Source organism: Lissotriton vulgaris, chromosome 1_1 (assembly GCF_964263255.1).
Source record: "Lissotriton vulgaris chromosome 1_1, aLisVul1.2, whole genome shotgun sequence".
Taxonomy (NCBI): domain Eukaryota; kingdom Metazoa; phylum Chordata; class Amphibia; order Caudata; family Salamandridae; genus Lissotriton; species Lissotriton vulgaris.
In genome coordinates, this window is record NC_141685.1 from 933,937,538 (window position 1) to 934,009,626 (window position 72,089).

General features: G+C 46.0%; 1 protein-coding gene across 1 annotated transcript; it reads right to left on the reverse strand.

The window, feature by feature from the left end:
• Positions 1–2,311: 2,311 nt before the first annotated feature.
• LOC147748206 (uncharacterized) lies at positions 2,312–44,438 on the reverse strand. The gene is made up of 6 exons (XM_086927493.1): positions 44,318–44,438; positions 43,720–43,779; positions 41,621–42,545; positions 12,936–13,070; positions 5,348–5,456; positions 2,312–2,752 (listed from the first exon to the last, which is right to left on the reverse strand). The coding sequence occupies exons 1-6, from the start codon at positions 44,436–44,438 to the stop codon at positions 2,312–2,314; spliced, it is 1,791 nt and encodes a 596-aa protein (XP_086783619.1).
• Between the last annotated feature and the right edge of the window lie 27,651 nt (positions 44,439–72,089).

The following is a 72,089-nucleotide window of genomic DNA, read 5'->3' on the forward strand; positions in this document are numbered from 1 at the left end:
GCAACCACACAGCATCACTCTTGTATAGTTAGTGTCGTTTTTGAAATGTAGCTGCAACAGCTATTGTTCTGTATGTTGTATTGGCACATTTAACATTGTTTGAAAAAAATATACCCACCCAGAACGAAAATGACCATGCTACTGGATATGTTCAAATTAGTATATTTATTTTCAGTAAACACAAAACAATAATTATTTATTGGACTTTGTACAAATTGTTATTGTGAGGATTGTTACTTAATCACTTAAATCTTCCTCCGACTTTTCTTTAACAATTTTAGTAATTTTGCCATTGCAAAATATAACCTCACATGTTTGAGGCAAATAATGAATTAGTGCTTCACCAATGTCATCCACCTCTTCGTCCAACATAAACCATTGTATAAGTGTTTGATTTTGTACATCCATCGATTGGTAAATATCTGTGTTGGTTATTTTTGTTGTTATGGTGCTCCAATCTCCGTTTGTGCTTTCCACGCCATATATTTCGACGTCAATATTATCTTGTGGTGGTGTTGTTACCTGTTGTAGTAAATAAAAACATAGTTATTTTTTTTTCCACAAAAATGTTACAGTGTGTCTCAGAGAGAGTGTTGTACAGAGGCAGTTGTAGAGAGAGGCTTTTGTAGAGAGAGGCTGCTGTAGAGAGAGGCTGCTGTAGAGAGGCAGTTGTAGAGAGAGTCAGTTGTAGAGAGAGGCAGTTGTAGGGAGAGGCTGTTGTAGAGAGAGGCAGTTGTAGAGAGAGGCAGTTGTAGAGAGAGGCAGTTGTAGAGAGAGGCAGTTGTAGAGAGAGGCTGCTGTAGAGAGAGGCTGCTGTAGAGAGAGGCTGCTGTAGAGAGAGGCTGCTGTAGAGAGAGGCAGTTGTAGAGAGAGGCAGTTGTAGAGAGAGGCAGTTGTAGAGAGAGGCAGTTGTAGAGAGAGGCAGTTGTAAAGAGAGGCAGTTGTAGAGAGAGGCAGTTGTAGAGAGAGGCAGTTGTAGAGAGAGGCTGTTGTAGAGAGAGGCTGTTGTAGAGAGAGGCAGTTGTAGAGAGAGGGTGTTGTAGAGAGAGTGTGTTGTAGAGAGAGCGTGTTGTAGAGAGAGCGTGTTGTAGAGAGAGCGTGTTGTAGAGAGAGGGTGTTGTAGAGAGAGGGTGTTGTAGAGAGAGGGTGTTGTAGAGAGAGGGTGTTGTAGAGAGAGCGTGTTGTAGAGAGAGCGTGTTGTAGAGAGAGGGTGTTGTAGAGGTAGGGTGTTGTAGAGAGAGGGTGTTGTAGAGAGAGGCTGTTTTTAGAGAGAGGCTGTTTTAGAGAGAGGCGGGAGAGGCTGTTTTAGAGAGAGAGTGGAGAGAGTGTTGTAGAGAGAGCGTGTTGTAGAGAGGCTGTAGAGAGAGCGTGTTGTAGAGAGGCTGTAGAGAGAGCGTGTTGTAGAGAGAGGCTGTAGTAGAGAGAGGCTGTAGAGAGAGCGTGTTGTACAGAGAGAGTCTTATATAGAGATAGTGTGTGGTATAGAGATAGTGTGTTGGATCGTTAAAGAGTGTCTTTTTAAAGAGAGTGTGTGTGTGTGTGTTGAAGTGATAGAGTAAGGGGTGCGTGAGAGAGCGTGTGTTCCTTACTTTTAATTTGCTGTGCCTTGTCGTGTTCAATATTTTCTGTCCATTAAATTCATGTACTGTGACATGAGTTAACATCACATATTCCCCAATGTTTATTGAGAATAGAGTAGCCTCTCTCCATAATGTGACTTTTATGTCATCAGTGGCATCTTTTAACGTAATAGATTTTATTGCCGTATTTTGTCCATTGATGAGTACAAGTTTACTTTCCTCTTCCTAAAAAAAAATATTTGTGTTAAAAATGTAAAAGCACTGAAGTCATACGTAATAATTGTCCAAGCATTGAAGACATAATTATTAAGGGCTATTGCTCTTTTCCAATGTACGGTGTTGTTCCCAACTATGTTAAAAAAAGTTGAACTTTGATGTCTCAGTTTGGCGCTCTTCTTTAAACACCTATCAACTTTACCTTTATAAATGCAGTGTAGCTTTAGCCCACCTATTTACACATTGTTAATTGTTCTTATTTGGCTGCTGTACAGATCATTTATGATGGATAGAACCCCTCATAAACATAACACCATATCTAATGTGTTACAGAGACCACACACAGAACTGCACCCACTCTAAATTAAAGAACATCTAAGCATCAAATAGTACACACACACACAAACACACACACACTGATAAAGGCAAAATAAATATTGTCAATGGCATAGACAACACCACACACACAAACGGACAACTCAAGCAGCGAGACCAACAGTATAAATCACCACAACTTACTTCTGAAATGGTCCACACACTGTCATAAGACTTCTCAAAGATGCACGCTTTATTTCTTTTATTGGAGAAGCAGATGGTGCAGGAGGCTGCAAAATGTTTTCAGCTTCTTGAATTAGCGCTTGAGTTATAGTCATTGCAGGAAATTTGGTAACTTTGCTTTGCTTAGTAATCAGAATTGTGTTGTTTTTAATTATAAAATTGCGTATAAGTAGTCCACAGGTTTTTTGTGTCTGCTGATATAAACTTTCCTGGTAGCACGTAGCTTTAATTGTTCCAGTTTTGTCTGCCAGAGCCAAATGAAATAGAACTTTATTTTCTTGTTTGGCGTTCTTGTAATTTGTTTTACTTGAGCACTTGATCACATTAACTCTTATGGGTTTTTCATACGGTTTGTTGTCATTGGTGGTAATGTTAGTGATTTCTTCAATAGTCAACATCTGAAATAGAAATATAGGTTACAACAAATGTTAAATACAAATCCATAGTGCTTTATGATCACTGTAATAGCATTCTAATATACCATAACTTTGAAGTATGTAATTGGTATATATATGATCTAAGATTGATTGGTAGTCTGTTGTGTAAGTGTCTATAAGTTGTGTACATTGCAACTTACTCTCAAAGAACCCAATGAGTTTGTTAGTTTGTGAATTGCTTTGAGAGACATCCACATTGAAATCTCCCACAATGATGAATTTGTGTTCTGGGTAAAAATTAGTGATACTGGTAATAATTTCTAAAAGATCTGTAATAAGTTTATGTGGTGGTTTGTAGACTATAATAATAAGGTAATCTGTGGAATGAATCTGTAATGTAAAATGTAAAATGTCTATCCCTTGGTGTGTTTCATAAATAGGTAATATCCTAAGCTCTTTCTTGTAGTAGAGTATCATCCCATGGTTAGTGTTGTATGTATGAAATTTATCAAATATCATGTGATCATATTGTTCTACATTAAAATCATTTACAGTTGAGTTCCTTGTTGTGTTGATCTCAGTTAAGCAAATAATGTCTGCTTGCATCATGTTACTATCAGCTATCATTGATGTGAAATGCTTCTGAAGTGATCGTATATTGTGTGTTATAATATTGAAATGTGTTTTGTATGTATCTAATTGTGGGATAGTGATTTCAAGTTGCATTTCGGTCCTTAATCTTTCCATTTCCTCATTAACTTTTGGGTGTATTAGAATTTTAGTTTCATCAAAATTCTGCACGTATATGTTCTGTATACATTTAGCTCTGCTTATAGCAACATAATGTAAATGATGAATTTTGCTGTTATTAAAGTGTATATAAAGTGGTTCTATAGTGCCCCCTTGTGTGCGATGTATACTACGTGCTGATGCTTGTCGTAAAGGAAATTGTTTGCGTATAACAGTAATAAATTTCTTAGTGTATTGAAAATGTCTAGCTATAGCATGTATTGGTGTCCATGACTTTTCTATTTGTGAATGATATAAATGCTTATATTCTTGCCTTGCTTTTTGCCCAACACTAATATTGTCAAATGATACCCAGACTAGAAATGGAGTATTGTTAATAATGTCAACAAATTGGACTATACCAGTTGCGCCATTTGTTAAACCATCATTTACATCCACATTGCAAGTTAAATCATAACGGAGCTGTAAAGCAATGTGTAATGTATGTGCAAGTCCCATAGTTTTCGTTGGATCCTTAGGCAATTGCTTTAGTATAGTTTTTTTGACATTTTCTGAAACATCTGAACTCACAGTATCGTTAGCTACTGTTATATACACTGGATAATCCTTGCTATGTTTATCCAAAACAATTCTGTTAATTTCATTAACTTCAACATTTGTAGACATAATGTATGGGATCGTTTCTAAGAGACTCTCATCAGGTTGCATTTGTCTTTGCTTAATTATTAGAATATCTTCTTTAGTATGCTTCCCTTCTCTTAATCTGTTTAGTAGTTCTGCAAATTGTAGATCTTCTTTTTGACGCATAATCTTCGTTAATTCAAATAGTTTAAAATGTTCTTTCCATAAGTTAATACTTAAAGGGCCATACAAATTATTAGAATCCTGAAAAATGTATCTGTCACAAACAGGTTTCAATTGGTAGAAGTCACCAATAGCTATAATTGAAATTCCTCCAAATGGTTCATTTGACGACTTTATTTCTTGTAGTCTGTTATGTATAAAATTAAACATTTTTTGACCCACCATCGAAATTTCATCTATAATCAGAACTTTAACATGCATCATTTGCATTTGAAGTGAAGTTCTATTTTCATGACTTAGTGGTTTATAATCAAAACTTTGTGAGACTGGAATTTTGAAAGTACTATGCAATGTTTGCCCTTGAATATTATGTGCTGCTTTGCCTGTTGGAGCAGTAAGTAAGACATGTATATTATCAGGATTTTCACCTGCCTTTGTATTATAGTAGCGTAGTAATGTTTGATGTAGTGCAGTTATTAGAAAGCTTTTACCAACACCAGCCCCTCCAGTGCAGAAAGTATAGCATGGAGTACTTTTCGTTTTTAACAAATTCAAGTGATGGTAAACAAAATTGAGTTGTTGAGCAGTTAAGTTGTGCATTATCTGTTGGTATTTATCATCAGGTAGAATGGAGTTAGTTAAGCTTGGTTCTTCAGTTATTGTTCTAATTCCTAAGTCTAATGACAAATCATATAGATGTTGATTTTCTTTATTCTTCCCTTCATCACATACATTTTCTGTTGGTATTAATTGAGGTGATAGAGGAGGGGATATAATATTTTCATTCCACTCTTCATTCGTAATGTTTCTAACTTCACCGTGATTATGGTTATATATTTTAACTTGTGAATCAACAACCTTTTTAACTTGTAGATACCTTTCAAAGTAAGTGTCCTTGTTAACGATATATTTATGTTCTTCTCTCCATGGATAGTGCAACATTAATAGTTCTCTATAATATTCTTCTGGCTCTTTGTCTTTGTTAAATCTGCAAAAGCGTATAATTTTTCTCCGTTTGCGCTTACTTAAAGCATACTTGCTATTTATATTCTGCATACCTACATCCTCCTCAGTACATTCTATTTCAATTTCTTCCTCATCTGAGCTGTAAAAGTTTCTTTCAGCAAGTAAATCTTCCGAGTCATTTATTTCTCTGGTATATTTTTTTTTGCTGGAGGAATTAAAATTTGAAGCATAATCAGCTAAAGTACACATTTCTAATGTTTTGGGTCTCTTGCAGTACTTAGCAATAATATTTTCACATTGAATGTCAGTCGAATTTTCTGGCAATGAATTAATAGTTTCCATATCGCGCATTAAATACGTTCTTTTTTCTGGAGGGCTAGTATTAATAAATACAAATGCCCGTGAACTTTTCCGTAATGGTATCTGAAGAATGAGATATGCTGCTTCTTGAGCACTAATTTCTGTGCAGTTGAGGAATTTGTTCCCTATGTGTTTAAGTTGTTCTTTGACATTACTATTGTTTTTCACTTCTTTAGCAGCTTGTGCAATAAGTTTGCTAATTCCTCTTTGCGATTTGCTGATATATGAAATAATATAGACTGCACAAGCATAAGCATCTAGTACAAACTGCAAGTCTATGTTTGCTCGCCAAGCTTTTAAAATCGTACTATTGTAGTTATTAATGAAGCATTCATCTGGTGTTCTTTTTAAAAAAATTGTCGGCTTTTCTAAACTAGTTTGTATCGAAGTGATATATTCTTTATTATCCATCTTAATAACACCTAAAAAATCATCAAAAGAAAGTGTGCTAAAAGTTGCATTATTCATTGCTTCATGGATACGTTTTAGATTATCTTTCCATTGCCTATCTGTGCCTTCAAGTGTCAATGGCTCTAATATGAGAGTTTTTGACATAGGATATTTTGGGTATTGATATTTACATGTTCTTTTTTCTTTCCGGCGGCAATTTTTAGTGTGCCCATGCCTTTGTAAATTTATTAAAGGCTGTAAAACAGTGTCATCTGACTTATTACATTGAATATATTGCTCAATAAAAACATTGACATCTTCTAATGGCGACACACCATAGAGGGGTGCATTTTTTACCCATAGTAATGCATGTATATGTGGAGAACCTCTCTGTTGGAATTCGACTCTGTAAAAGTAGTCAACTATTTCCCCAATTGGATTTGTCCCGTTCATCAAAACACAATTAAACAATTTCCTCACTTGATAGTCAAACTGTCTAGCACATGTAATAGGATCTTCTTGTATTAATCGACATTTTGTTTCCCAAGACATGTTATTGAATTCCTCTTCTGTGCATTCATTTAAGTTTTTAACTCTCAATAATATATTTATTAAATGGTGCCATTTTGTTTCAGCAGCAGATAAAGTCAAGAAAAAAGTTGGTATTCCAAGTTGTCTTATCATAGCAAAAAGATCTCTTTTACAACTTTCCCAATAAGGAGGTGAACTGCGTATAGTTTTCAAAACTTTATAACCTTCATTAAACTGGAACAAATTTTCAATATTATATTTTATGTCTTTAGCAGTAATATTCTTACCATCTGTATATTTTTTCCGTATAGAAATATTAATTTTCCCTTGAATTTGCTTAATATGTAATTTTTCAAGTTTAAAGAAAACATTAGTCATACTTTTAGCTATTCTTCTATCATGACTTCTTAATTCCCATTGGCAAATAGTACTATAATGTACCGGTATATGTCTTTCCTTATTGTTTGGCCTTCGTTCCCCACAATAAATTGTAGGGAAAGCCAAAAATTCTAAATCTTTATCCTCATATAAACCTCTTGGTGTATTATATTCAGCTGGAGCTAAACTTAAAACATTTACCCTATTAGAGATAATTGTTTCATTTGTTAACATAGTATCTAAATTCCCAGCTTCCATGTTGTCAGATGTATCTGAAGAATAGCTTGTGTCCGAATTATCATTTACATTGTTGATTTCTGGAGGTATATACTGCCATTCGGGGTTAATTGTCACACCATATTCATTAAACATGACACTATTGGTTGCTAGCCATGTAGCTGCCTTTTTAACGGTGTTTGGGCGAATATTTTCATAATGGGTGTGCGATTTATACATTAGTTTCCTTTTTAATTTTACTGGGATGGTCATGGCATCATTCATTTGCCTTGGTAAAATTGTAACTGTTGTCATTACATCTGCAGGTACATTAACAACAGCACCCGATAATGATTTTTGAAATCCGCGTGGTAAACTACGAATTTGTAAAAAAGGTATCCTAGGAGAAACTAATCTTTCTTCTAAATCGTATAATTCTAATTCAATTGGTACATTTGGAAATGCCATGCCATTTAGAACTGAACATGGTGGTATTTTATCTTTTCTGATGTAAGCATAGCAAGTCATACAAATTAAATTTGTTTTCTTGCTACTAATGTTACACCTTTGAAACATTTCTGTTTCACAAACAGTGCGAGTATTTTTAATTGTTTGTTTATGCCACAACTGGTTGCAAATAGTACAAACATACTCTGGTCCATGCAATATTTCACGATGGAATTTATTAATAATTAAATGGATTTGTTTATTTGCTTTGCGTTTTTCTACCACCGTTAACATTACATTTGGTGTGTTTTCTTCAACACCTTTATTTCCAAGATTGTCAATGGCTCCTTGTGCAACAATTTTATTTTTCCTTTTTTTCAGACTATGTTCTGAAAGGCTAAAGTAATCTAAGTTGATTTGAGAGTGTTTATTTGTCTCCAGAATAGAAGTACTTGTTCCTGGCAAATGAGTTTCCTTACTAGTATTGCTATTAGTCACCTTACTTTGAGTTGCTAAAGCGTCCATAGAAAGTAAACTCGCTTTATTTGCTTTTCTTTTTCGTCCCAGAAGTAAACTTACAGTTGGTCTGTTTTCTTCAAGTACTTTATTTCCAACATTGTCAAGGGTTCCTAGTGCAACAGTAGTATTTTCACTTTTTTTCGCACTATGTTCAGAAAGTCTCAAGTTAGCTTTGTTTATTAGAGACTGTTTGTTTGTCCCCATAATAGAAATACTTGTTCCTGACAAATGAATTTTCTTACTCGTATTTCTAATAGTGCCATTACTTAGAGTACCTAAAGCATCCGAATAAAGCAAAAAGATTTTAGTAACTGGAGTTAAATGACTATTTTTCTTGTGCACTCGAAGTACTCTTTGGAATGTTTGCTTCAAAATTTCTTGTACATCTATTGGTGTTAATTCAAATGGTATGCAATCCTGCGAAGGATTTCTAAATTTTTTGGCTAGATTCACTACATATTCCAAAAGTGCTTCAAAATTTTTAATTTCTAGAGTTACACAGGTTCCATTTGAATGAGGCATGCCTTCATTGTCCCTGCTATGTGAATCAAATACATAGTATGTTTGCCTATTTCTAAAAGTAGAAATGACATATACACTCATACAAAGTAGTACCCCACAGTACTTAGAAATCCCTAAATGCAATGCACTGGTAATATCTGGATAGTTTTCATCAAAACGTTTAAGGACATTACCATAGAAAGGGTTGCGTAGGCTAAGTGAATAAAACCTATTATTGTGCTCTATATATTTTGGCAAATCATCAGGATGCATAAGTGTTTCTTTGTTAAAAGAATGCATTTGTAGATATAAAGCATCTCCAAGGTCCATGATATAATGTAGATCGTTGGAGTTCCATGTATTAACTGGTTTGCATACATTGTGCAAAATAGCAAAAGTACTATTTGGTAAGCATTGCTTCCCTTTAGATGTACTATTAAATCTTGTATTACCTTGATGGAAACTGGCTTTTAAGCATCTATGCATGTTTTTTTTTACTCCCTTTACTTTATTCCTCTAAAGTCTATTCACTTAAGTAAGTCAAATTACTTATGTAATAACTATTTATAGTTGTTTCCAACCAAGAATATTATTTACCTTGATTTGTGGGTGATTGTACCTCAATGGATGAATCTGAAATGAGAGTAATGTGAATTGACAGAATATTATTTACATGAAATGACACTCTCAAATCCCAAACCAAAACAGGAAATGCAATAGTAGTTTGGAAATTTTGTATACTTTTGTCTCAGAGTGTGACAGAGGGCATGATAATAGATTGTGTGTGTGTGTGCCTGCTTTTCGTTTTATGAGCAACTTTGTAGTGTGAAAGTGTGTGATGTGTAGAGTGTATGCTTGTTGCCCTGCATACTGAGTACAGTTTGTGAAGTAGAGAAAGAATGAATGAAGTGAGATCAACATTTTTATTTTTTGTATGAAATGAGTGTTGAGAGAAAATCCTGAGAAGTAGGAAGCAAAAGATTTGAAGCATGAAAGTGAGTGAGCCAGTTAAAGTAATTGGTATTATTTTTTGTAATGTATTATTATAAACACATCATTCTGACAAAGGAAAGTTGTGAGGTAGGATAGTAAGCGGCAAAGTGTGTGCGCTTTTGCATGCGAGAGAAATGATCAATGTGAAAGTAAAATTGCTAACTCAGTTTCCCTATAAAATTGTCACTATGAGCATCCTCCACCCCCCAAATGTAAAGAGTGACAGTATTTAACGTTGGTAGTCAGAATCCCTGAGTAGCATAATGCATGGTAAAAGTGGGAGTCACCTGTTGTAAGAAAGTCGAGCAAAGCATCTGGTATTTTAAATAACAATTAGCATGAGGCTTGTTATAGTTGGAAAATAGCACGAGAAAAAACAGTTATGTTAATTTCATAAACGTTCCTGATAAGTAGCAAAGTGTTGTAAGCTTTGTGTGCCAAAGGATGGAGCAGTGGAGTAGCAACGAAATGTTGTGCAGGGAGGGGACAATTGTGTGTAAATTGCATTTGCGATATGTATAATTAGTGTGAGCTACGTATGCCGAGGGAGGAGCTGACTTTGATTGAGATTCTGTGCATTTATGGGACCTGTGCTGTGTTTGAGTAACATATGGTTCGAATTAGTGTCCCCTGTGTGTTACCATAAGGAGGGCTCATCAGAGTCGGAACGGTAGGCTGTGCAGGCATGGCCTTATTCTTTGTACAAAGCATTGGCACTTTAGTATTGAATTAGCAGGTCAAATAGTTCAAGAGATGTGGCAAAGTGGTGTGAGATGCCCGAACCAAATGCGTGAGCAGCAGAGTCGGATCACGAGTGTGCATGCATGTGACTGTGTGTTGATATGTAGTGTAAATTTGTAGTGATGTGTGGCAAATTTGTGTATGTAGTGTTTTTGTTAGTAATGTTCATGCAACTGTGCTTTATAGATGTGGCGAAGTAGTTCGATCTGTGTGTGCCTTAGGAGGGACCAGCGGAATAGGCTCAAGATGTTGTGAAAAAATTGTTGGAATGAAGGGTGTGCTAGATAATAATACGTATAGCTGTAGGAATTATAGTATGAAAAGCCGTGTGTTCTAAAGAATTTTTTTAGCTGTAAAAATTCGTTATTTAAATGTTGTGAATTGGTACAAACTGTATTTTTAACATAAAAAAAGGAGGGAATAGCGTAGTATGAAAGATGGGCTGGGCATGTAATGTACAAATGTGCTTTAAATCCCCGTTTGCCATGTTTGTTGTGTAAATTAGCACGACCCAACGTCAGAATGTCCAAATACCAATTGACATGCATGTAATAGATTGCCTAAAAAAAGTGTTTTTTTCCAAGAGAGTCTGTGGGCTGCTTGTGCGTGTTGACGTGCGTAACTAAAAGTCGAAGGTGTGTTTGAAGAACGTGCCGATGAATGAGAGAAAAGCTATGGTGTGCGTGTTTCCGTGCGAGAGACTGTGAGTGTGGGGGTGGGTTTGGGAGAGAGAATTTGTGTGTTGCTTGTGTTTTTGTGTTTATTTACGCTAGTGAAACGCATAAAAATGCAGATAAGTGAATGAGACAGAAGGTAAGGCAGGGTGGGTGGCTATGCTTGCAAGATGCACGTCTAAATGTTGTCAACGTGTGCGTGTTTCCGTGCGTGTATGGAAAAGAGAGAGAGTCTGTAAGCTGTTTGTGCATGTTACCGGGCGTGCGTGGAATAAGATAAGTAAGAGGCACTCACGTGTGCGTGTTGGCGTGCATGTGAGTGTGGGGGGGGGGTGTTGGGAGAGAGAATTTGTGGGTTTGTTGTGTTTTTGGGCGTATTTACGCGAGTGAAACGCAGAAACATGTGGATGAGTGAATGAGACAGAAGGTAAGGCAGGGTGGGTGGGTATGCTTGCAAGATGCACGTGTAAAAGTTGTCAAAGTGTGCGTGTTTCCGTGGATGAATGGAAAAGAGATAGAGTCTGAGGGCTGTGTGTTACTGTCGTGCGTGTGGACGTGCCTGATTGGGATAGGATAAGCAAGAGCCACGACCAGTTTTCGTTGGATCCTTAGGCAATTGCTTTAGTATAGTTTTTTTGACATTTTCTGAAACATCTGAACTCACAGTATCGTTAGCTACTGTTATATACACTGGATAATCCTTGCTATGTTTATCCAAAACAATTCTGTTAATTTCATTAACTTCAACATTTGTAGACATAATGTATGGGATTGTTTCTAAGAGACTCTCATCAGGTGGCATTTGTCTTTGCTTAATTATTAGAATATCTTCTTTAGTATGCTTCCCTTCTCTTAATCTGTTTAGTAGTTCTGCAAATTGTAGATCTTCTTTTTGACGCATAATCTTCGTTAATTCAAATAGTTTAAAATGTTCTTTCCATAAGTTAATACTTAAAGGGCCATACAAATTATTAGAATCCTGAAAAATGTATCTGTCACAAACAGGTTTCAATTGGTAGAAGTCACCAATAGCTATAATTGAAATTCCTCCAAATGGTTCATTTGACGACTTTATTTCTTGTAGTCTGTTATGTATAAAATTAAACATTTTTTGACCCACCATCGAAATTTCATCTATAATCAGAACTTTAACATGCATCATTTGCATTTGAAGTGAAGTTCTATTTTCATGACTTAGTGGTTTATAATCAAAACTTTGTGAGACTGGAATTTTGAAAGTACTATGCAATGTTTGCCCTTGAATATTATGTGCTGCTTTGCCTGTTGGAGCAGTAAGTAAGACATGTATATTATCAGGATTTTCACCTGCCTTTGTATTATAGTAGCGTAGTAATGTTTGATGTAGTGCAGTTATTAGAAAGCTTTTACCAACACCAGCCCCTCCAGTGCAGAAAGTATAGCATGGAGTACTTTTCGTTTTTAACAAATTCAAGTGATGGTAAACAAAATTGAGTTGTTGAGCAGTTAAGTTGTGCATTATCTGTTGGTATTTATCATCAGGTAGAATGGAGTTAGTTAAGCTTGGTTCTTCAGTTATTGTTCTAATTCCTAAGTCTAATGACAAATCATATAGATGTTGATTTTCTTTATTCTTCCCTTCATCACATACATTTTCTGTTGGTATTAATTGAGGTGATAGAGGAGGGGATATAATATTTTCATTCCACTCTTCATTCGTAATGTTTCTAACTTCACCGTGATTATGGTTATATATTTTAACTTGTGAATCAACAACCTTTTTAACTTGTAGATACCTTTCAAAGTAAGTGTCCTTGTTAACGATATATTTATGTTCTTCTCTCCATGGATAGTGCAACATTAATAGTTCTCTATAATATTCTTCTGGCTCTTTGTCTTTGTTAAATCTGCAAAAGCGTATAATTTTTCTCCGTTTGCGCTTACTTAAAGCATACTTGCTATTTATATTCTGCATACCTACATCCTCCTCAGTACATTCTATTTCAATTTCTTCCTCATCTGAGCTGTAAAAGTTTCTTTCAGCAAGTAAATCTTCCGAGTCATTTATTTCTCTGGTATATTTTTTTTTGCTGGAGGAATTAAAATTTGAAGCATAATCAGCTAAAGTACACATTTCTAATGTTTTGGGTCTCTTGCAGTACTTAGCAATAATATTTTCACATTGAATGTCAGTCGAATTTTCTGGCAATGAATTAATAGTTTCCATATCGCGCATTAAATACGTTCTTTTTTCTGGAGGGCTAGTATTAATAAATACAAATGCCCGTGAACTTTTCCGTAATGGTATCTGAAGAATGAGATATGCTGCTTCTTGAGCACTAATTTCTGTGCAGTTGAGGAATTTGTTCCCTATGTGTTTAAGTTGTTCTTTGACATTACTATTGTTTTTCACTTCTTTAGCAGCTTGTGCAATAAGTTTGCTAATTCCTCTTTGCGATTTGCTGATATATGAAATAATATAGACTGCACAAGCATAAGCATCTAGTACAAACTGCAAGTCTATGTTTGCTCGCCAAGCTTTTAAAATCGTACTATTGTAGTTATTAATGAAGCATTCATCTGGTGTTCTTTTTAAAAAAATTGTCGGCTTTTCTAAACTAGTTTGTATCGAAGTGATATATTCTTTATTATCCATCTTAATAACACCTAAAAAATCATCAAAAGAAAGTGTGCTAAAAGTTGCATTATTCATTGCTTCATGGATACGTTTTAGATTATCTTTCCATTGCCTATCTGTGCCTTCAAGTGTCAATGGCTCTAATATGAGAGTTTTTGACATAGGATATTTTGGGTATTGATATTTACATGTTCTTTTTTCTTTCCGGCGGCAATTTTTAGTGTGCCCATGCCTTTGTAAATTTATTAAAGGCTGTAAAACAGTGTCATCTGACTTATTACATTGAATATATTGCTCAATAAAAACATTGACATCTTCTAATGGCGACACACCATAGAGGGGTGCATTTTTTACCCATAGTAATGCATGTATATGTGGAGAACCTCTCTGTTGGAATTCGACTCTGTAAAAGTAGTCAACTATTTCCCCAATTGGATTTGTCCCGTTCATCAAAACACAATTAAACAATTTCCTCACTTGATAGTCAAACTGTCTAGCACATGTAATAGGATCTTCTTGTATTAATCGACATTTTGTTTCCCAAGACATGTTATTGAATTCCTCTTCTGTGCATTCATTTAAGTTTTTAACTCTCAATAATATATTTATTAAATGGTGCCATTTTGTTTCAGCAGCAGATAAAGTCAAGAAAAAAGTTGGTATTCCAAGTTGTCTTATCATAGCAAAAAGATCTCTTTTACAACTTTCCCAATAAGGAGGTGAACTGCGTATAGTTTTCAAAACTTTATAACCTTCATTAAACTGGAACAAATTTTCAATATTATATTTTATGTCTTTAGCAGTAATATTCTTACCATCTGTATATTTTTTCCGTATAGAAATATTAATTTTCCCTTGAATTTGCTTAATATGTAATTTTTCAAGTTTAAAGAAAACATTAGTCATACTTTTAGCTACTCTTCTATCATGACTTCTTAATTCCCATTGGCAAATAGTACTATAATGTACCGGTATATGTCTTTCCTTATTGTTTGGCCTTCGTTCCCCACAATAAATTGTAGGGAAAGCCAAAAATTCTGAATCTTTATCCTCATATAAACCTCTTGGTGTATTATATTCAGCTGGAGCTAAACTTAAAACATTTACCCTATTAGAGATAATTGTTTCATTTGTTAACATAGTATCTAAATTCCCAGCTTCCATGTTGTCAGATGTATCTGAAGAATAGCTTGTGTCCGAATTATCATTTACATTGTTGATTTCTGGAGGTATATACTGCCATTCGGGGTTAATTGTCACACCATATTCATTAAACATGACACTATTGGTTGCTAGCCATGTAGCTGCCTTTTTAACTGTGTTTGGGCGAATATTTTCATAATGGGTGTGCGATTTATACATTAGTTTCCTTTTTAATTTTACTGGGATGGTCATGGCATCATTCATTTGCCTTGGTAAAATTGTAACTGTTGTCATTACATCTGCAGGTACATTAACAACAGCACCTGATAATGATTTTTGAAATCCGCGTGGTAAACTACGAATTTGTAAAAAAGGTATCCTAGGAGAAACTAATCTTTCTTCTAAATCGTATAATTCTAATTCAATTGGTACATTTGGAAATGCCATGCCATTTAGAACTGAACATGGTGGTATTTTATCTTTTCTGATGTAAGCATAGCAAGTCATACAAATTAAATTTGTTTTCTTGCTACTAATGTTACACCGTTGAAACATTTCTGTTTCACAAACAGTGCGAGTATTTTTAATTGTTTGTTTATGCCACAACTGGTTGCAAATAGTACAAACATACTCTGGTCCATGCAATATTTCACGATGGAATTTATTAATAATTAAATGGATTTGTTTATTTGCTTTGCGTTTTTCTACCACCGTTAACATTACATTTGGTGTGTTTTCTTCAACACCTTTATTTCCAAGATTGTCAATGGCTCCTTGTGCAACAATTTTATTTTTCCTTTTTTTCAGACTATGTTCTGAAAGGCTAAAGTAATCTAAGTTGATTTGAGAGTGTTTATTTGTCTCCAGAATAGAAGTACTTGTTCCTGGCAAATGAGTTTCCTTACTAGTATTGCTATTAGTCACCTTACTTTGAGTTGCTAAAGCGTCCATAGAAAGTAAACTCGCTTTATTTGCTTTTCTTTTTCGTCCCAGAAGTAAACTTACAGTTGGTCTGTTTTCTTCAAGTACTTTATTTCCAACATTGTCAAGGGTTCCTAGTGCAACAGTAGTATTTTCACTTTTTTTCGCACTATGTTCAGAAAGTCTCAAGTTAGCTTTGTTTATTAGAGACTGTTTGTTTGTCCCCATAATAGAAATACTTGTTCCTGACAAATGAATTTTCTTACTCGTATTTCTAATAGTGCCATTACTTAGAGTACCTAAAGCATCCGAATAAAGCAAAAAGATTTTAGTAACTGGAGTTAAATGACTATTTTTCTTGTGCACTCGAAGTACTCTTTGGAATGTTTGCTTCAAAATTTCTTGTACATCTATTGGTGTTAATTCAAATGGTATGCAATCCTGCGAAGGATTTCTAAATTTTTTGGCTAGATTCACTACATATTCCAAAAGTGCTTCAAAATTTTTAATTTCTAGAGTTACACAGGTTCCATTTGAATGAGGCATGCCTTCATTGTCCCTGCTATGTGAATCAAATACATAGTATGTTTGCCTATTTCTAAAAGTAGAAATGACATATACACTCATACAAAGTAGTACCCCACAGTACTTAGAAATCCCTAAATGCAATGCACTGGTAATATCTGGATAGTTTTCATCAAAACGTTTAAGGACATTACCATAGAAAGGGTTGCGTAGGCTAAGTGAATAAAACCTATTATTGTGCTCTATATATTTTGGCAAATCATCAGGATGCATAAGTGTTTCTTTGTTAAAAGAATGCATTTGTAGATATAAAGCATCTCCAAGGTCCATGATATAATGTAGATCGTTGGAGTTCCATGTATTAACTGGTTTGCATACATTGTGCAAAATAGCAAAAGTACTATTTGGTAAGCATTGCTTCCCTTTAGATGTACTATTAAATCTTGTATTACCTTGATGGAAACTGGCTTTTAAGCATCTATGCATGTTTTTTTTTACTCCCTTTACTTTATTCCTCTAAAGTCTATTCACTTAAGTAAGTCAAATTACTTATGTAATAACTATTTATAGTTGTTTCCAACCAAGAATATTATTTACCTTGATTTGTGGGTGATTGTACCTCAATGGATGAATCTGAAATGAGAGTAATGTGAATTGACAGAATATTATTTACATGAAATGACACTCTCAAATCCCAAACCAAAACAGGAAATGCAATAGTAGTTTGGAAATTTTGTATACTTTTGTCTCAGAGTGTGACAGAGGGCATGATAATAGATTGTGTGTGTGTGTGCCTGCTTTTCGTTTTATGAGCAACTTTGTAGTGTGAAAGTGTGTGATGTGTAGAGTGTATGCTTGTTGCCCTGCATACTGAGTACAGTTTGTGAAGTAGAGAAAGAATGAATGAAGTGAGATCAACATTTTTATTTTTTGTATGAAATGAGTGTTGAGAGAAAATCCTGAGAAGTAGGAAGCAAAAGATTTGAAGCATGAAAGTGAGTGAGCCAGTTAAAGTAATTGGTATTATTTTTTGTAATGTATTATTATAAACACATCATTCTGACAAAGGAAAGTTGTGAGGTAGGATAGTAAGCGGCAAAGTGTGTGCGCTTTTGCATGCGAGAGAAATGATCAATGTGAAAGTAAAATTGCTAACTCAGTTTCCCTATAAAATTGTCACTATGAGCATCCTCCACCCCCCAAATGTAAAGAGTGACAGTATTTAACGTTGGTAGTCAGAATCCCTGAGTAGCATAATGCATGGTAAAAGTGGGAGTCAACTGTTGTAAGAAAGTCGAGCAAAGCATCTGGTATTTTAAATAACAATTAGCATGAGGCTTGTTATAGTTGGAAAATAGCACGAGAAAAAACAGTTATGTTAATTTCATAAACGTTCCTGATAAGTAGCAAAGTGTTGTAAGCTTTGTGTGCCAAAGGATGGAGCAGTGGAGTAGCAACGAAATGTTGTGCAGGGAGGGGACAATTGTGTGTAAATTGCATTTGCGATATGTATAATTAGTGTGAGCTACGTATGCCGAGGGAGGAGCTGACTTTGATTGAGATTCTGTGCATTTATGGGACCTGTGCTGTGTTTGAGTAACATATGGTTCGAATTAGTGTCCCCTGTGTGTTACCATAAGGAGGGCTCATCAGAGTCGGAACGGTAGGCTGTGCACGCATGGCCTTATTCTTTGTACAAAGCATTGGCACTTTAGTATTGAATTAGCAGGTCAAATAGTTCAAGAGATGTGGCAAAGTGGTGTGAGATGCCCGAACCAAATGCGTGAGCAGCAGAGTCGGATCACGAGTGTGCATGCATGTGACTGTGTGTTGATATGTAGTGTAAATTTGTAGTGATGTGTGGCAAATTTGTGTATGTAGTGTTTTTGTTAGTAATGTTCATGCAACTGTGCTTTATAGATGTGGCGAAGTAGTTTGATCTGTGTGTGCCTTAGGAGGGACCAGCGGAATAGGCTCAAGATGTTGTGAAAAAATTGTTGGAATGAAGGGTGTGCTAGATAATAATACGTATAGCTGTAGGAATTATAGTATGAAAAGCCGTGTGTTCTAAAGAATTTTTTTAGCTGTAAAAATTCGTTATTTAAATGTTGTGAATTGGTACAAACTGTATTTTTAACATAAAAAAAGGAGGGAATAGCGTAGTATGAAAGATGGGCTGGGCATGTAATGTACAAATGTGCTTTAAATCCCCGTTTGCCATGTTTGTTGTGTAAATTAGCACGACCCAACGTCAGAATGTCCAAATACCAATTGACATGCATGTAATAGATTGCCTAAAAAAAGTGTTTTTTTCCAAGAGAGTCTGTGGGCTGCTTGTGCGTGTTGACGTGCGTAACTAAAAGTCGAAGGTGTGTTTGAAGAACGTGCCGATGAATGAGAGAAAAGCTATGGTGTGCGTGTTTCCGTGCGAGAGACTGTGAGTGTGGGGGGTGGGGGTGGGTTTGGGAGAGAGAATTTGTGTGTTGCTTGTGTTTTTGTGTTTATTTACGCTAGTGAAACGCATAAAAATGCAGATAAGTGAATGAGACAGAAGGTAAGGCAGGGTGGGTGGCTATGCTTGCAAGATGCACGTCTAAATGTTGTCAACGTGTGCGTGTTTCCGTGCGTGTATGGAAAAGAGAGAGAGTCTGTAAGCTGTTTGTGCATGTTACCGGGCGTGCGTGCAATAAGATAAGGAAGAGGCACTCATGTGTGCGTGTTGGCGTGCGTGTGAGTGTGGGGGGGGGGTGTTGGGAGAGAGAATTTGTGGGTTTGTTGTGTTTTTGGGCGTATTTACGCGAGTGAAACGCAGAAACATGTGGATGAGTGAATGAGACAGAAGGTAAGGCAGGGTGGGTGGGTATGCTTGCAAGATGCACGTGTAAAAGTTGTCAAAGTGTGCGTGTTTCCGTGGATGAATGGAAAAGAGATAGAGTCTGAGGGCTGTGTGTTACTGTTGTGCGTGTGGACGTGCCTGATTGGGATAGGATAAGCAAGAGCCACGACCAGAAAGATAATTTTGGTGGACTGTTTGTGCATGTTGCCTTGCGTGCTGAATGGAACAGAGAGATGATTAGATGTAATAGTTTCAGCAATTGAAAGACAGGGTGTTATGCTTAAAAGTAGGAAAAAAATGCACGTCTGAATATGAAAGGCAGAAAAGTGGAGATGAATGAATGAGACACAAGGCAGGGGGGGTTTGCTTGGAAGAAGCACGTCTAAATGTGGTCAACGTGTGCGTGTTCCCGTGCCTGAATGCAAAAGAGAAAGTCTGTGGTCTGTTTGTGCGTGTTGGCGGTCGTGATTGGGATAGGATAACAAAGAGACACGAAGAGAGATGTTTTTTTCGTGTATGTGTCCCAGCTAGTGAAAGACTGGAAAATTATTTGATTGTATGTATTCCTGATGCCGGTGTCACTGCACCTGCTGCACGAACGGAAAGCGTGTCTCTGAAAGAGTGTGTGCAAGGGAGAGGGGAGAGGCATGGTGAGCTGTGCTTGGTGTTAACTGAGAAGGACCCTGTAGGGCGTTGTAGGTGACAGCCCAAGTCACCACAATAAATATATTGAAAAGAAATGCGCGTCCGCCATTATTTACTGTTAAAACAAAGACAAACATGTGTCTGAAACGTGCTGGAGGGAGAGGTGGGGGTAGGAAGCGACAGTAGCAGGGGGGGTTTGCTTGCAAGATGCACGTCTAAATGTGGTCAACGTGTGCGTGTTTCCGTGCGTGAATGGAAAAGAGAGAAAGTCTGTGGGCTGTTTGTGCGTGTTGGCGGGCGTGATTGGGATATGATAACGAACAGACACGAACATGGTCCAAATGTTTGAAAAATGCCAGTTAATATTAACCCAAAATTTTCATGCTAAACCCCTTTTGAAGATATTGCGAAGTGGTGTGAGATAAGTGTCCTAAATGAGTGACCAGCAGAGTAGTAAAAAAAGTGTGTGCAAGCGTGTGACGCTTAGGTGTTATGTCATGTTGAGCACACAGACAGCTAGAGGGAGTCTATAGTGCCATTGTTAAATACCATTTGTTCACAAAGCGTTTACGGAAGACAGTTAATTCTATGACAACATTAACATCCACATGTACTTACCTAAATTAATATGTTTGTTCAAGATCACAAGTGGTACAGAATGAATTGAAAACAGTCTGTGTTGTATCTGTAAAAGAAAAAGTATAATTTACTAACATGTATTACCTCCGTCTTTGATGCTCAGTAGAGTACGATTGATCGATTTTGGGTGAAGTCAATAAAATAAATTTGTTGATTAACATTATTGTGGATCTGGCAATGTAGTTATAGGAACCATAAAAAGGAGTATTCATGAGCTCGAGTGACAGAAGGAAATCTGAAAATTAATGTTGAGTGTGCTGTTAAAGGGACCGAAAAGAGTGAACGATGACAAAAGATATGTTTAGAAAGTGGAGAGATAGAGGGGAGAATGTGTAGAGGTAGCAAGCTTGAAGCCCGCAGACGTTTGGCTCTGGCCCCCTCCCCACCTTACAGAGGTGAAAATAAAGAAGAAAATAAAAGTTGTCGTGCATGGATGTGAAAGAGTCTAGAGTGTTTGTTCTTTTAGTGCGTATTTGCGCGAGTAAAAGGCTGAAAGGTGCAGATGAATGAATGAGACAGAAGTTAAGACAGGGGGCGATAAGGTAAGGCAGGGTGGGTATGCTTGCAAGATGCACGTCTAAATGTTGTCAACGTGTGCGTTTTTCCGTGGATGAATGGAAAAGAGATATAGTCTGAGGGCTGTTAGTGACTGTCGTGCGTGTGGACGTGATTGATTGGGATAGGATAAGCAAGAGACACGAACATGGTCCAAATGATTTGAAAATGGCAGTTAATATGAACCATTAATTTTAATGCTAAACACATTTTTAAGATATTGCGAAGTGGTGTGAGATACGTGTCCTAAATGAGTGACCAGCGGAGTAGTAAAAAAAGTGTGTGCAATCGTGTGACGCTTAGGTGGTATGTCATGTTGAGCATACAGACAGCTAGAGGGAGTCTATAGTGCCCTTGAAAAATACCATTAGTTCACAAAGCGTTTCCGGAAGACAGATAATTCTATGACAACATTAACATGCACATGTACTCACCTAAATTATTGTTTGTTCAAGATCACAAGTGGTACAGAATGATTTGAAAACAGTCTGTGTTGTATCTGTAAAAGAAAAAGTATAATTTAGTCACATGTATTACCTCCGTCTTTGATGCTCAGTAGAGTACGATTGATCGATTTTGGGTGAGGTCAATGAAATAAATTTGTTGGTTAACATTATTGTGGATCTGGCAATGTAGTTATAGGAACCATAAAAAGGAGGGTAAGATCGAATAATAGAGTATTCATGAGCTGAAGTGACCGAAGTAAAGCAGAAAATTAATGTTAAGAGTGTGCTGTTAAAGGGAACGAAAAGAGTGAACGATGAAAAAATATATGTTTAGAAAGTGGAGAGATACAGGGGAGAATGTGTAGAGGTAGCAAGCTTGAAGATGAGAGGAGAAAGAGATAACGAAATGTAGAGACGAACAAGTAAGTGAAAGATGTAAAGAAAAGTCAAGTGTAGTACGAAAAAAACTACAAATGCACTTACATTCCAAAGTTGTCGCGTAGTGTCTTTGAATCTGTAGTCTTCGTAGCAAATACAGCGTCGTTCCGTCGGTCACTGTTGTCTTTCTGGACACGAAAAAGGCTATGGCTCACAATGAGCCTTTCGTGATCTTAAATAGGCAGAAGTGGAGAAGTTTGCCGGTAAGGTGTTTGGAAGTGGACAAAGGATGAAAGGTACATCCCCTTCCCTTGGCCCCAGGAGATGTCTCCAGAGATAATGTGTGTAAGTCCCAAGTGTGAAAATTTGAATGTGTATGTAGATGTAGGTTCGATTGTGGCGCCACTAGCGACTTTCGTGTCTCCTTGACGCAACACTTGTTAATGTACGTGTCTTCCCGCACGCAGCAAGGAAGAAGCCTTCAGAAATAACGTAAATCCGACTAAAGCTTATATTTATCCATATCTTTTTTTTAAAAAACAATGTATAAAGCAATGAAGGGTGTAAAAGGTACGTGGGGATAAAGCTAATGTAAAAATATCGCGCCGTTAGAGTCCTAAATGTGACGTTAAAAATTCGAGCTCATTATTTCACAATAAATGCTAGTGAAGTAAAAGAGCCCTTGCAACACTAAGATGTCAAAGATATTGTAACTGTCTAATCTATCCATCAGTTGTGTGTGATACAAAAGGATTTATAGTGTTTGTGTGTCTGCATGTGCTAAGCATATACTGAGGGCTGGTGTTCTGTGTAGATTGTTAGTAACTGCACAAAAAGTTGCAGACTGAGGCCTGTGTGCACTGACAGTGAGGGCTGTGTGGACTGAATGATGGTTGTGTGCACTGTGAGTTATGTCTGTGTGCAGATAGTGTCTGCAGTACGAACGGATAGCGTACTGTATGCAGTGTGTTTGAAGGATGTGTGCATTGTTAGTGAGGCCTGTGTGCAGTGTGAGTGACGCCTGTGTGCAGGTGGATTTAGAGTTGAAAAAAGTAGCAGACTGAGGCCTGTGTGCACTGACAGTGAGGTCTGTGTGGACTGAGTGATGGTTGTGTGCACTGTACGTTATGTCTGTGTGCAGATAGTGTTTGCAGTACGCACTGATAGCGTACTGTATGCAGTGTGTTTGAAGGATGTGTGCATTGTTAGTGAGGCCTGTCTGGAGTGTGAGTGACGCTTGTGTGCAGGTTGATTTACAGTTGTGTGCACTGAGTGAGTGCTGGGTGCACTGTAAGTTCTGTCTGTGTGCAGTAAGTGTGTGCAGTACGCACTGATAGCGTACTGTATGCAGTGTGTTTGAAGTCTGTGTAAAGTGTTAGTGAGGGCTGTGTGCAGTTTGAGTGAGGCCTGTGTGCAGCGTGAGTAAGTGCTGTGAGCAGTGACTGAGAGGTGCTTGCACTGAGTAACGCACTTGCTTACAGTTTTCTTTTGATGGAAATGCGTTACTGATATGTTTAGAATTAGTGTGCCCTGTGTGTTTGCAAAAGGAGTGAGCTGCGGAGTCCGAAAGCTAGTGTGTGCAGGCATGGCCTTATTGTATGTACAAAGCATAGGCACTTTCGTTTCGTATTTGCAGGCCAAATCCTTCAAGAGATGTGGCAAAGTGGTATGAGCTCCCTGTGCCTAATGAGTGAGTAGCCGAATAGGATCACGATTGTGTACATGCATGTCACTAATGTGTGTTGATAAGTAGTGTACATTTAGTGTGATGTGTGGCCAAGTTGTGTATTGTTTGTCAAACATTGTCAATTCCGATGACACAGACTTTTATATATGTGTCGCAGTGTTGTGATCTGTGCGTGCATTAGGAGGGAGCAGCAGAATTGGCTCAATATACTGTGTGGATAAAAGGTAGTGACGAAGGGTGTGCTATTTAAGAACACGTACAGCTGTAGTTAGTATATAGTATTGAAGATGCATGTTATAAATAATTTCTTTGTCGTCAAATGCGTCACTTAAATGTTTGAAAGTGTTGTGAGTTCTATGTAAAAAGAAAGGATGGAAGAGCGTAGTAGGAAGGATGGCCTATGGAGTCATGGGACAAATGTGTCTAAAATCCCGTGTAATATTTTCTGTTAATTTTCACTCTAAATAATTTTCAAGATGTGGCGAAGTGGTGTGATCTGCCTGTACAAACTGAGTGAGCAGCAGTGTTGGTTTTCGAGTGTGTGCATTTATGTGACGAATGTGTGTTGTGAATGAGACTGAAGTTAAGACAGGGTGGGATAAGGTAAGGAAGGGTGGGTATGCTTGCAAGATGCACGTGTAAATGTTGTGAACGTGTGCGTGTTTCCGTGGATGAATGGCAAAGAGATAGAGTCTGAGGGCTGTGTGTTACTGTCGTGCGTGTGGACGGGCCTGATTGGGATAGAATAAGCAAGAGCCACGACCAGAAAGCTGATTTTGGTGGACTGTTTGTGCATGTTGCCTTGCGTGCTGAATGGAAGTAAGAGATGATTTGGTGTAATTGTTTCAGCAATTGAAAGACAGGGTGTTATGCTTAAAAGGACCAAAATAACTGCACGCCTAAATAGGAAAGGCAGAAACGTGTAGATGAATGAATGAGACAGAAGGCAGGGGGGGTTTACTTGCAAGATGCACGTTTAAATGTGGTCAACGTGTACGTATTTCCGTGCGTCAATGGAAAAGAGAGAAAGTCTGATAGCTGGTTGTTGTGCATGTTTGCGGGCGTGATTGGGATAGGATAACAAAGAGAGACGAACAGAGACGTTTTTCGTGTATGTGTTCCAGCAATTGAAAGACAGGCAAATTATTTGATTTTATGGATTTCTGAGGCCGGTTCCAATGCACCTGCTGCACGAACGGAAAGCGTGTCTCTGAAAGAGTGTGTGCAAGGGAGAGTGGAGACACATGGTGAGCTGTGCTTAGTGCGTTGTCGGTGACAGCACAAGTCACCACAAAAAACAGAAGTGTTTTTTGTAATCCTACAAAATTTTTGTAGGCTCATACTGAATGTTTTACTTTGTCCGCACACGTAAAATGTCGTCTCATGATCGTCGTTTTGTTGTGGGTGAATGGCCTAAGCAGGCCCTTAGGGATGTTGCTATGCATGTTTTGTGTGTAACTTTGCACTATGAAACGTAACTATAAATGAACAACAATAAGACCATTGTACGTGCATGTAATCGAATGTGTAAAAGAACGTGCCGCTTGACACATTGTTTCTAAAGTTGCTTCCCTTGCTTTATGGTTTGCCGGAAAAAAAAGGCGCCTTTCGGTCTCTTTACTTAACATTTGCATTTCCCCGCGGATGGCCGACAACAGATTACAATCTTTACGACTGTGATGAAAGCAATTCAGTCTCCTGGGGTGGTTAGGCCCCAGACGTTTGACTCTGGCCCCCTCCCCACCTTACAGAGGGGAAAAGAAAGAAGAAAAAAAAAGTTGTCGTGCATGAAAGTGAAAGAGTCTAGAGTGTTTGTTCTTTTAGTGCGTATTTGCGCGAGTAAAAGGCCGAAAGGTGCAGCTGAATGAATAAGACTGAAGTTAAGACAGGGGGGGATAAGCTAAGGCAGGGTGGGTATGCTTGCAAGATGCACGTGTAAATGTTGTCAACGTGTGCATGTTTCCGTGGATGAATGGAAAAGAGATAGAGTGTGAGGGCTGTGTGTTACTGTCGTGCGTGTGGACGGGCCTGATTGGGATAGAATAAGCAAGAGCCACGACCAGAAAGCTGATTTTGGTGGACTGTTTGTGCATGTTGCCTTGCGTGGTGAATGGAACAGAGAGATGTTTTGGTGTAATTGTTTCAGCAATTGAAAGACAGGGTGTTATGCTTAAAAGGAAAAAAAAAGTGCACGTCTGAATAGGAAAGGCAGAAACGTGTAGATGAATGAATGAGACACAAGGAAGGGGGTGTTTGTTTGCAAGATGCACGTGTAAATGTGGTCAACGTGTACGTGTTTCTGTGCGTGAATGGAAAAGAGAAAGTCTGTGGTCTGTTTGTGCGTGTTGGCGGGCGTGATTGGGATAGGATAACAAAGAGACACGAACAGAGATGTTTTTTTCGTGTATGTGTCCCAGCCATTGAAATAGTGGGAAATTATTTGATAGTATGGATTGCTGAGGCCGGTGTCACTGCACCTGCTGCACGAACGGAAAGCGTGTCTCTGAAAGAGTGTGTGCAAGGGAGAGGGGAGAGGCATGGTGAGCTGTGCTTGGTGTTTACTCAGAAGGACCCTGTAGGGCGTTGTAGGTGACAGCCCAAGTCACCACAAGATATATATTCAAAAGAAATGCGCGTCCGCCATTATTTACTGTTAAAAGAAAGACAAAGATGTGTCAGAAACGTGCTGGAGGTAGAGGTGGGGTTAGGAAGAGACAGTAGCAGGGGGATTTTGGTAACAAGATGCACGTGTAAATGTCGATGCTACAGACTTTTATATATGTGTCGGCGTGTTGTGATCTGTGCGTGCATTAGGAGGGAGCTGCAGAATTGGATCAATATACTGTGTGGATAAAAGGTAGTGACGAAGGGTGTGCTATTTAAGAACACATACAGCTGTAGTTAGTATATAGTATTGAAGACGCATGTTAGAAATATTTTTTTATTGTCGGAAAATGCGTCACTTAAAAGTTTGAAAGTGTTGTGAGTTCTATGTAAAAAGAAAGGATGGAAGAGCGTAGTAGGAAGGATAGGCTATGGAGTCTTTGGACAAATGTGTCTACAATCCCCTGTAATATTTTCTGTTAATTCCCACTATAAACAATTTTCAAGATGTGTCGAAGTGGTGTGATCTGCCTGTAGAAAGTGAGTGAGCAGCAGTGTTGGTTTTCGAGTGTGTGCATTTATGTGACGAATGTGTGTTGTGAATGAGACTGAAGTTAAGACAGGGGGGGATAAGGTAAGACAGGCTGGGTATGCTTGCAAGATGCACGTCTAAAAGTTGTGAACGTGTGAGTGTTTTTCTGTGGATGAATGGAAAAGAGATGGAGTCTGAGTGCTGTTTGTGACTGTCGTGCGTGTGGACGGGCCTGATTGGGATAGAATAAGCAAGAGCCACGAACAGAAAGCTAATTTTGGTGGACTGTTTGTGCATGTTGCCTTGCGTGCTGAATGGAACTGCGAGATGATTTGCTGTAATTGTTTCAGCAATTGAAAGACAGGGTGTTATACTTAAAAGGCAAAAAAAAGTGCACGTCTGAATAGGAAAGGCAGAAACGTGTAGATGAATGAATGAGACAGAAAGCAGGGGGGTTGGGACGTGGAAAGGCAAGGAGTGGGGTATGGCAGAGATGTAAACAAACAAACAAGATGCGCGGCCGCCATTATTTTTACTGGGAGGTGCTGGTGTGGCAGGAGTGCTGATACGGCAAGGCTATGTTGGCGGGGAGAAAGAGGGGAGGTGCTGGTGTGGGAGGGGGGAGTTGCTGGTGTGGGAGGAGTGCTGATACGGCAAGGCAGTGTTGGCGGGGAGAGAGAGGGGAGGTGCTGGTGTTTGAGGGGGGAGTTGCTGGTGTGGGAGGAGTGCTGCTAGGGCAAGGCTGTGTTGGCGCGGAGAGAGAGGGGAGGTGCTGGTGTGGGAGGGGGGAGTTGCTGGTGTGGGAGGAGTGCTGCTAGGGCAAGGCTGTGTTGGCGGGGAGAGAGAGGGGAGGTGCTGTTGTGGGAGGGGGGAGTTGCCGGTGTGGGAGGAGTGCTGCTAGGGCAAGGCTGTGTTTGCGGGGAGAGAGATGGGAGGTGCTGGTGTGGGAGGGGGGAGTTGCTGGTGTGGGAGGAGTGCTGCTAGGGGAGGAGAAGCCCTGGACGTGAATGCTCGTGCATGTTTGATCACGTGATTCACGTGAACTGCAAGAAAACCGCGGCTGAAAGCCCTTTGGTTTGAAGAGAAAATAGCCGACTTGAATTCTCCCCATTTCCCATTCCTGCGGAATGGTAAAGGCGAGACCTAAAAAGCGGCCTCTGAGCTTATTTTCTTTTCAAGCATTAGGACCGAGGTGATGATCCGTCATGGTGGGGTAAAGGTAAAAGATGCAGAGGAGATGGACTGCAGTTATCATTAGTGCAGCAGGTGTAGTTGCATGGGTGTCAACGAGTGTGAGGGTTTCACAACCTCCCAATTATGGGGAGCAGTTTGTTTGGGATGCAATCAGCTTTTGTTTGATGCATTTGCTGTTTTATAAGTCTCTTATTTAGTGCAGTTCATAAGCTATAGAAAAAGTATTCCTGATATCCTCTCATAGCCTCGCTCCCTGCACGCAGCCATGTCCCTCCCACTCCCCAATGCTTGCCATAAAGTTTTGGAGGGGGGCTCGACCTCAAAACATTTTGCTTAGGGGGGCTCAGAGTAAAAAAGTTTGAAGACCTCTGCCTTAAGCTGTGCATCCGCACTTATATGTAGCTCCAACAAAGTAATAATGAAAACAACGGCTCTTTTTAGAGCCACACTATAACCCAACAGTGAATCTTAATTATTTTTTAACATACATACTCTATTTTAAAAAATCCCGGATTTGCGAACCAGTCGCAAATTTGGAAAACAAAAGCACAAATTCAATGTACTACAACACAATACACTTTTCAAATGTAACTTTTAGTTTACATTTTTTATATTATTTCTAGCTCGATCAAATTTAATGTAATTATTAATGTCAATCTCACTCGCTCTAAAAAAAAAGTTCACAAATGCGACACTACCTTCTGAATTATATACGATTACATTTTTTATTGAATATGGATCCGCGAATCCACTGCGACGTTACACGGGGGGCCATGCTCAGAGCCGCAATAGGGTTACCACTCATATCAAGAGAGAAAAAATACAAAAAATGCCGCCCCAGTTCCATTGCCCAATATAGGCCCTGGGGACCCCATCCCCCGCGGCCCAGTCATTCTAAAAATATATATTTTAAAAAGGAAGAGGGGCTGCTTGGCCACCCTTACCAGGCTATATTTGGCCCTGGGGACCCCAACCTCCAGGGCTTTACCCAATCATTTTTTGAAAATAAATAATTATAGGAGGGCTGCGAAGCCCCCCTACCTGGGACATTTTCGGCCCCGGGGACCCCATCCTCCTGGCATGGCCATGATGTTGGAGACCGCGGGGGGAGCCACAATGCCTCGGCGGTCCCTGCCGGCTACCCACCTCCTGCGGGAGCCGCATTGCTTTTGGACAAAGGGAGCTGCTAACATGCTGCTCCCTTTGCCCAAAAGCAATGCTGCTTCGCTTCATGGAAGCGAGAGCAGTTTTCCTGCTCTTGCTTCCAGGAAGCAAAGCAGTGTTTGCTATGGGATGGTGGGAGCAGTGCTCCCACCATGCCATAGCAAACTGCAATGTCCCAGGGGTGGGAGCTCAGGACATTGCTGGAGCCCGCCCTGGGGATGGGTGTGCCCAGGTCCATAGAGGGCCCCCTCCCATCATTTGAGTAGCCCCCATCCCATCATAATAGTAGCCCCCCTCCCATCATGTGAGTTGTGGTAGTGGTCCTCGGGCCGGGGGGCAGCAACAGACCCCCGCTCTTAATTGGTGTATGCCCTGGGGAGGTGGTAGTGCCCGGGGCAGTGTGGGTGGCTCGAGCACCCACACACTTCATTTTTTTAAACAATTCCCAGGGAGGTGGAGGTCCCCGGCGCTTGGGGTCCCACGTGGCTCCCTGCATATCATTAGCAGAGCCCCGAGGGTCCCCGCATTATGATTAAACATTGCCCCTGAAACCAGGCCCACCCAGGGGCTTCTGGAAAACGTTCACAAATGCAACACTACATTTTTTTTGTTTTCAGTGGGAACAGCAGACCCTACCTGACTCCAGCTGAAATTTTTTTTTACTGCTTCTTTGGCACTCCGTGTCCCTGTAGGACCCCCTGAACAGGCCTAGGGGTGAGAGTGGTTTTACCCTGCCCCCTTTTCTTGTTTTTCACCTTTTTTCTTGTGCCTCGGTTCAACCGAGTCACAAGATGGCTGCCAACACTTCCTGGTTGGAACTATTCGCAGCCAATCACAGTCAAGCTCGAGATCGGGAAGGTTTGCGGATCCACTGCGATCACCAGATATTAATATTTCTAACTATATGAATTTCTCAGGAACTACTGAATGGATTTACACCATTTTACACCACAAAAAAGAGTGCACTCTGGACCAAGAGTGACCTTTCTGGTAAATTTGGTGTAATTACGTTCAGCAGTTAGGGCTGTAGCTGCGACAAACATTTCCTATGGAAATTAACATGGAGAAAACGTATTTTGGGACCCCCAATTTTTCTCGGCCACCAATTGACGCATTCCCCTGAAACTTCTAAGACAGGAGCTGACCGGAGTACCCCATTAGTTTTTAAAATTTCGCAAAGATTCGTCAAACAGCGCCAAAGATATTGGCAAATCAAAAAAAATGCTTTTCCTATGGAAACTAGGTCCTAACTATACCTACCTACTGGTGGCCGCCAGTGGGTAGTTATTATAAATAAAAATATATTATATATATATATATATATATATATATATATATATATATATATATATATATATATATATATATATACGTATACAGAAACCTCCTCCGTAGAAAGAAGATAGAGGACACAGCGGGGACCGTTAGGGAAGTGCTTTAATGACTGCTAGCATTCAGGCATAATGCATTTCGGCTCGCGCCTTCTTCAGACACCCTTTGCTGCACAGGAAAACTCCTCTTCCCCTCCTAGATATCCTGTAGTCCTCCCAATGTGGGGAGGTCAGCTGACTCCTGCTGATTAGTTGCAGCTGCAGTTCGACGTCGGTGAACCACAGCTCCCATGATGCACTATTCAGGTGAGCGGAGCCTTGCAGTAGTTCTGGAGTAGCTGCTGAAATACTTGGTAAAGGAGGGGGGCCTTTGATGGCACGGAGAGAATCTGTAATGAACGTCCAGCACCCCCTCGGGACCCCAAACACTCCAGCCTCAACATCAAAGAGCTCACTACGGGCCGTGAAACTGGGGTACAGTGATCCCGTTTCCCTTGTGCAGTCACGGGCTGTTCCTGACAGCGGCCACTTAGGGCCCGATGTAGGTAAACGGGATTTTCCGATTTCAAAATACCGAGGCGGGCCGAATCGGTATTCTGAAATCGGAAAACGAGATGTAGGAAATAAATACCGACTGAAGACCGATTCGGTCGGCATCGGTAATGAGATTCGGTACGTTCCGATTCAGCTCGGTCCGAATCGGAAAGTACCGAATCGGCCAACAACGAATCGGAAAATACCGAATCGGCTACCACCGAATCGGATATTTCCGATTCGGCGAATACCGATTCGGTAAATGCCGAATCGGTAAAAACCGATTCGGCAATCATAGACCCATGGCGAAAAAGCCCATAGGAATGCATTGCATGACCCGATTCGGCTTTTACCGATTCGGATAATACCGATTCGGATTTTACCGAATCGGATTTTACCGAATCGGATTTTACCGATTCGGATTTTACCGAATCGGTAAAACCAGACTCGGCAATAGGCGATTCAGCCAATGAGGTGGCTCCCCCTCCCCCACCCAAACAGGGAGTGGCAACCCTGGCAGGTGCAGCCAATTAAGAAGTTTCTAGAAGTTTCTGGAAAGCCTGCCTGAGCCCAACACACAGTTAGCAGCAGTGGGAGAAGGAGGTTGCAGACTGAGCAGGAGCAGGAGCAAGAGATTATGGCAGATCAGGCAGGAAGCCAGAAGTCCTCCCAAAAGAGGAAGCCCAAATTCACCACCACAGAACTACAGGTGCTGGTTGAGGAGGTGGTGAGGGTGCACCGCCAGCTCTTTGGCAAGCTGTCCCTCAACGTGCCAGACAGCACCAAGAGGCGATTGTGGGCAGAGATCGCCCAGAAGGTAAATGCTGCTGGAGTCACCCCCAGGTCCATTGAGGAACTCAAGAAAAGGTTCTATGACCTCCGCAGCCTCACCAAGAGGAAGCTGGCCGACCTCCAAAGGCAGGCAGGACTCACCGGAGGAGGCAAGAACCCGGCGCCACCCCTCACCGAGCTGGAGGAAATTGTCTCCAGCACCATCGAGAGGGAGAGCATTGTAGGGATCGGGACCCTGGACAGCACAGCGATGGCCACAGCTACAGGTAAGAAGCATGCGCATCATGACACACCCTACCAGACACCTCCCCATTATACACAATGCATAGGCAAACACCAGCACTGTACTGTCACCAACATACAAGAGACAAGCATCATGGTACATGTAGTCAGCAGGAGTTAGCCAAATATGTCAGTGCAGAATCACAAGACAGGAAACAGTGTGACACGGTGTAAGGAGATGCAAGGACATGTGGAATGCCATAATTGTACTGACTGTAATACATCGGCACTCAGTTTACAAATGCTTCTTTGTACCTAGGGGCACCATCAGGCGGCACCACTGTGGCAGCAGAGGGAGCTACGACTTCACATACTGCAGTGGCAGGGCCGAGCACCAGCCAGCCTGGCCAGGAGGAGGAGGAAGAGGATGAGGAAGGAGACACCCCAGGGCTTGGAATGGAGGGAGTCCTGGTGATTGATTTCCAGGCAGTGCACTCCCCAGTACTGCCCAGCTCACCCCCCTTGGAATTTTCCCCATCCAACTCCCCAACACGGCAGACCATTCCGCCGACAACATCTCCTGCCACAACCGTGGCCTTGCCACCCGTCCTACCTGTCCTGGGAGCAGGGGCTCCGGGACCGGCCAGCACCACACCACCACCAGTGGCACCCCAGCCCACTCAGCAGGCCGGAGGCAGCAGTGCCAGACGCCGTGCCACCACCACCACCACCACCACCACCACTGCTGCACCAGCACGGGAGGGCAGTGTGTTCCTGGGCCTGGAGGGCCAGATGGTGAAAATCCAGCGCCAACAGGCCAGATCCACCATGGCCTGCCAACGCCAGCTCCTGCAGCACAACCTGCAGATGGGGGAGTTGGTGAAGGGGTTCCAGGCTGTTGTGGACAGCAACAAGGAGGTGGCAGCAGGGTTGGGCAGGCTGACCACTGCCATCACCCACTCCTCTGCCAGGCAGGAGGAGCATGAGGTTGCGCGCAGGAGGGATGCCCGGGTGCTCAACCGGGCCATGGCCCGCCTTGCAGCGGCGACTGCACAGCTGTGCCAGCGTAGCGCAAATCAGGAGTCGGTGCAGAGTCAGCATACTGCAGAGCTGACCAGGGGGATGGCCAAGATCACCACGGCCATGGAGGCCATGTTAATATCGAACGCCGCCTCCAATCCTGCCCTGGACCTGGGTGATGCTGGTGACAGCAGCAGCCGCAGCAGCCCGGCCAGCGCTGCATCAGAGCCAAGGAGGAGCACCAGGCGCTCCGCTGATGCTGCTGGCCATTCGGAGGGGGCCGAGGGACACCCCAGTGGGTCTGGAAAGCGGGCCAAAAAATAGGCTGGCAAGGGGGGGTGATCATACCAGAAGCCTGGACTTTATTTGTTTTGACAGACTCCATTTTTTTATGCACTTCAGTGATGTAACTGTGGTGCATCACTATTAAAAAGTTTATTTTCCAACCAACATTTAGCTGTCTTTGCATCTGTACTCAGTCAGAAATAGTTCTCAGTGATCTCCTCACGTCTGTATCTGCCATCACATGGCGTACACGCCCCAGCTGGCTGTGTCAGTGGCACAGCTTCGTCGTCGTCATAGTCCTCGTAGTCAGACAACTCCACCTCAGTGCCCTTCTTGACCGCAAGGTTGTGTAACATTGCACATACAGCTATGATCTTGCAGCAGGTGATGGGGGTATACTGCCTTGCACCTCCACTCTTGTGCAGGCATCTGAATCTACTTTTCCAGATGCCAAAGGTCCGTTCAACAACATTCCTGGTGCGTATGTGGGCACGGTTATACCTCCTTTGGCTGGGTGTGGAGGGGTTGAGGTAGGGGGTGAGTATGAATGAGCGGAGGGCATATGCACTGTCGCCTGGAAGAGAAAGGGGTCACATTAGACACATGCATACATGTATTACACCTACCTACTATGTGTTATGGGGGTCTGATGATGTGGCTCACCTAGGAGGTATCCTTCTCCAAAATCGCCAGCCATCAGCCGTGCATATATGCCGCTCTGTTGGAATATATAGGAGTCATGGGTACTCCCTGGAAATTTTGCTACCAGGTCTGTGATGGTGCACTTGGCATTGCAGATCACCTGCACGTTGATGGTGTGTGTCGATTTCCGATTGCGGTATATGTATTCGGTGTCCGCTGGTGGGCAAATCGGAATATGCGTGCCATCTATGCAACCGATGACTTGGGGAAAGTGTGCCATCTGGTAGAAGTCCGCTTTGGTTTGTAGCAGTTCTGCGTGGGTTGCAGGGAATGAGATGTATTGGTCCATCCTGTCTATCATGGCGTCAAGGAATATGTGGAAGAACCTTGACAGGCTGCTCTGGCTCACCCCTCCTGCTGCTGCTGCTCCACTTTGATAGCTGCCAGACGCTACCAGGTGTAGGCTGCATAGCACCTGGACGTGCGCAGGGATGGCGTGTGCCCTTGGGGTGTGGTGGTCCAAGTATGGCTTAAGGTCCCTGATGAGCTCAAGTATGGTGTCAGAGTCCAGCCTGTATCTCTGTAGGATCTCAGCCTCAGTGAGCATGAACAGGGTTATCCTCTGTCTGTAGACCTGTTCATTTCTTAGCCATTCCCTCAGTCCTTCCTGCTGTAGCCGTAGCCGCCTCGCAATGACATAGAAAGCTGCCATCCTGCAAGTTGCAATGCATTTTGGGACTGTTTATATGGGTTGGAGTTGGTTACCACCTGATTGCAATCCATGGTAAATACCGAGTGAATTCTACCGATTTTGAGCCGATTTCGGTGTTTCTGTGCCTCCCTACATCTCCCCAACTGTCGGAATCGGGGAATTTCCCGATCGGAGATTTATACGAATCGGCATGTTTTCCGAATCGGATCATGTCCGAATCGGTATTTTTTCCGATTCGGTAGTGGGACCGAATCGGTGATTTTCCGAATCGGTGTCGCTAACGAATCGGTAGTGGGACCGATTCGGTGATTTTCCGATTCGGTGTCGCTAACGAATCGGTAGTGGGACCGATTCGGTGATTTTCCGATTCGGTGTCGCTAACGAATCGGTAGTGGGACCGAATCGGTGATTTTCCGATTCGGTGTCACTAACGATTCGGTACATGGACCGATTCGGTCTTTGTAACCGAATCGGTGTTTTTCCGATTCGTTACATATCCGATTTTCGGTATGTACGTATCGGATTCTTTCACATTCGGTACACATTCCGAATCGGTTTTCTATCCGATTCGTTCTGTTTTTGGTCCCCTACATCTCGATGGCTGTTTACCGATCGGTAAGGGCCAAAAATCGGTATTTTCGGCCGATACCGATCGGTAAAGCCCTACCTACATCGGGCCCTTAGTCAGATCTGATCCTGGGGCGGTCCTGCGCAATCCGATCCCTCGGAAAAACAAAACAGCGATGCCAATAGTTCGCAGGACACTTTCAGGAGCGGGTCCTCTGAACGTGTTACTGGCCAACACGTTAAACATGCACAGAAACCTCCTCCGTAGAAAGAAGATAGAGGACACAGCGGGGTGTATACGTATATATATATAAAACTCTCTCACATCACCCGGGCACTCGAACACGCCACAGGTGCCTCCGTAGAGAGTGTATGGTTCCGCCTCTGTTCCACAACAACTACACAAATTTTCGGAGCACTCTCTGGAGTATTAGTATCATTTATTGATGCAAATGCATTTCGGCATAGGCCTTCTTCAGTGCAAAATATTCATTCTGGAGTTAAGCACAGCTTGCGGTCTTTAAATGTCCCAGCGTGTTTTCCATTGGTGGGGCTGACACATATCTAAGGGCGGCTTTTCCAATGTAGAAAGTGTTTGCAGCAAACATAAATGGCATCAATGTCCCACAATACATTCAGTTCATCAAATTCAATACTCTCCCAAAATTGATATGTTGTAAATATAACCATTTCCTTTTGCCAATCTTGCTTTTCCACCTCTACAGTCACTTCCTTTAATTTTTTCAGACTTGATCGCTGTGCTCGTCTCCCTCGCCTGCTGCTTGTTTGTATCCACGGCATTCCCGCAGGTGTCCCTCACATGGCTGGGCACCTCAGATATATATATATATATATATATATATATATATATATATATATCACTCTCTCTCTCTCTGGCCATTCAAACACCTAGCTATAATTCTCAAGAACCCTTTTTCTAGGCATTAAAACTGGCCACAAGACCACAGACACCATCCCAAATCCCAAGATCCCAACAGGATTAGATCTCTCATGCCCTCATCTTTCGACAGTGCAAGCTGCTGTGCAACATGGCTTCCAGGGAAAAAAGGCCTATAACCGGCCCACGCTGGTCGCTCCTAGCAATTTTTTGTATTTTTATTTTAAGCCGTATTCCACAACAGCTTCCACTACTGTGCAACATGTAAATGTAAATGTACATTTATATAGGGTTTGGGTGGAGACAACACACATGAGCATGGGAAGAGGGCAGGGGGTGTGTAAAAAACAATGGAAGGTGGCGAAACACAGGTGGGATGAAGGTGAGTAACTTTTGGACATGCTCTCAATAAGAGTGGATGTCCAAAAGTATTACAAGTGTACCTGCAGGACTATGCAGCCAGTGGAAGGATACTGCCCACAGGAAGCTGTACTTGGTCTGTGCTCAACGGCATGGACAAGGAGAGAAGCCCCAGGGGAAAGAAGAGGCGAGGAGGAGGTGCTGACCATTGGTAAGTAAAGAAACACGAGTAACATGGGAGCCAACCAATAGTAAGTAGAGGTAACCAATGGGCGGCTCTAAGCTCGTTTTATGCTAAGCATATATTTATTTGTTTTAACAGGAACGTTCGCAAACAGCGCATGCTTACTGTAAGTGACACCTGAAAATGAATGTGTCCTTGAGTAATAATGTAACTAGTGCTCTTCTAAAGACTCCAATACCTTCAGGTCAATTGCAAGCTATATAAATCTGCAAAAAAAACAGTCAAGAATGAACTTTTGTACAGTACACTAATTGCTTCTAAATTCTATATCGACTACCTGAGGTCATCATGCGACCGTAACATTTAGGGTGTCTTCGCCCGTGTAGGTCCAGCTGGGGCCTGCGTCACAGCAGCCCTCCCCCTGCCCCTCCCACAAGGCACCCCGTTTATGCCATACCCCCGGCGGATAATAAATATAATACTAGAGCCTGCCTGTCTCGTGCTCGAATTCCTCAGCACAATGCACGTTATACATACTGCTGTCTTTTTGTAATGTGTTATTCTTCATCTATGGCTTTAATTAACTAAGGCAGGAAATAAATATATAGCAAATATATATGAAATGGCATATAGAACGATGGATTTTGTGTCTCCTTCCCTCATTTTAGCTCCCTGCACCAATCGCACAGAATACACAGCGAATTTCCAAAGAAAGCAGTTAGGGCTGCCCGCAAATGGACTTCAGGCTGAATGAGAAATTCAGGTGCAGAAAAACCCTGCATCAGCTGGGCGTAAATTCAAAAATACGAGCAACTGGCGGGTGAAATGAGTCGGGGCACTCTCTACAAGCATAGTGTGATAGATGTGGCTGTTCATTTTTAGATTGAATGGCAGTGCCTGGCAGGTGTAAACTACAAGCTCAGAAAATATATATTATGTTACTGCATCCGTGTTCAGAAACCATATAATATGATTAAAACAAACTCGTGACTGCTTGATTTCCCAGCTGTTGCCACCAGAGTTCAGGCCTCAAACTCCCAGTTCCATGTGCTTTTCTGACCGATGGGAATTTTTCTGAGCATTTTAGTCCGGATTGCCTGCCAGTTTTCAGCACGATAAAATCCTAATGTCGCGTGAGAAAAACAAAGTGCTGGAAATTGGCAGGCAGTCAGGATTAAAGTAGTCCCCGAGGTCCATGTCCTGGGAAAGAGCTAAACACAAGAAGAGGCATGACACATGCATGTCATGGACAAATGGGGACAAAGGTTGTGAGCGTGACGATGGCCCGAGCAAATGTTAAGCCCACAAATTGAACACAACACGTCTCTTCGAGACAGTGCACATGGTCAGCGACTGGCTGCCGCCCCCCCCCCCATCTGACCACCAACACCTGACACATGAGCATGATACCTGGTTATCTTTGGAAGGCGGGAGGTCGCGGGACCTCCCGGCCGTATTTATTAAGATATGAAATTAAAAGGTTTTTAATTGCATGATCAACAATTTATACAAAAATCAGCAGGACATTAGATACAATATTGTCAACAAGTTTGAGAGGCTAACCTTAACAGAAACTCTAATACAGATTGTTTCCTAACCGAAGCTAACATCCTCATCTTGATTTTTGTATACTACATTTCTGGCCATATGGCAAGGTCGCTAACCGGTGTCAGGTCCTACTAGCTGCGCCTTACCTAGTGATGTGCGCATGCGCAGCCGGTCCTGGTAATTACCCGGTCTACGCCGTGAACTCCATTTACCCACTAAAGGAGGGCCCTTACTCTGCGCCATCCGGTGACGTCATAAGTATGCGCGCGCGGGGTGGCTACCAGCCTAAGGAAAGCGTGACTACTCCAACCCGCGCCCCTTTGAAGCACCAGTTACCTTGCCCCTGGAGTTCGTGGAGTGGCCAATGGCCCCTCCCCCTGGACGGGAACCTCCCATGGATGATGCCCACCCCCTCAGACCTTAAAATAGCTGCTCACCGGTCATGACCTTACCGCATGCCCCAAACCTAATAAATACGACGACCTAGGAGAAAAATTCTAATGACAACTACTCTAGCTAACACATCAAAACATCAATTTAAAGCTACAAAGGGAAAAAAGTCCTAAGCACAATTGCAAATCATAACATGTTTCATCACAGTTCACTAAAAGGGGAAAAAATTCCTAAAGAAAGCATCATCAGCATAATATACAAACCAAACACAGATCACTTATGCATATCAAGGATCTCAACAAGCACCTACAGATTACGCTTAAACTAGACTAAGACAACATCAATCATTTAGTTTCAGGGATGGTGGGTGGGAAAAAACAAGAAGCCCCGAGCGCGGGGCACAACACGCTGTGGAGGAGCGTCCAGGGAGAAGAGGGTCTCCTGGGCGCTCCCCGCTTCTTTATCCCCAAGGGGCTGGGTGGGGGTGGCTACGCCCCCACCCAGCCCCTCCCGGCACGCCCGCCCCTGACCCGGACATCCTACCATGGTATCCGGGTCAGGGAGGGCACCAGCCAATCGGTGGTGGGGCGCGCCCAGGAGGGCACGCCCCACCACCGAGGGGCACTAAGGGAGGGGGCGATCGCCGCGCCGCCATGCGGGCGGGGGGGCCAAGCGCCCCCCCTTTCACATGGTCAGCGACTGGCTGCCGCCCCCCCCCCATCTGACCACCAACACCTGACACATGAGCATGATACCTGGTTATCTTTGGAAGGCGGGAGGTCGCGGGACCTCCCGGCCGTATTTATTAAGATATGAAATTAAAAGGTTTTTAATTGCATGATCAACAATTTATACAAAAATCAGCAGGACATTAGATACAATATTGTCAACAAGTTTGAGAGGCTAACCTTAACAGAAACTCTAATACAGATTGTTTCCTAACCGAAGCTAACATCCTCATCTTGATTTTTGTATACTACATTTCTGGCCATATGGCAAGGTCGCTAACCGTTGTCAGGTCCTACTAGCTGCGCCTTACCTAGTGATGTGCGCATGCGCAGCCGGTCCTGGTAATTACCCGGTCTACGCTGTGAACTCCATTTACCCACTAAAGGAGGGCCCTTACTCTGCGCCATCCGGTGACGTCATAAGTATGCGCGCGCGGGGTGGCTACCAGCCTAAGGAAAGCGTGACTACTCCAACCCGCGCCCCTTTGAAGCACCAGTTACCTTGCCCCTGGAGTTCTTGGAGTGGCCAATGGCCCCTCCCCCTGGACAGGAACCTCCCATGGATGATGCCCGCCCCCTCAGACCTTAAAATAGCTGCTCACCGGTCATGACCTTACCGCCACAGGCCAGCATTGTTAACCGACGATCTGGCCTCCCCCTACCTAGACCCAAATCAGCAATCTTGTTTAGCAAAACCCTCCAACCAGGCCCAGAGATTGTTAGACCACAAAACATTCCCCGCCTCAGTCAAGTGTACTCCATCCCCTAGGTAATACTGTTCGCCCCAGATACACCCATATGGAATTGTCTGCAACCGGGGGGCCCGAAATAGTTTGTCCAATTGTGTGTTGATCCTCTTTACCGAGTGATTCAACGCCCTAACCGAGTCCCCCCCTCGCCACTGCCACCGAGGGATAAGTTGCGACCATACTACCGTGCAACCCGGGCAAGTCCTGGCCACCCACCCCGCAGTGGAGATGATCTCCTCAATAAGGATGCGTCTCCCCAATTTGGCCAAATCATTCTCCCCCAGGTGAAGTATCACCACTGACGGGGGGGCGGGCTGTTGAGCTAAGAGTCCCTGGAAGAAGTTCCTGAACTGGGTGAGACATAGACCCCCTCTCCCGAAGAATGAAATGTCAAACCCCTTTTGCGCTGCCCTTTTTCTACGGTCTCCTGAAAGAAAAACACATTGAGCACGCCTCACATACGAGTGACCCACGATCCAAACCATTTTCTTGTGTTGATCCCGATGCTTGTTCCATGATGGCGTAGATCGTTGATGCCCGGTGGAGAGTTCCTCCCCTGCGTCACAGGTTTGAGAAACTGCAAAAAACCAGAAACAAACCGGGTGTGAGCACCATCCTGTCACAACCTGTCAATTCGCACATATCGTTTATAACATTCAGAGGACCATCTCCCAATTTCCTTCACATTTTTTACCGGGAGGCCCCTTGCCACTGCCTCAGTTGCTGCCCCAATCCTAAACGAGTGAGTGCCATATTCCTTGGGGTCTAGACCTGCCTGTCTGATCGTCAGCTCCAAGACCCTTCTAAACTGGTACCTGGTCAAGGGCGTACCGTCGGCGTGACACAGCAGTGCACCTCCCGCCGTGCCCCCTCGCTGTCTATGGAAAATCTCCACATGAGCAACTGGGCAGCAAGGATTGGCACGGGCTCGGTGGAGCACTATGGTGTGACCCCGTGATTCCTGGTCGGTTTTGGATTTCTGAATTGTCACCCACATGGTATCCTCCCTGATCTGTACACAGGCCCCTTGTAGGCCGCCCTGCTGATCATGTTTGGACGCTGCTACCAACTCACCAATTCTCAGAGCCCCATAGAAAGCCAGGGAAAATGCAGCTTTGAACAAAAGTACCTCCCACTCCGAGCTACAGACATTGTGCAGTGCCACCAATAGAGATGTCAGCCGTGCTAGCCCAATGGGCCTTCTTTTATCAGCAGGGTGACCCTGTAAACGGCGCCAACCCCTCAAGGCCTTGCGTACCATAAAGGTGTTAGTGGGATCTCGCATGCCCTTAGCTTGCGCAAAGAAGGAGACCGCCGCCCTATGCCTGCTCGCAGCCACTACGGAGCGACCCTCCCTGTGCATCCCTTCTAAATAGGCCGCAAAGCTGTCCTCCTGTGCCCACCTAACCTCCCATTCCTGCCCCAAGAAAGTACGGTAAGACAAAAACGCCCCTTCGTAAGCTGTCTTGATCCTGGGGGCTAAGCTAGCAACCACGAGGTCCTGTAATCTGGGGCACCAATCTGCCAAAGTACTGCCGGGAAGTGAGCCGGAGAGGGGTCTGCTGCAGGAAGATGTTCCCTGAAAACCTGCATTTTAAAGCGAGAGAGGGAGTCAGCTGCATTATTGAGAATGCCAGGGACATGTTTGGCTTTGAAGACCACATTCATTTTCAAGCATTGCAACACAATCTCCTTTATCAGTCGCAATATGAAAGGACAGCGCGCCCCCTGTTGGTTTATGCACTCCACCACGGTCATGTTATCTGACCAGAACACCACTGATTGATTACATAGGTGTTCGGGCCAGACCTTCAATGCCACCCAGATTGGGAATAGTTCGAGGAAGCCAATATTGGTGGTCAAACCCCATGCTCTCCATTCTTCCGGCCATCGTTGGGCGACCCACCTGTTCCCCAGGATGGCGCCAAAGCCCACACTACCAGCCGCGTCTGTCCATAAACCCAACTCTGCTGATGTGGTGGGAGGACCGGGCCACACTACCCTGCCATTGAAATCATCCAGGAACGCCATCCATATGAGCATATCCTGGCGAACCTCAGATGACAACCTCGTGCGATGATGTTTCTCCCGTAGTCCCTTCATTGCCTGGGCAATGGAGCGTGAGAACGGGCGTGCCATAGGGATAACCCGCAGAGCGAAGTTCAATTGCCCCACCACCTCCTGTAATTGTTGCAAGGAAACCTTGTGTTTGCATAGGCATTGTCGCAGCGCTGCTCTAAACCTGGACACTTTGTCCTGGGGCAACCTGAAGCATCCTTCCACTGAGTCAATTTCGATACCGAGAAATTCCAAGCAGGTGGATGGCCCAAACGTCTTCCCCGGCGCTAGCGGGACCCCAAAAGCCCGCATGAGCACGCAAAATTCCTGCAGTGCCCAGGCACACTCCTGAGAGCCCGCCGCACCTAAGAAGAGAAAATCATCCAGGTAATGCATGACCTGCTGGTGGCCCGTCGCCTGTCTCATGACCCATTCTAGAAAGGAGCTAAACGTCTCGAAATATGCACATGATATGGAACAGCCCATGGGCATGCATTTATCCATGTAAAACTTGTCTTCAAAAGTGAAACCTAGGAGATGATGATCAGCTGGGTGGACTGGGAGGAGGCGGAAAGCAGATTCTATGTCTGACTTTGCCATCAGGGCCCCTGGGCCCAGGGCACGCAACAGGTCCACTGCCTGGTCAAATGAGGCATATTTTACACTACAAATCCCTTCATCAATCGCATCATTCAAAGACGCTCCTCTGGGCGCCGACAGGTTGTGGATCAGTCTAAACTGGCCCTTCTCTTTTTTGGGAACTACTCCTAGTGGTGAACAAACAAAATTGGGGACGGGCACCCTCACAAATGGGCCAGATATCCTGTCCAGAGACAGTTCTTTGCTAATTTTTGCCGCCACCACTGTAGGGTTGAGTTTCACTGACAATTGATTCTTGCAATGGGCGCTACCTGTGTACCCCCCTGCCGGGATCCTAAAGCCTTGTGAGAAACCTTCCTGAAGTAATGTGGCTGCTGCGTGGTCCGGATATCTATTTAACCATGGGATCATTGCCAAAACATCTACAGGCGTGGGGGTACCCAACTTGTTTAAACTACACTGGCTTTCCTCTTCCCCTCTGACCATGGTTGCCCTGCTTGGACCTGCAGGATGCTTCTGGGTGTGAGGGGTGACCACAGGCCCCGCATGCATGTTTGAATCTACAGGTGCCCGGGGCCCTTGTGCAGGTGCGCCTATTAAAATCCCAGCACACCCCTTTTTTCTCTGACCTGCCGCCCCTATTCCTACCCGGGACCTCACCCGCTTGGGGTGGCCGAAAGGGCTGTTGAGGTCTGGCGGAAAAAACCTTGACTGCACTAGTGGACTGATGGGGGGGCGAGCTCTCAGAGAATTGCTGATGCCATGACATAGAGTCAACCTTGTCCCATGTCAGTGATGGATTAAATTCCAAGGCTTTCCTGAAATTGACATCATACCCTTTCCACGCATCCCCAGAGTACTGTTCACTCCACCCCACAATCCTGCTCTGATAGCACGCTAATGGCGCCTGCACATTGGGGGGTCGTTCAGCCTTGATAGCTGTGAACACTGCAAAAGCCCTGATCCAGTTAAGCAGAGTTTCTTCCACCCTAAACCTAGAACACTGTGCCCTCCATTCACTTGGATGCATCCACTCCTTTAGCGTCTTGGCATGCTCCATTTCCCTATTATCAAGCAGTAATGAATAAATGTACACATATTTATCGGCCCAAATCATCTCCTTCACAGTCTGTGACACATGTTGTGCTAAATTCTCACTCCTGGAGGGTATAGAACCATCTCCCAAGAGAGGCAACGCCACCTCCTTACCATTCCCAGGCACCTGGGCCGGCTGCCCACCATCTCCGTTCGGTTGGGCGGGACTGGAACCTGCGAGGGAAGAAGATGAAGGCACCGCAGTACTGTCAGTTACTGCTGCAGTTTTAATCTTATCAACCAATTTTGCCGCTTCTGCGGCATAATCTGATGAAGCCGGTAACACCCCCCCCTTTTGCAACCACGGCATCAATGCCGTTATCTGAGATACCAGTTCAGGGGGAATTGAGTCTAAATTGCCTGCTGGGACTGCCGGCGCCACCGGGGGCATAACCAGTGGCAGAGGTGCAGGAAGTATGGGCGCTGCCGGTGGCGGCAAACCCGTAAGTGGAATGGGCACCGCGGGTGAAGGGGCAGGCCCGGCAGGGGGGGGCACCTGCGGATTGACAGGGGCTGGCACTGCAGGAACAGGAATATTTGGCGTAGGTGCCAGAGGAGCTGGAGCCGCAGGAACAGGTATAATAGGTACCGGAACCAACGGCTCCGGGGGGGGGAGTGGCATTGTACCTGGGCTTCTTGGCCCTAGACCTCTTAGGCGGGGTAACAAAATCTCCCCTTGGCAAGGGGGCCGCCCTCTGGCGAACAGGCCTACCCGATGGGCCAGGAGCCTCATCAAACCTCTCATTAAAGCGGGCCTCTAATTCATCAATTTTCCCCAATCGCTTGTTAATGTTGCTCATTTCCTGCATGACTGTCTGCATCATAACTTCCATCCTGGACCCACCTTTACCACCCCTTGGCCCTGGCATGTTCAAAATTACCACGAACTGCCTACACTCCTAGTGATACAATTGAGCGTACTTGCGCTTTGTACCTTCACCAGATGGAGGATGTCCGGGGGGCTGTAAGCACCATGCAACGGCGGCCGCAACACCACCGGCTTATCCGGCTATGTCAGGGGTGAGTAAACCTAGTGTAGACCCACCCGGCGGCAACCAGGAGCGATGAAATGCTAGCCCCCCGTTCTCCTCTTACCGACCCGTCCAGCGTACTCGCTGCCGATGTTGTGTCCGCAACCGCGTCCTACGTCCACCTAATTGAGCTGATCAATTGACTGCAGCGATGATTTCTTTAATTGCCTGTAATAGAAAAAATTTTAGTCCCTGGAAGTATGAGGCTAAAGCAGTTGTTGAGACCAGCGCCTAAAGAGGGTTGCAATACCTGACCCCCCCAACACAACACTCTCCTGCCTGTATGTAGTTTAACAATTTAAACGAACACCCCAGGTTTCTGTTTCAAAAAGGAGAGAAAATTCAATTTACAAGACCCCAAAATTGTAGTCATAAATTCCAACAACACACTTTCTCCAGGTCTCCCATCCAAGTGCTGCCCTGGTCGACCCTGCTTCGCAACCTACCCAGTTCCCCTCCGTGTAAAGGTTAATTTAAATCGATCCGTTTAGCCAACAAAGGTTGTGGTGCTGAGCGCGTGAAAAAACAAAGAATGCATGCGGCGCTTTGCAGACCAAATGTCTATCACACATGAAATACACCTCCTGTGTAGGCGGAATATGTTCCTATCGTGGCCCGATCAAATATGCGACAATGAGACACAGCGCCCGTAAATCGGCTCCTTACTGTGTGCTGGCCGGATGACCCCCGATGCGGTGCCCACCCCCGCCAAATACCTCCAGCTCCACAGACTGCCTCGAGAAACCTGTGACCCGCTCTGCCGCAGACGCTCCGCTCGATTTAACTCGTGGCGCCGCTACAATCCAACTCTGCTCAGCGTCCCTGGAAACAGCTCCCGCATGTAAAGCCGCCGTTCCGCTCCTCAGTGTAATGTAGCCGCCGCTCCGCTCCTATCGAAGGCTGTAACATAAAACCAGACAATTAACAAATCGGCGGCCCTGGAACCAGCTCTCGCATGTGACGCCGCCAATCGGCTCCTCCGTGTAAAGCGTCGATCGAAAAGCTGTAATAAAAAACAAGAAAATTAGAAAAAACAAGAAGCCCCGAGCGCGGGGCACAACACGCTGTGGAGGAGCGTCCAGGGAGAAGAGGGTCTCCTGGGCGCTCCCCGCTTCTTTATCCCCAAGGGGCTGGGTGGGGGTGGATACCCATCTGACCACCAACACCTGACACATGAGCATGATACCTGGTTATCTTTAGAAGGCGGGAGGTCGCGGGACCTCCCGGCCGTATTTATTAAGATATGAAATTAAAAGGTTTTTAATTGCATGATCAACAATTTATACAAAAATCAGCAGGACATTAGATACAATATTGTCAACAAGTTTGAGAGGCTAACCTTAACAGAAACTCTAATACAGATTGTTTCCTAACCGAAGCTAACATCCTCATCTTGATTTTTGTATACTACATTTCTGGCCATATGGCAAGGTCGCTAACCGGTGTCAGGTCCTACTAGCTGCGCCTTACCTAGTGATGTGCGAATGCGCAGCCGGTCCTGGTAATTACCCGGTCTACGCCGTGAACTCCATTTACCCACTAAAGGAGGGCCCTTACTCTGCGCCATCCGGTGACGTCATAAGTATGCGCGCGCGGGGTGGCTACCAGCCTAAGGAAAGCGTGACTACTCCAACCCGCGCCCCTTTGAAGCACCAGTTACCTTGCCCCTGGAGTTCTTGGAGTGGCCAATGGCCCCTCCCCCTGGACGGGAACCTCCCATGGATGATGCCCGCCCCCTCAGAACTTAAAATAGCTGCTCACCGGTCATGACCTTACCGCCACAGGCCAGCATTGTTAACCGACGATCTGGCCTCCCCCTACCTAGACCCAAATCAGCAATCTTGTTTAGCAAAACCCTCCAACCAGGCCCAGAGATTGTTAGACCACAAAACATTCCCCGCCTCAGTCAAGTGTACTCCATCCCCTAGGTAATACTGTTCGCCCCAGATACACCCATGTGGAATTGTCTGCAACCGGGGGGCCCGAAATAGTTTGTCCAATTGTGTGTTGATCCTCTTTACCGAGTGATTCAACGCCCTAACCGAGTCCCCCCCTCGCCACTGCCACCGAGGGATAAGTTGCGACCATACTACCGTGCAACCCGGGCAAGTCCTGGCCACCCACCCCGCAGTGGAGATGATCTCCTCAATAAGGATGCGTCTCCCCAATTTGGCCAAATCATTCTCCCCCAGGTGAAGTATCACCACTGACGGGGGGGGCGGGCTGTTGAGCTAAGAGTCCCTGGAAGAAGTTCCTGAACTGGGTGAGACATAGACCCCCTCTCCCGAAGAATGAAATGTCAAACCCCTTTTGCGCTGCCCTTTTTCTACGGTCTCCTGAAAGAAAAACACATTGAGCACGCCTCACATACGAGTGACCCACGATCCAAACCATTTTCTTGTGTTGATCCCGATGCTTGTTCCATGATGGCGTAGATCGTTGATGCCCGGTGGAGAGTTCCTCCCCTGCGTCACAGGTTTGAGAAACTGCAAAAAAACAGAAACAAACCGGGTGTGAGCACCATCCTGTCACAACCTGTCAATTCGCACATATCGTTTATAACATTCAGAGGACCATCTCCCAATTTCCTTCACATTTTTTACCGGGAGGCCCCTTGCCACTGCCTCAGTTGCTGCCCCAATCCTAAACGAGTGAGTCCCATATTCCTTGGGGTCTAGACCTGCCTGTCTGATCGTCAGCTCCAAGACCCTTCTAAACTGGTACCTGGTCAAGGGCGTACCGTCGGCGTGACACAGCAGTGCACCTCCCGCCGTGCCCCCTCGCTGTCTATGGAAAATCTCCACATGAGCAACTGGGCAGCAAGGATTGGCACGGGCTCGGTGGAGCACTATGGTGTGACCCCGTGATTCCTGGTCGGTTTTGGATTTCTGAATTGTCACCCACATGGTATCCTCCCTGATCTGTACACAGGCCCCTTGTAGGCCGCCCTGCTGATCATGTTTGGACGCTGCTACCAACTCACCAATTCTCAGAGCCCCATAGAAAGCCAGGGAAAATGCAGCTTTGAACAAAAGTACCTCCCACTCCGAGCTACAGACATTGTGCAGTGCCACCAATAGAGATGTCAGCCGTGCTAGCCCAATGGGCCTTCTTTTATCAGCAGGGTGACCCTGTAAACGGCGCCAACCCCTCAAGGCCTTGCGTACCATAAAGGTGTTAGTGGGATCTCGCATGCCCTTAGCTTGCGCAAAGAAGGAGACCGCCGCCCTATGCCTGCTCGCAGCCGCTACGGAGCGACCCTCCCTGTGCATCCCTTCTAAATAGGCCGCAAAGCTGTCCTCCTGTGCCCACCTAACCTCCCATTCCTGCCCCAAGAAAGTACGGTAAGACAAAAACGCCCCTTCGTAAGCTGTCTTGATCCTGGGGGCTAAGCTAGCAACCACGAGGTCCTGTAATCTGGGGCACCAATCTGCCAAAGTACTGCCGGGAAGTGAGCCGGAGAGGGGTCTGCTGCAGGAAGATGTTCCCTGAAAACCTGCATTTTAAAGCGAGAGAGGGAGTCAGCTGCATTATTGAGAATGCCAGGGACATGTTTGGCTTTGAAGACCACATTCATTTTCAAGCATTGCAACACAATCTCCTTTATCAGTCGCAATATGAAAGGACAGCGCGCCCCCTGTTGGTTTATGCACTCCACCACGGTCATGTTATCTGACCAGAACACCACTGATTGATTACATAGGTGTTCGGGCCAGACCTTCAATGCCACCCAGATTGGGAATAGTTCGAGGAAGCCAATATTGGTGGTCAAACCCCATGCTCTCCATTCTTCCGGCCATCGTTGGGCGACCCACCTGTTCCCCAGGATGGCGCCAAAGCCCACACTACCAGCCGCGTCTGTCCATAAACCCAACTCTGCTGATGTGGTGGGAGGACCGGGCCACACTACCCTGCCATTGAAATCATCCAGGAACGCCATCCATATGAGCATATCCTGGCGAACCTCAGATGACAACCTCGTGCGATGATGTTTCTCCCGTAGTCCCTTCATTGCCTGGGCAATGGAGCGTGAGAACGGGCGTGCCATAGGGATAACCCGCAGAGCGAAGTTCAATTGCCCCACCACCTCCTGTAATTGTTGCAAGGAAACCTTGTGTTTGCATAGGCATTGTCGCAGCGCTGCTCTAAACCTGGACACTTTGTCCTGGGGCAACCTGAAGCATCCTTCCACTGAGTCAATTTCGATACCGAGAAATTCCAAGCAGGTGGATGGCCCAAACGTCTTCCCCGGCGCTAGCGGGACCCCAAAAGCCCGCATGAGCACGCAAAATTCCTGCAGTGCCCAGGCACACTCCTGAGAGCCCGCCGCACCTAAGAAGAGAAAATCATCCAGGTAATGCATGACCTGCTGGTGGCCCGTCGCCTGTCTCATGACCCATTCTAGAAAGGAGCTAAACGTCTCGAAATATGCACATGATATGGAACAGCCCATGGGCATGCATTTATCCATGTAAAACTTGTCTTCAAAAGTGAAACCTAGGAGATGATGATCAGCTGGGTGGACTGGGAGGAGGCGGAAAGCAGATTCTATGTCTGACTTTGCCATCAGGGCCCCTGGGCCCAGGGCACGCAACAGGTCCACTGCCTGGTCAAATGAGGCATATTTTACACTACAAATCCCTTCATCAATCGCATCATTCAAAGACGCTCCTCTGGGCGCCGACAGGTTGTGGATCAGTCTAAACTGGCCCTTCTCTTTTTTGGGAACTACTCCTAGTGGTGAACAAACAAAATTGGGGACGGGCACCCTCACAAATGGGCCAGATATCCTGTCCAGAGACAGTTCTTTGCTAATTTTTGCCGCCACCACTGTAGGGTTGAGTTTCACTGACAATTGATTCTTGCAATGGGCGCTACCTGTGTACCCCCCTGCCGGGATCCTAAAGCCTTGTGAGAAACCTTCCTGAAGTAATGTGGCTGCTGCGTGGTCCGGATATCTATTTAACCATGGGATCATTGCCAAAACATCTACAGGCGTGGGGGTACCCAACTTGTTTAAACTACACTGGCTTTCCTCTTCCCCTCTGACCATGGTTGCCCTGCTTGGACCTGCAGGATGCTTCTGGGTGTGAGGGGTGACCACAGGCCCCGCATGCATGTTTGAATCTACAGGTGCCCGGGGCCCTTGTGCAGGTGCGCCTATTAAAATCCCAGCACACCCCTTTTTTCTCTGACCCGCCGCCCCTATTCCTACCCGGGACCTCACCCGCTTGGGGTGGCCGAAAGGGCTGTTGAGGTCTGGCGGAAAAAACCTTGACTGCACTAGTGGACTGATGGGGGGGCGAGCTCTCAGAGAATTGCTGATGCCATGACATAGAGTCAACCTTGTCCCATGTCAGTGATGGATTAAATTCCAAGGCTTTCCTGAAATTGACATCATACCCTTTCCACGCATCCCCAGAGTACTGTTCACTCCACCCCACAATCCTGCTCTGATAGCACGCTAATGGCGCCTGCACATTGGGGGGTCGTTCAGCCTTGATAGCTGTGAACACTGCAAAAGCCCTGATCCAGTTAAGCAGAGTTTCTTCCACCCTAAACCTAGAACACTGTGCCCTCCATTCACTTGGATGCATCCACTCCTTTAGCGTCTTGGCATGCTCCATTTCCCTATTATCAAGCAGTAATGAATAAATGTACACATATTTATCGGCCCAAATCATCTCCTTCACAGTCTGTGACACATGTTGTGCTAAATTCTCACTCCTGGAGGGTATAGAACCATCTCCCAAGAGAGGCAACGCCACCTCCTTACCATTCCCAGGCACCTGGGCCGGCTGCCCACCATCTCCGTTCGGTTGGGCGGGACTGGAACCTGCGAGGGAAGAAGATGAAGGCACCGCAGTACTGTCAGTTACTGCTGCAGTTTTAATCTTATCAACCAATTTTGCCGCTTCTGCGGCATAATCTGATGAAGCCGGTAACACCCCCCCCTTTTGCAACCACGGCATCAATGCCGTTATCTGAGATACCAGTTCAGGGGGAATTGAGTCTAAATTGCCTGCTGGGACTGCCGGCGCCACCGGGGGCATAACCAGTGGCAGAGGTGCAGGAAGTATGGGCGCTGCCGGTGGCGGCAAACCCGTAAGTGGAATGGGCACCGCGGGTGAAGGGGCAGGCCCGGCAGGGGGGGGCACCTGCGGATTGACAGGGGCTGGCACTGCAGGAACAGGAATATTTGGCGTAGGTGCCAGAGGAGCTGGAGCCGCAGGAACAGGTATAATAGGTACCGGAACCAACGGCTCCGGGGGGGGAGTGGCATTGTACCTGGGCTTCTTGGCCCTAGACCTCTTAGGCGGGGTAACAAAATCTCCCCTTGGCAAGGGGGCCGCCCTCTGGCGAACAGGCCTACCCGATGGGCCAGGAGCCTCATCAAACCTCTCATTAAAGCGGGCCTCTAATTCATCAATTTTCCCCAATCGCTTGTTAATGTTGCTCATTTCCTGCATGACTGTCTGCATCATAACTTCCATCCTGGACCCACCTTTACCACCCCTTGGCCCTGGCATGTTCAAAATTACCACGAACTGCCTACACTCCTAGTGATACAATTGAGCGTACTTGCGCTTTGTACCTTCACCAGATGGAGGATGTCCGGGGGGCTGTAAGCACCATGCAACGGCGGCCGCAACACCACCGGCTTATCCGGCTATGTCAGGGGTGAGTAAACCTAGTGTAGACCCACCCGGCGGCAACCAGGAGCGATGAAATGCTAGCCCCCCGTTCTCCTCTTACCGACCCGTCCAGCGTACTCGCTGCCGATGTTGTGTCCGCAACCGCGTCCTACGTCCACCTAATTGAGCTGATCAATTGACTGCAGCGATGATTTCTTTAATTGCCTGTAATAGAAAAAATTTTAGTCCCTGGAAGTATGAGGCTAAAGCAGTTGTTGAGACCAGCGCCTAAAGAGGGTTGCAATACCTGACCCCCCCAACACAACACTCTCCTGCCTGTATGTAGTTTAACAATTTAAACGAACACCCCAGGTTTCTGTTTCAAAAAGGAGAGAAAATTCAATTTACAAGACCCCAAAATTGTAGTCATAAATTCCAACAACACACTTTCTCCAGGTCTCCCATCCAAGTGCTGCCCTGGTCGACCCTGCTTCGCAACCTACCCAGTTCCCCTCCGTGTAAAGGTTAATTTAAATCGATCCGTTTAGCCAACAAAGGTTGTGGTGCTGAGCGCGTGAACAAACAAAGAATGCATGCGGCGCTTTGCAGACCAAATGTCTATCACACATGAAATACACCTCCTGTGTAGGCGGGAAATGTTCCTATCGTGGCCCGATCAAATATGCGACAATGAGACACAGCGCCCGTAAATCGGCTCCTTACTGTGTGCTGGCCGGCTGACCCCCGATGCGGTGCCCACCCCCGCCAAATACCTCCAGCTCCACAGACTGCCTCGAGAAACCTGTGACCCGCTCTGCCGCAGACGCTCCGCTCGATTTAACTCGTGGCGCCGCTACAATCCAACTCTGCTCGGCGTCCCTGGAAACAGCTCCCGCATGTAAAGCCGCCGTTCCGCTCCTCAGTGTAATGTAGCAGCCGCTCCGCTCCTATCGAAGGCTGTAACATAAAACCAGACAATTAACAAATCGGCGGCCCTGGAACCAGCTCTCGCATGTGACGCCGCCAATCGGCTCCTCCGTGTAAAGCGTCGATCGAAAAGCTGTAATAAAAAACAAGAAAATTAGAAAAAACAAGAAGCCCCGAGCGCGGGGCACAACACGCTGTGGAGGAGCGTCCAGGGAGAAGAGGGTCTCCTGGGCGCTCCCCGCTTCTTTATCCCCAAGGGGCTGGGTGGGGGTGGCTACGCCCCCACCCAGCCCCTCCCGGCACGCCCGCCCCTGACCCGGACATCCTACCATGGTATCCGGGTCAGGGAGGGCACCAGCCAATCGGTGGTGGGGCGCGCCCAGGAGGGCACGCCCCACCACCGAGGGGCACTAAGGGAGGGGGCGATCGCTGCGCCGCCATGCGGGCGGGGGGGCCAAGAGCCCCCCCTTTTCATTCGCTGTCTAGCTGACACCTAAAAACAGTGACATTCTCAGTGAATTAAAAGCAGTAAAATGCCACGACTTCAAGAGGTTATGACAGCTGTTTAACTCTCAGTGCACAGACTTGTAACTCCCATTCTGTGAAAAATTACAGACATAGATGTACATACTATTAGTCTTTTCTGCCAACATAAGAAATTTTACCAGGTGCATGTTTAAAATAGGATCATTTGGATTTAATGCTCTAACAGCTTGCAGGCATGTTCGTATGTGCCTTAAATCGAACTAGCCTAGCAGACTTCACTCAGGAGGCCCAGACAAATGCAAATTAGATGAATTAAGGAGACATCCACTGAGGTGCCGGGTTTTTAGAGACCCGGTGGTGCCAGGGGACCACACCCGAAGACCTCTAGGTTCTCCCTGTTCTGGACTACAGAAACACAGAGTCTTCTAGGTGAAGTCAGAGATCGAGGTTTATTGGTTGCAACCAAGTAACAGGTGTCCTAGAATTACAACATCACGGGTCATAAGTTCTCAGGAGACTGTTCGTTTTTACAGAACCAGCCTTCTCCTTATATACATAAATAACAGCTGTGGGCAAGAATTCTTGAGTTTATGATACGGTTATACACATATTTTCACAACAATACAATGAGCAAAGTCATGCTGGTCAGCACATATTTTAGATGTCCGGATCGTGATGGATTACCCCACCAGACCCAGAATTCCCATCAGATATCGATGAAACACCAATAAGGTCGGGCACCCTCCCATCGTAAAACTGGTCATAAACAAGAATCATGGACAGGTGTATGTGTATGGAAAACATGGTCTGTATGTAGTGAATGGTTTATGGCATGTTGAGCCTTGATGATATCTTACTCGGCCACTGGGCGAGGAGCTGCCCAAACAGGTTTGGCTGGAGGCAGTGGAGTCAGCTCGGCCAGGTCATGGGGAAGTCAGCTACGGTGGACGTGTCCTTTCAGATCAAACTCGGCCTTAATCAATTGACTATATGAGGGCAAGCCATAAGATGGATGCCGTTCACAAAATGGCGTCTGAGGGTTCGAGACGGAAACCACGATTTAAGAGAGTCAGCATCACTCGATCATGACGCAAATGCATAGGGATGATGTCCTAATCATTACCGGTCCGTCGATACCAAATTCATCATGGTACGACGACATTTTGTGATACGAGTGTGTGGACCCCGAGGCTGGTGAAACGGCAGGGTCCGGAATTGCAGTATCACAGACCCTCCTTTTGCCCTCATATTAGGCAATAACTCTAATCTGAATCCAGATCTGTATTGATGAATTCGTGGAGATGCTGCTGGAGCATCATTCTGTTGCTCAATTCGTCCCTTGATACAGGCTTCCTTACACATGAAGTAGCACAGAGGCCACATAATGCAGGAGCGCACTGTACAAACAGGCAGAACATAAACAGAACGGCTAGGATCATCCCAATGAAGATCAGAGTTTTCCATCCCCAGGCTGAGATCAGTTCCCACAGCCATCCTAGCAGGGACCAATCCCCTTTCTCCACGTGAAGGGAATCAGAGATTTTGTGTAATTTGGAGATGGCCTGGTACACTGTTGGGGCATTATCGGGGATGAAAATGTAGCAACTAGATTGGATCACTCTGCACACACCACCACGGTCTGCAAGTATGACATCTAGGGCAACCCTGTTCTGAAGTGTCATAAGTCGATCCGACTGAAGCTCAGCTGTTAAGTTGCTAAGGGCACCGGCCGTTTCAGTCACGGCGGACTCAACTATCCTCGTCAATTGTCGAATGTTCCTGCTGTTCACCATAGGCCCCCAAAATGGCAGAAAACCCTTTGCGAAGTCTCCAAACTCTTGACCCGCGGTGTCGTCTTGACTCACGACACCCCTAACTGTCCTTGTCCGATGGTAATCTGCCCCGGCCGTGTAGGTGGGTGGCAGCAGAAACGAGATGAAGCATGTGCCCGAGAAGTCAGCGGGCAACCATGTGTATGCCTTGTCGTGGCAGATGAAGTATGTACCCTTAGCCGCCAAGAATGGAGGGGAAGTTCGGGATGCAAACACATATGTTTCTGTGCAGATGCTCTTCCCCAACTGTGCTTTGGGATCCCTGCCAATACCTTGCAGACATAGATGACCACAGTGGGGTACTACCCAAACTGAGGAGGATTTCTTTGATTTCTGGCTCTCACTTAAGGAAATCCCATACTTGGTGATGTTCCACCTACTGTATGGGATAAACTCATCCTTGGGAGTTGCTCTGATCGTGTCAATATCTCTACTCATATTCTTGATTCCTGCCACTAGTGCCTTGTTGTTTGAGTTTTCCCCTCGAATGTATGGTTCAAGGGAGAACAGGAACATGGTCTGGAAAGCCCACAAAGAACCGAAATAACTCAAGGGCAGGACGAAGTAAGGGATACCCTTGTCGGTTGTGTGTGGCATGAGTCCACATATCCAACAGTTCGTAGTATTCATAACAGATTGGTGCTGGTGTAGGAGTAAGACAAATGAATTATTTACAAATTCTAGTCTTCTGGCAGACTCGTGTTCAGGTAGTGGATGGAAGGAGTGTGTGGGAACGGTAGGAGGAGGTGTGAGCTGGGTGTTGTGTATGAATGGAACTCGAAAGATGGACAGAGCATAGCCAGTTAAAAACATTATTATACTACGCAACATTGAGATGTTCAATACTAGAAATCGTCTCTTTGCCATTATAGTGCATATTCTCTTTTCAAAGTTCATGCGTCTAGCAGGTCTCTCTACCCTCGGAAACTCCATCCTCTGGTTGCTGCCCGCGGTGGGAGGTTGCTTCTGCCAAGATGTGCGCTCTGTCCAGTCCGGGGTGATTCCCTCAGACTGACCAGAACCGTTGACCTAGGCGTCCCCGGCTGCACTCCTCAGACTTCAACCGCGGCCTTAGCAGCAGAACCGGATGGCGGTTCGAAAATCAAAAATGAGCTAGTTCCCTGGGCGAGAGAGCTGTGGAATCAAAAATAGTTCATGGGAAAAGGGGAAAATTGCACTAATTCGCTTCTGTCAGTTCTTTGGTCTTGACCTCAGGTTGTATCGTTCTTTCCCAGGCACGGTGTGATTTTTGAACAATGTTTCAGGCTCGGTAGTGTCCAACTGCTTTGCCGGTGGTACAGATCCTTGCAGAATGCAATCGCTCTCTTTGTCGGTATCAGTTCCTTTTAGTCGTGCATCGCTGAAGGGGACAAAACGAGGTATGAACTCTGTTTCGGAGTCAGTGACTCCTTGCTGGACCCACCGGTCATATGGAAGGAGCAGCGGGACCCTTTTGCAGTGGGCGCCGTGCACCCAGTGTTTTTTCCCGTGGACACGTACTGCAGAGCGGGTCGACAGCAAGACCTGGAAAGGTCCGGTCCAGCGAGGCTCCTCGTTCTTTGTTCTCCTGAAGTTCCGAACTAGGATCCACGAGCCAGGTTCGATGGCATGGCCTGGATCGTCAGATGCCGGTGGAGAGGAGCTGTGGACCTGTTGATGTAAAGCATGCAGTTTAGTTGTCAATTCGTGCAAATAGTCAAACAGTGCAGGGTACTCGATCTCACTGAGCTTTCTGGGCCTCGGTACTCCCCATATATTTGCTGGGCCCCCGAACACGATCTCGTGTGGGCTAAGTGCCAGTCTAGAATGGACAATCATCCTGGTAGACAGGAGTGCTAAAGGCAGGGCGTCTGGCGACTTGAGACCTGTGCTGGCTTGGATCTTGGCCAGTTTCAATTTTAATGTGCCATTATAGCACTCTACCAATCCCGCTGATTGGGGGTGGTTTGCAGCATGGAACTTCTGGTGGATGCCTAGACACTCACACACTCTCCTCATCACTCGTCCCACGAATTCACTTCCGTTATCACTCCAGACAATCCTAGGCATGCCGAATCTAGGGAAGAATTCTTTGACAAGGGCTTTGGCAGTTGATAATGCAGTGTTGTCCTTAAGGGGGTACGCTTCTACCCACCTCGAGAAGGCGCAAACGACAACAAGCACATATTTCAGGTTGTTGCACCTCTCCATGTGGATGAAATCGAGCTGCAAGACCTCGAATGGATACGTTGGAGGTGCAAAACGACCAGCTGGGGTTGGGGTCCCTCTACCGTGATTGTGCTTCAAACACACCATACAATTTCTGACCAGATTCTCTGCACATTTTGGGATACCGCTATTCTGCCATACTGGGGCCAACAACTTACATATTCCTTTCACACTGATGTGTGCCACTCCATGGGCCATCGTCACCACTGCGAGCACATAAGCGTTAGGTAACATCCATCGCTGATGTTCTGACAGTTCGACCCAACAACCATTCGCATCTAATCTACCCTTGCTTTCTCTCCATTCATTCACCACTTTCTCGGTCGCATCAGCTTATATAGACTTCACGCTTTCGATGGTGTCCTCACACATACCCACATCAGGGGTCCATCTAGCAGGACCTACAACATACATCCGACTCATTGTGTTCCTTGCAGTCTCTTTCGCGACCTCGTCTGCAAATGCATTCCCTCGACCAACATCATCTTGAATCTTTCTGTGTGCACTGCATTTCACGATCGCAACTTGTAGGGGCAAGGTCAGTGACTCGAGAAGGTCGTGTACTAGCTGGCTGTGTTGGATTTTTGCACCATGTGACGTCAGGAACCCACGTTCACGCCACAACCTTCCAAAACTGTGGGCTACGCCGAAGGCGTACTGACTATCAGTGTAGACATTCACTCATTTTCCTTTCGCCAACACGCACGCTCTTGTGAGTGCGACTAACTCTGCTGCTTGCGCGGAATTGTGGGGGATGCGAGCTGTCTCTACAATCGTGTGTAATGTTGTCACGGCATATGCTGCAGTCGTATCACCATTTGGCAACTTGAAACATGAACCATCAACCCATAAATTATCATTACATTCAGGGAGGGGAGTGTCCTGCAAATCTACTCTCCCTTTTGTCTCTTCCTCTGTCCTAAAGCAGCAATCATGTTTTTCGACCTCATCTATCTCTGCTGGAATGGGTAATAACGTAGCAGGGTTGAGTGTATCACACCTCTTTATGTGAATGTGACTTGCTAACAGTGTCAATTCATAGCTGGATAGTCGAGCACTAGTCAGGTGTTGTGTCTTCGTTCTGTTTAGTAAAATATCTACTGCATGTGGGACCATAACGGTCAGGGTATTATTCATGACTAACCCAGCAGACTGTCGAATACAGACAGCTGCTGCAGCAGTGGCCCTCAAGCAACTTGGTAATGCCTTAGCTACAGGATCTAGAGTCGCGGAGAAATACGCACATGGGCGTTGTTTGTCCCCAAAGTGTTGTGTCAAGACTGATAATGCGCAACCTTCCTTCTCATGGACATATAACGTAAAAGGCTTGCTGTAGTCGGGGTTGCCCAACACAGGGGCCGAACACAATGCCTCACGCAACTCATGGAAACTCGCCTGACAGTCTTCAGACCAAGGCAAAGGATTGGGTGTATCTTTGCGGATTAGTGCCAGCAAAGGTTTGGCCAACAGTGAGAAGTTCGGTATCCATTGTCTACAGTACGATGTGATGCCCAAGAAGGCACGCACTTCTCTTTGTGTCCTTGGGACACTCAGTTCTGCAATCGCCTGTATTCTTTCTGGGGTCAGTCTCCTTCCCTCCTTCGATAAGATGTGACCTAAGTAGGTTACTTCTTGTCGGCAAAATTGTAGTTTGGAAAGCGAGACTTTGTGTTTCATGTCGCACAAATGACGCAATAATGACAATGTGGCTTGCTTGCAAATCTCTTCAGTATCTGCAGCGATCAGTAAATCGTCTACATACTGGATCAGAGTCGTGCCACCAGGTAGAACAATCGTATCGAGTTGTGTTTTCAGAGCCTGACTGAATATTGATGGACTCTCACAGTAGCCCTGAGGAGCGCGTTTAAAGTGGAAGCTTCGTCCTCCTAGATTGAAGCCGAAGATATCTCTGCTTTCCTCGGCAATCGGGATGCTGAAGAAAGCGTTCTTCAGGTCAATCACTGAAAACCAATTGGCTGAAGCTGGAACCATTGTCAATAAGGCAGTAATGTCGGGGACGACTGGAAACTGCGGTACAACGATCTTATTCACTTCCCTGAGATCAATCACAAATCGGTACACAGGGGGCTGTGAAGGATCGGTACGCTTTAAGACAGGCAAAACAGGACTGTTACAAATGTTGCCTGTTGTCTCTTCGATGACATCTTTCTCGATCAGGTCGTAAATGATCGCTAACAAAGCCTTTTCACATTCGTTCGATATTCTATATTGGGGAATGCGTGGTAACCTAACATTAGCTTTCAATGTTATGACATAGGGCGCTATCTCCAAACGACCCACATCATTGGAACCATTTGCCCAAAGTTCGTCCGGAAGAGATGACAATTCGGTTGTAATATTCTCCTTTGCCAAATACATTGGAGAAGTAACTTTTCTTCCTAGGGTAAGCTGTACTCCCGAAGGGGAGCAGTACAAAGTTGCATATAATCTTTTTAACAAATCCAAGCCTAACAAGTTTTCGCCACAACCTGTTGTAAGAATGAGGGGTGCTTCTAATTCGCATGGGCCAACAGAAAGGGGCAGGGGGTTGGAGATCGGGTTTCTAACGGGGGCGCCAGAAAAACCTACTGAAACATTCATTTCGCCAGACAAAGTTGCGCCAGGAAGTTTTGAGTGCATAATAGAACTTTTTGTAGCACCAGTATCCAGCAGAAATGGCTCCGACACTCCTGATGTGGTCACCTCGACATAAGGTCCATTCTGATCTACTGGAACTGAAACAACTCCCTCTCTTTGTCCATGGCTGTCCTAGCAATTATTACCCTCATTCTCGTTTTCGGCGTAATAATCATCAGCATAGTACTGAGCTGACCTGGAAGACACATTATTCTGTTGGTCAAAGCTATTCATGGAATTTTGAGGCGGAAAAGAAGTGGTGTTCTGGGGGAAATTTCCGCGGCCCCTTCCTCTAGGAGCCTGTTGAACACCTCTACCTCTTGCACCGGAAACACCGTTTAAGCGTCGCGCAAGAGCTGGACTTTTGAAATGACCCTCTTCTTTGCAATAGGCACATTGATTCGGGCCATACGGAGAACGCTGATGGGAAAACTCGTTTCCTTGCGCGTTTCTCGAATACTGCTGTGGCTGTTGATAACTGGGCTGACTAGCAGTGCGAGGCGGATAGGCTTGCTGGAGAAGAGCTTTAGTTTTTAACTCCTTAGTCTTTTTGTCTGCCTTATCTAGCTAAAATCTGCGCTGACGTGGAAACAGCCCAAGCACTCTCCGAATCTTTCAATTTATTGCACAGTTCAGGAAGCAGATTATGTACAAATTTGTCTACAAACAGTCTTTGGCCACCCTCGGTAGCCATATCCTGACCACTGTGATCGGTGAAAGTCTCCTCAAATCTCGTGAAAAAGTCAGACACATTCTCATCTTTCTTCTGCTTGCATGCGGACAGCTTGTCCCAATTTACGCGCAATTCAGGCATTAATGTTTTTGTTAGACCTGACATCATTGGCTTGAGTCTCTCCTCCATTTTTCTGTTGCCTCTACTGTTTTACGATGTTTTGCTGGTATATGCTTTGGGCGCCGTGTCACTGCTGATCAGTGCCATAGCGCAAGTGCTCCCTCTGTTAAAATGATGTATCTATTGTATCCATGTTTGGCTTATTTGGTTTACTGTCAGTCCCTAGTCTAGTGCACCAGGAGTGCCGGGGCTTGTAAATACAAATGCCGCTCGTGGGCTTGCAGCACGTGTTGTGCCACCCACAGGAGCGGCCTTGTAAAAGAATGTCTACGGGTCGGTCATTGCGAGACCCACGTGCAGTCTTGCACTGTCACGTCGGCTGCGCAGGTATACCTACTTGCCAGCCCCTCCAACCTCCCCTTAACTTCATGTTAGTCACCCCTATGGTAGGCCCATGGGCAGGGTGCATTGTAAGTGTAAGGTAGGACACGCCTGACCAAGTTGGCATGTCCTGATAGTGAAGTGCCGCCATCTCAGTGCTTCACTATTGCGAGGTAGCCTACTCTCCGTTGGATAGAATGGGCCGCCGGGATTATTAATGCTATGATCCTAGCTGGCTCGGAGAGTACGGTGCAATGTCGAGTTTGGTATCCCTGAGCTCGGGGTTTAATTACGCATCCGTTGGTGTGGATGGTTTTTGGACTCTGGGTTCAAAAGTAGTACTTTTAGAAAGTGTCTATTTTCTTGTCTAACCATATCTGGTCTCTGCTGGTCTTGCGTGTGTGTGACAGGAGCTGGGCGGCTCCAAGAGGTCTGGATGAGTCAGTGTGGCATGAGTGGGACATTTACGTTGAGAGTAGGGGGAGAGTAGTTGTTGATAGCCTGCCTTGCCTGATACAATGCTGGCTCCACCTCCTGCCAAGCGACTGATGGCTCTGTGCCTGCCATGGACGATCCTAGCCCCACCTCCTGCCAGGAGGGCGATAGCTCTGCTCCTGCCAGTATCAATGCTGGCTCCACCTCCTGCGGGGCGTCTGAGGACCCGGCCCGGCTCAATGAATAGGCCAGGTGCGACTGCCTAGCTCCACCCACCGCAGACCCAGGATGTTGGGAAACCCCCGGCATAGACAAAGGGATCAAAGACGAAAAGGGGTATAAGAGAAGGACCCCTGAACTAGGAAATCAGATCACTTCTGACAAGGAACCCTGTAACCAAGGACAAGAAGCCTGCTGATCTAAAGGACTGCTTACCCCTTCTGCCAGTGTGCTGTTGTTGGGGGAATCCTGCAGTGCTTCTTTATTTTTGCCAAGGAAACCAGGAGAGAGGAACTGTGTGTGTACTCTCACGCTTGCTAAGAAAATCTCCAAGGACTGGAAGAGTGCCAGTCTCCTGCCGAAGTCACAGGGCTAAAGGACTTCACCTGCTAAAAAGTGCTATCCGCTGGAAGTGTGAATCCAGCACCTCTGAAAGGACCAGCAATCACGACGATCGGACGCTGGGCCCGACCGACGCCAGCAGCAACGCCAGTGAGTAGGAGTACGGCTCTAACTCCAGAGGACCTCGTGTCTGCCCCGCTGCTGATCGCATCAACCGCGTGCCCTTCGACGCCGTGAGCGCTGCTCACTCTGTGCAACTGCATCATCGACAACGCCTGCTGTGGCCTGATCGACACCGAAGACGCGACGCCGGATTGCTCGACGCCGCTGATCATCGTGTGCTTCAATTTCCTAAGGTACTGTGTTGTTGGGGGTCCGTGTGACTCCAGGCCCGGCGCAGCGCTCCTCGCGGTCGACGCAGAACCTGTGGATTATCCTTGCCCCAGCGTTGTGTAGCTCCCGTGTGAGTTACCCTGTTGCTAAGAACTGTGTTTCCAAGAAGAAGAATTGCTTGATACTAAAGACTCGTGTGCTAAAGAAGAAACTACCTTTGAACTATCCTTTTTCCTTCCCGAACGTATTTATTCCGATTGTGTACAGTTTTGCCGTTATTTGGTCTTGTGCTAAGTCTTATATAAAGATACTTATTTTTATAATACTACTGTGTCGTGTCCATTTGTAGTGTACTCACTTTATTACTGTATGTGGTCATAATTGCTTAACACACAGCCTCTGAGATAAGCCTGTTCTGCTCTGCCAAGCTACCAAGGGGGTGAGCAGGGGTTATCGAAGGGTGTGATCCCCTTGCCCTGACTAGAAAAGGAGTGTCCCTATTTGTCAGGAGTGTATGCCCCTGCCAACTAGAGACAGCCGGTTCTAACATTGGATGCAGCGGTGAGGATTTGGACCTTGCATTTATGACCCATGTACAGTGATTAGTGTGCGCTACGTAGTGAAAGCAGACCATAACGCAGTCACAATCTGATTCGGAAGGATCCTATTTTTGTTCTCCGCTTTCCTGAAACTTGATTTTCGGAACACTGCCAGTTTTAACCATGAGTGACAACGGAGTCACTGCCCCTGCTATCGTTGTTGTTGAAGAGTTCGAGAGGAGTAAGCTAAAAAGATACAAGAAAGATGAGCTGAAACACTTTTGCAACCAGTTTGAAGTTCCTACCACCGGCCTCTCGAGAAAAGATGATTTTTATAAAGCATTACAGGCCCGGTGGGAATCCAGAAATCCCTCTGATGTGGTGGTGGTACCCACAGAGGAAGGGGATGAGGAGGTGCCAGTGAATGGACCTGTGCCCTCTCCCGGAAGCAGTGTTTCCTCCAAAGGTCTCTCCCCTGAAGAAAGAGAAGAAAGGGCGAAAGAGCGAGCTTACAACATGGAGATGGCAAGGCTAAAGATAAATGGGCAGTTGGAGTTAGAAAATGCAAGAGGTAGAAGGGAAGCTGATTTAGAGATCAAAAAGTTGGAGTTTGAACGAGAGAAGTTAGCTTTGGAGCGTGAAGCCAGGTTGAGGGAACTGGATATCCAAGCTAAAAAGTTAGAGTTGAATCCCTCTGGTGGCAGCATTCCATCCGAGCCTGCAGAAAGTAAGTTTTACTTCCCGAAAGATGTGATCAAAGATTACAAAAAGAATGAAGATATTGGTCAATGGTTTAAAGCATATGAGTTAGCATTGTTGGCCCACCAGGTCCCTGAGAAGAATTGGTGAGCGGGGTTGTGGGGTCGCTTTGTGAATGAGGGAAGAGATACCCTGTTAGACATGCCTGTTGCGGATAGGATGTCGTATGCTCATATGAAAGATGCTTTAATGTTGCGATATGGTTTAACCCCCGAGCAGTACAGACAAGCTTTTAGAGAATGTAAGAAGTTGCCTGGTACGACGTGGGTTGAATATGTGTCTTATTTTTGCAGAGCCATGGATGGTTGGGTAAAGGGCAGCAAAGTGGAAAGTTATGAAGCTCTCTATGATTTGTTTGCGTGGGAGCACTTGTCTAATAACTGTTTTCCAGAGCTGCGCCAGCACCTGATTGATAGCAAGATATCTAACCCTAGAAAACTTGCTGAGGAGGCGGACCGCTGGGTCAGTACCAGGGTCCACAAGGGTCCAGTGGGAGACTCAGCCAAAGGTGGGCAGGGTCCCCAGCAGAAGAGTGGGGGGGACAAGGGTAAACAGAAGGAGTCTCAGAAAGGGCCCCAAAGTAATCCCCCAGGGAACCAAGGGAAAGGTTCCCAGCCTCCCCCTGAGAAGAAGCCAGGGGCCCCGACGGGTAAACCTGTTCATAGGGGCCCCCTAACCTGCTACGGTTGTGGGCAGGTGGGACACCGGTTTTATGACCCCCAGTGTCCCAAGAAGGATTCGAATGCACCGCCGCGTGCACCCCCTCGTCAGTTGGCAAGTGTAGCCTTGGGAGGGGAGGAGATGGTTGTCCATGGTGGGAGGGGTCCCGCAGAAATGTCCCTGGTCTCGCTAGGAGACATGCAAACGGTCCCTCCACCCCCTCTGCCTAGTAACACTAGTAAATATAGGCAGTGGGTGACCATTAATGGCCATAGAGTGGAAGCTCTCAGAGACACCGGAGCGAGTGTGACAGCTGTCAAGTGTCACTTGGTGTCCAGAGAGCAGGTGGTTCCCCACGCATTCTACCCCGTGATAGCTGCCGATAACTCCCAGAAAGAGTGTGAGGTGGCTCAGGTTTCCTTTGAATGGGGGGGAGTTTCAGGTACTCTTCAGGTTGCTGTGAGGCCCGCCATGCCTGTCGACTGTCTCCTGGGCAATGATTTGGAAGACTCCCCTTGGGCTAAGGTGGAGCGAGCGGCGCACTTGAAAATGTTGGGTGTACCAGAGTGGGTGTGTGCAACCACTCGATCCATGACAGCGAGTAAGGGTGTTGATGGGGTCCCGGAGCCTGAAAGTACGGCCCAGGACCCAGCTGTGAGGAGAAGAGGTAGGAGGCGCGGGAAACCGGCCCCCGTTGTTCCCGTGGTCCAGAAGGAGGTAGACCCTGAGGGGGATGCCCTGGAGCCCACAGGGGAACAAATTGCCGAACTGGGAGATCTGCCCGAGCTGACCCACTGGCAGCAGGATGGTGGTCCCTCCAGGGAGGAATTCTGTGCGGAACAGAAGGTGTGCCCTTCTCTTGTGGGCATGAGGCAGCAGGCCTCAGCCCAATCCTCAGGTGATCAGTCAGGGTCACATTTTGTGTACTGGGAGAACGACCTCCTGTATAGCGAGCCTAAGGCTGCTGAGCCTGGGTCAGCCCGTGTGCTGGTGGTACCCCAGCGCTTCAGAGCCTTCCTACTGGGTTTGGCTCATGACGTACCGTTAGCTGGACATCTGGGGCAGGACAAGACCTATGACAGGCTTGTCACCCATTTTTATTGGCCTCAGATGCGTAGGGATGTAGACATCCATTGCAAGACTTGTCGCACTTGCCAGGCAAGTGGGAAAAGCGGAAGGAAGCAGAAGGCTCCCCTCCAACCTTTTCCGGTGGTCAGCACCCCCTTTGACCGGGTGGGTATTGACATTGTTGGGCCCCTGGACCCCAAGACAGCCCTGGGCAACAGGTTCATCCTGGTCTTGGTGGACCATGCCACAAGGTACCCGGAAGCCATCCCTCTCAGGACAGTGACGGCCCCCGTGGTGGGACGGGCACTGATGGGTGTTTTCTCCCGGATGGGGTTCCCCAGAGAGGTGGTGTCCGACCGAGGCACCAACTTCATTTCGAACTATATGAAGTCTCTGTGGAAGGAGTGTGGGGTAACCTACAAGTTCACCACTCCTTACCACCCTCAAGGAAATGGGCTGGTTGAGAGATTCAACCGGACCCTGAAAGGCATGATTATGGGTCTTGAAGAACCAATGAGGCGGAAATGGGACGTCCTCTTGCCATGCCTGTTGTTTGCTTACCGTGAGGTACCGCAGAAGGCTCTAGGGTTCAGCCCCATTGAGCTCTTATATGGTCACCCGGTAAGAGGGCCTTTGAGTCTGGTCAAGGAAGGCTGGGAGCAATCTCCCAGGAAACCTCCCCAGGATGTATACAGCTACATGCTGGCCTTTCGGAACCAGACTCGGCGCTTCAGAGAACTTGCTCAGGCAAATCTGGAGGCCAGCCAGGAGGAGATGAAGCGATGGTACGACCGGAATGCCACTCTGGTAGAGCTTCAGCCTGGTCAGGAAGTGTGGGTCATGTCCCCTGTGGAACCTTGTGCGCTCAAGGACAGGTGGACTGGACCGTTTAAGGTTGTGGAGAAGAAGAGCGATGTCACCTACTTGGTGGACTTGAAATCTCCCAGGAACCCCTTGCGGGTCCTGCATGTCAACCGTTTGAAGCCCCACTTAGAAAGGTCCGAAGTGGGCATGCTCTTAGCTACAGATGATGGAACGGAGGAGGAGAGCGAGCCTCTTCCTGACCTCCTGTATGCTAAAGAGCAAGACGGGTCAGTGGATGGTGTGGTCCTCTCTGACACACTGACCCTTGAGCAGAAACAGGATTGTCGCCACCTGTTGGGACAATTCCCGGATCTGTTTTCCTTGGTTCCGGGTGTCACGCATTGGTGTGTCCATGACGTTGACACCGGAGACAGCCCTCCTGTGAAGCACAAGGCTTACAGGGTGACTGACAAGGTCAGAGCGTACATTAAGGAGGAGGTCTCCAAAATGTTCGCGTTAGGGGTGATTGAGTCCTCTAGCAGTCCTTGGGCCAGCCCAGTGGTCTTGGTCCCGAAGGCTGCAGCGCCTGGTGCTTCACCAAAACTCCGGTTCTGCGTGGACTACCGAGGGCTCAATTCAGTCACGAAGACTGACGCGCACCCCATCCCCAGAGCTGACGAGCTCATCGATCGGTTGGGGGCTGCCCGGTACCTTAGTACGTTTGACTTAACGTCTGGGTACTGGCAGATCGCCTTGACTGATGGGGCAAAAGAGAGGTCAGCGTTCTCCACACCAGATGGGCTATACCAGTTCCGGGTGATGCCCTTTGGGATGAAGAATGTCCCTGCCACCTTCCAGAGGTTGGTCAACCAGGTCTTGGCTGGACTGGAGGAATTCAGCGCCGCCTACCTGGACGACATCGCAGTGTTCAGCGCCAGCTGGGAGGAACACTTGCGCCACCTCCAGGAAGTGTTGTTGGCCCTGCGCGGAGCAGGCCTCACAATCAAAGCCAGTAAGTGCCAGATTGGGCAGGGTTCTGTGGTGTACTTGGGGCACCAAGTAGGGAGTGGTAAGGTGGCCCCCCTGCAACCCAAGATTGATACCATCCTGGCTTGGGCGCCGCCCAAAACCCAAACACAGGTGAGAGCCTTCTTAGGACTCACGGGTTATTACAGGAGGTTTGTCAAGGATTACGGTAACATTGTGCACCCCTTGACTTCGCTGACTTCCAGGAAGCAGCCACGAAACGTGATCTGGACTGATGCCTGTCAAACGGCCTTTGACACCCTGAAAACTGCAATGTGCACAGCACCTATACTCCAAGCACCCGACTTTTCGAAAGAATTCATTGTTCAGACGGACGCTTCAGAGCATGGCGTGGGGGCTGTTCTAGCTCAGGTGAATGAAGAGGGCCGAGACTTGCCTGTAGCCTTCATCAGTAGGAGGTTACTTCCCAGGGAAACGAGGTGGAGTGCGATAGAGAGAGAAGCATTTGCTGTGGTCTGGGCGCTGAAGAAGCTAAGACCCTACCTGTTTGGGACTCACTTCCGGGTTCAGACAGACCACAGGCCCCTCAGATGGTTGATGCAAATGAGGGGTGAGAATCCAAAACTGTTGAGGTGGTCCATTGCTCTACAGGGGATGGACTTTACGGTGGAACACCGCCCTGGTACAGATCACGCCAATGCTGATGGTCTGTCCAGATTTTTCCGCCTTAGTGATGAGGACTCCCTAGGTTAAGGGTAGTTCTCCCCACATTTCAGCTGGAGGGGACACGTGTTAGACCTGACATCATTGGCTTGAGTCTCTCCTCCATTTTTCTGTTGCCTCTACTGTTTTACGATGTTTTGCTGGTATATGCTTTGGGCGCCGTGTCACTGCTGATCAGTGCCATAGCGCAAGTGCTCCCTCTGTTAAAATGATGTATCTATTGTATCCATGTTTGGCTTATTTGGTTTACTGTCAGTCCCTAGTCTAGTGCACCAGGAGTGCCGGGGCTTGTAAATACAAATGCCGCTCGTGGGCTTGCAGCACGTGTTGTGCCACCCACAGGAGCGGCCTTGTAAAAGAATGTCTACGGGTCGGTCATTGCGAGACCCACGTGCAGTCTTGCACTGTCACGTCGGCTGCGCAGGTATACCTACTTGCCAGCCCCTCCAACCTCCCCTTAACTTCATGTTAGTCACCCCTATGGTAGGCCCATGGGCAGGGTGCATTGTAAGTGTAAGGTAGGACACGCCTGACCAAGTTGGCATGTCCTGATAGTGAAGTGCCGCCATCTCAGTGCTTCACTATTGCGAGGTAGCCTACTCTCCGTTGGATAGAATGGGCCGCCGGGATTATTAATGCTATGATCCTAGCTGGCTCGGAGAGTACGGTGCAATGTCGAGTTTGGTATCCCTGAGCTCGGGGTTTAATTACGCATCCGTTGGTGTGGATGGTTTTTGGACTCTGGGTTCGAAAGTAGTACTTTTAGAAAGTGTCTATTTTCTTGTCTAACCATATCTGGTCTCTGCTGGTCTTGCGTGTGTGTGACAGGAGCTGGGCGGCTCCAAGAGGTCTGGATGAGTCAGTGTGGGATGAGTGGGACATTTACGTTGAGAGTAGGGGGAGAGTAGTTGTTGATAGCCTGCCTTGCCTGATACAATGCTGGCTCCACCTCCTGCCAAGCGACTGATGGCTCTGTGCCTGCCATGGACGATCCTAGCCCCACCTCCTGCCAGGAGGGCGATAGCTCTGCTCCTGCCAGTATCAATGCTGGCTCCACCTCCTGCGGGGCGTCTGAGGACCCGGCCCGGCTCAATGAATAGGCCAGGTGCGACTGCCTAGCTCCACCCACCGCAGACCCAGGATGTTGGGAAACCCCCGGCATAGACAAAGGGATCAAAGACGAAAAGGGGTATAAGAGAAGGACCCCTGAACTAGGAAATCAGATCACTTCTGACAAGGAACCCTGTAACCAAGGACAAGAAGCCTGCTGATCTAAAGGACTGCTTACCCCTTCTGCCAGTGTGCTGTTGTTGGGGGAATCCTGCAGTGCTTCTTTATTTTTGCCAAGGAAACCAGGAGAGAGGAACTGTGTGTGTACTCTCACGCTTGCTAAGAAAATCTCCAAGGACTGGAAGAGTGCCAGTCTCCTGCCGAAGTCACAGGGCTAAAGGACTTCACCTGCTAAAAAGTGCTATCCGCTGGAAGTTGTTGTTGTTGTTGTGTCTTGTAAAGCGCACTGCTACCCGGAGGCCTCGTAGCGCTATAGACCGCTGGGGAACCCGTCCTGGCTTTCCCTGTGAGATAGTCCCTCCTGGGGGTCTCCAAGGTGAAACCAGGCATCCCCGGCGTTTGTGTGGGGCCGTTGTGGAGATGAGGCAAGCTAATGCCCAGAGTTGCCGAGTGTGATCCCTGGTCGGAGTAGGCACCGATGCGAGAATTATCAGTCCGCTGATCCTGGTCCAAGACCCTGCCGCGTCGGGAATCGAACCCTGGTCCCGGGCCGTTCTCTGCACTCGGGTCTGCCGCCTCTAACCAGTGAGCCACACCTCTCCAGTGTCTGGAAGTGTGCTGGAAGTGTGAATCCAGCACCTCTGAAAGGACCAGCAATCACGACGATCGGACGCTGGGCCCGACCGACGCCAGCAGCAACGCCAGTGAGTAGGAGTACGGCTCTAACTCCAGAGGACCTCGTGTCTGCCCCGCTGCTGATCGCATCAACCGTGTGCCCTTCGACGCCGTGAGCGCTGCTCACTCTGTGCAACTGCATCATCGACAACGCCTGCTGTGGCCTGATCGACACCGAAGACGCGACGCCGGATTGCTCGACGCCGCTGATCATCGTGTGCTTCAATTTCCTAAGGTACTGTGTTGTTGGGGGTCCGTGTGACTCCAGGCCCGGCGCAGCGCTCCTCGCGGTCGACGCCGAACCTGTGGATTATCCTTGCCCCAGCGTTGTGTAGCTCCCGTGTGAGTTACCCTGTTGCTAAGAACTGTGTTTCCAAGAAGAAGAATTGCTTGATACTAAAGACTCGTGTGCTAAAGAAGAAACTACCTTTGAACTATCCTTTTTCCTTCCCGAACGTATTTATTCCGATTGTGTACAGTTTTGCCGTTATTTGGTCTTGTGCTAAGTCTTATATAAAGATACTTATTTTTATAATACTACTGTGTCGTGTCCATTTGTAGTGTACTCACTTTATTACTGTATGTGGTCATAATTGCTTAACACACAGCCTCTGAGATAAGCCTGTTCTGCTCTGCCAAGCTACCAAGGGGGTGAGCAGGGGTTATCGAAGGGTGTGATCTCCTTGCCCTGACTAGAAAAGGAGTGTCCCTATTTGTCAGGAGTGTATGCCCCTGCCAACTAGAGACAGCCGGTTCTAACAGTTTTCATGTACGCAATGATCCTACCGGGAAGTTCTGCTATTAAAGGCTCGGGTTTAGAACCACCGACCTGTCTAGCATCAGTAGCAGTAATATTAGCCCATGAGTCACCTAGTTCTTGATCATGATCTGCATGACGAATCTTACTCCATAAAGGATGCGGAACAACGTTCCGAAACAGCATGTCTACATCTGCTAAATTCATTATACATGAGCTGGCAGTCTGTGATAATTCCTTGTAATATCCAGCTGGGTTTTTACGCGGGTCGGGTAGTGTCTGTTTGAGTGCTAAAACTTCAGATCTTTTCCAGGGGACATGTACCCACACACGCTGGAAATGCGGCAGAATTGGTGGATTTACGGTTGCATCACCTTCCCTCCATACTGGAGGAACCTCTCTCATGGGGTACTGTCGCACCTTTTTCCTATCTGACACATCATCTTCATACAATGATCTAGAGACATTTCCCTTACTCCTATAGGATAACAATAAATCTATTGCTTTTTCAACATAGGCACCTACAATCATACCTTCATAGAACTTAAAACGCATGCGGAATAATTCCTTCATTTTGCGCTTGGGATCGTTTGTCTCTAAATCCTCACATAGATATACACACATCTCTTCAAATACGTATCGTTGGGTGGGTGCATCCCATTGACGGAAAACTTCCATATAACGGACTGAACATCATATTTAGCAGTGTCAGTAACCCATTTGCGTGCTAACTCATTTAGTACCTCTCTTTCTTCGTAATCGGGCAGTTGACTACGCAACTGTCTACGTCCTGTTTTAGGGGTCGTTTTCGGCGACCCAAAGAATGGTGAGAATAGACCAGTGACAGTATTTGCCACTCTCTGTCTGACAGAAGGAGAAGTTTGCGGCGAGGCAGATGCGCCAGAGAAGACAGGCTGATGTAAAGAGGAAGTCGAGGCAATAGCAGAGGAAGTGGAAGCAATAGCAGAAGTAGTATCATAGTGAACAGTTGGAGCAGTAGGCAAAGTTGTAGAAGTAGATGGAGTATGTAGCAAAGGCGGCGGCCCTTGAGAAGGCTGCGCCGGAGAAGTAGGAACCAGCTGAAGAGGAGCTGGTGCTTGTGCAAGGGCTGCATTTCGTGCACCAGGGCGCGGTCTAACGAAACGCTTTGGGGGTGCAGTAGCGTCTAACGCATATGGAGGTGGTGAGCTTAATAAATGGGACATTAATGGATCTTTCTCGGATGTTCCCTTTGAGTCTTGTCCTTCACGGGGCAACATCGGGTAGCATTTATCTACTGCTAGCTTCCTGCTCCTAAGCATTCGTTCACTTTCTTGCTCTTCCTCATTATCCCTGTATGCAACGGCGGCTTGCACCATTGACATACCTCTTTTGTTTTTCTTCGCTAATTTTATTTCTTTCTGTTTGGCTTCTTTGCGCCATAAGCGAAAAGAGTCAAACATTGCCGGCCGGGCTTTCTTCTTGAACAATTTGACCTCGAGGTTATCTAAAATTTCTGAGTCAAAACTACCATATTGGGGCCATTTTAAAACACCATCCTTGCGGGTGTATTTTATCCACACTTCGTTATACGTGATAGGACCTACTCCATGTTTTATATATAACTCATATGTTGGAGTTCCAATCGGAGGAACCGGACACGAATCCTCTAATCGGGAGTCCCTACTACAACCAAGACAAAACAAGTTTCCAAGTCTGCTAAGACCAGGCATCTTTGCTCACTAGTCTAGCTTCAAACTTCAAGGGATTATCTAATTACGATATTTTCGTGAATACACGAATCCCTCGGTTTTGGTGCTTGCAAGTACCAATACAAACCGTATCTCTGGGATACCAAAACTAAGAACCAAACTAAGAACTGGGAGACGCTCCACTTATACTTAACTGAGTATTGAAGATCGGTGACGTCACTAGAAGACTCGTCTATCGTTTCGCTCTACCAAGGATCACTGGGTCCAAAACAGGGCGATAGTCAGGGCAGGAGTCCTTCGTAGCCGTCGGGACGCGGGGAACCTCGCAGCAA

Bases quoted from the DNA above. Each gene is read 5' to 3' on its own strand.
- LOC147748206 (XM_086927493.1), bottom strand. From the start codon at position 44,438: ATGGAAGTTATGATGCAGACAGTCATGCAGGAAATGAGCAACATTAAC. The intron at 5,457-12,935 runs GTATGCTTTAAG...TAATTCCTCCAG, and splicing joins ATGCAGAATATAAATAGCAA to CAAAAAAAAATATACCAGAG. The intron at 2,753-5,347 runs GTAGGTATGCAG...TTTCTATTTCAG, and splicing joins TAGAATGTACTGAGGAGGAT to ATGTTGACTATTGAAGAAAT.